General features: G+C 43.6%; 2 protein-coding genes across 4 annotated transcripts in view; both read right to left on the reverse strand.

The window, feature by feature from the left end:
• Window positions 1–724: 724 nt before the first annotated feature.
• nuak2 (NUAK family, SNF1-like kinase, 2) lies at window positions 725–44,820 on the reverse strand. The gene is made up of 7 exons (XM_072563859.1): window positions 44,278–44,820; window positions 24,800–24,920; window positions 18,185–18,336; window positions 13,132–13,197; window positions 7,891–8,010; window positions 6,745–6,877; window positions 725–4,810 (listed from the first exon to the last, which is right to left on the reverse strand). The coding sequence occupies exons 1-7, from the start codon at window positions 44,539–44,541 to the stop codon at window positions 3,705–3,707; spliced, it is 1,962 nt and encodes a 653-aa protein (XP_072419960.1). The 5' UTR covers window positions 44,542–44,820; the 3' UTR covers window positions 725–3,704.
• A 26,071-nt stretch (window positions 44,821–70,891) lies between these two features.
• The window catches only part of klhdc8a (kelch domain containing 8A), a 49,061-nt gene continuing 47,863 nt past the window's right edge, over window positions 70,892–72,089 (reverse strand). For all 3 annotated transcript variants that reach the window (XM_072563866.1, XM_072563868.1, XM_072563867.1), the window contains one exon: window positions 70,892–72,089. This exon is cut by the window's right edge and continues 3,194 nt beyond it. The gene's annotated coding sequence lies outside the window, so the exon portion shown is untranslated.

The following is a 72,089-nucleotide window of genomic DNA, read 5'->3' on the forward strand; positions in this document are numbered from 1 at the left end:
GCTATGGTGGGATTTGAACCTGGGTCCCCAGAACATTACCTGGGTTTCTGGACCCTTCAGGCTCTCTGCCTGTATTCCTGATGAAGGGCTTTTGCCCGAAACGTCGACTTTACTGCTCCTCGGATGCTGCCTGAACTGCTGTGCTCTTCCAGCATCACTAATCCAGTTTCTGGATTAATAGTCCAGTGATAAACCACTTGCTATTGCCTCCCCCAATCTGATACATTATGAATGGCTTTGATAGGGTAGACAAAGTCGATATTTTCGCTGGAGGAAGTCTAACATTGGGAAGGGTGTACATACAGATGATACTGAGTAATAAATCTAATGGGGAATTTAGAAGGAACTTTGAGCAGAATATAGTGAGAGTGTGAAAATCTCTACCGTGTGGAGTAATTGATGTGAATAACCTTTAAGGGGAACATAGATAACACAGGAGATTGGAGTTGAAGGATATGCTGATAGGGTGAGATTAAGTAGGCATTGTAGGAGGCATAGAGTCGGCTGGCCGAATAAACCCATTCCTATGCAGCTTCATTGCTTGCTTCTCACATGCAGAAGGTGTGAGCATCGGTTGATCAGTCCCTCTCAGCCTCAGAAATCAACAACTCCTCAGCTTTCTTAGGTGCTTGGGGAGGAAAGAAAACACGATGGGGGCAAGGTAAAAGCCAAAAGCTGCACTATTTCACATTTTTATCAGTTCATTAACCATTCAAGATCAGCAAACAGAAACAGTCACTTCCAAAGTAGCCACCACTTGCTGAGATGAAGGAGACTTTACTACAAAAGAATGTGACTGCAATAGATTTCCATACATATATGCACACTCAAAATCTAGGTTGACATGGTTACCAAAACACCCCTTCCTTCAGATTAACTAAAAAGACAAATCATTAAACAGTCAGCTTTAAAGGTAGTTTTTTTTTAAATTATGAGACAAATGCATTTTAACCATCTAAAAAAGATATCCACAAAGAAAAAAAAATAAATTAAGAATTTACAACAAAACAAATCACAGATTTCTTCGGTCTAACATTCTGTTTGATACAAATTACTCAGTAACTCAAGGAACACATGTGAAAAGCATGTAATCCACAGCAGATAAGCAATAAGGTCACAGACTGCTCTAACCCTAAGTTTCAGCTCCTGAAACTGGCTACAAACTAGTCTGGTTCTTTCAGATTGTGCAGAATGTGGGGAAATATTGCTGTAATTGGCATCATATTCTGTCCCTCCAGGCCACCTCCATGACCACAAGTGTTCTCCACCTTTTCATTTGACAGCATGTCTTTCAGTTTGAAGGTAGACATTGAACATCGGAAGTCTGGAGTCAAATCTGATCTTATCACATTATCTAACAAGGGTTGCTGTAGGGGTGGGAAAGTCAATAGTCCATGAAAGTGAGTGGGAACTTTGCGAGTTTCTTGTCATTCCAAACCTTGTAAGCCAGTTATAGCTAACCTCAATCACTGTCCCAAGCTCTGGTCAGCTAGCTCAGGAACAAAAGAACAACCTCCAAGTGTGTTCATTTGCGGATGGAGGATTAAGGGCTGATTGAGTGGAGATAGTTAGCAGACAATTTGGAGGAGTGGACAGGCAGGAATCAGGGAAACGATTTCCACTGATGGGAATATCCAGAACAATGGGGCATAACTCCAGAATTTTGAGCTCAGCTTTTCTGGGGTGATGTTAGGGGGCACTGTTTCCCAAATTTTGGATAGCTGGAATAGTCTCTCCAACAAAACAAAAATTGGGATGGGAGATAATTGAAAATTTCAGAAGAGGTTGATCGATGTAGGTTTGCTTCAGAAGGAGTATCAAGGATATGGAATCAAGACAGGTAATGGTTAAATGGAATTAAAATATGGATCAGCCTTAACTGAACTGAATGGGGGCCAATTTGTTTTCCTACGTTCCTAATAACAGCTCGGGTTGATATCATTTCAATTTGTTTCACTCTTTAATCTTCAGTTTATACTCTTCTATCCAAGTCTACTTAGGCTGTATCTTCCACTCAATTCCCATCAAGCAGAAAATCCATTTATTGGGGTTCAATACAATTCCATCCTGGCCACTTCTCTGGTAACTAAACATGTTAGATAACATTATACCCACTGTATACAAATGCAAGCAGCAAATTAAATCTGAAACCAATATTTCCCCACTACACAAACCTTCAAAAAAAAAGCAATTCTTGACAGATTTCAACATTCCCTTTCTACAGTCATGTGCTGGTCAACGCTGATTAAAGCCCACATGGTAAAAAAAAATCCAATTGTCCCCACTTATTAATGGGCACATTTTCAAATGCCTGCCTGTTTCTCCTGTAAAAACCCACCACCTCGCAAATATTTACAGGACAGACCATTTCATAGCCTTCACGGGACATGAAGGATTTTAACTAATCACACTGAGTCTGGGGCACTCCCAAATAGGATTCAAGTACTCATTCAGCGAAAAAAATAATTGTAACCACTCATAAATACATACATTCGTTCATTCAGAAAGACATGCAAAACCATCAGGAATTAGTACATAAAAAATATACCTTGCTTAAAGAATGATATGGAGATGATGCAGTATTTGCAACAATTAATCTTAGAATGATATATTTAGGTAGTGAAAAAATGAACTTTCAGTTTCTGATTGTAATCTCAAAGCACTTAGACAGCAAATGATGTGTATAATGGCATCAGCTCTTTCCACAGTGTAACACACATTATTCTCTTCCTCTAATCAACTTGGTTCCGTTGCAAATTAAAGAGTGTACTCAGAATTATGGTCATAATCATTATTAATTGAGCAGTAGAAAAAATTCTCTTATAATATTAAACTTCTTCTGCATTCACTTATTTACATATAACCAAAAGGTCTGAGGCAGAGGGGCAAAATAAATTAACAGGCTATATATATATATATATATATATTATATATATATATGTTTGTCACATAAATAGTAAACTCAGTTCAGTCTGGTGCAACTGCCCAATTTTCGGATGCACTTTTCCTTTTTGACAGAGGCTGTGTCACATTAGGGCACAATGTCCTCATTATTTGACCAATGATGCAGGCAACGGTTGAACAGTCTGGTGCACTATGGAATGGACTTGCTGGCGATTCATTAGCCAATGTTGGCACGGTCAATCTGAATGGCGGTTTCTTGTTAAACCGAAAGTTATAGAGGTTCTCCAGTCTCTGCCTCCCCCTATTCATCAGTACAGTTTCATTTTCTCAGAGTAGGGAGGGAGGCAGAGGGGTAAAAGGGATCGCTCATCTTTTCCTTATTCACATACCACTATTTCCTACCTTTATCCCTTATTTTACACATCAATCTGCTTCACACTATCATCACTATTTTCTTTATCTCCGTGTTCATAGTGCAGGTCTGAGTCACCCATTAGAGTTTTTTCATTCAGGATCTCGCTCGATATTACACAGCGTCCTTGTATTCTTGAAGATGAAACATTAGATTAATGAAGTAACAAGTGACTCCTTGCACTCTGTCTTGGCTCCATTCTACAACCTTTTCTCACATTCTGTACCCTCAAAATTTATCCTACATTCTCTGCTTCTTCCTCTTTCTCGAAGAGGCATTCTGAAATCTTGATATGTCCGTCCTGTTCATCTTCCGTCTCTCAGCACTTGGCTTTGACATCAACCGTTTATAATGAACCATCAATAAGGCACAGATTTAACAGAGCCACTCAGACAAGTTTATTGCAAATCGCCACAGCCTTTTTGTAGACCTCAGTCACATGATCAAGGTCCATGAGAGAGAAGTTGCTGTCACCCAACTCTGTGAAGCACTTCATCTTGCGAAGGCGCGGCCTGCAGTCTGACTCTGATCCATCCAGGTGGAGCAGGTCGTCGGCGGAAACGCAGCTCCGCATCTGACTGCGCTCCTGCCGGCCCTCAGGGAGGTCCAGGCGGTCGAAAGATTCCGAGGAGAGGATGCTGTCCTCACTCACCGCGCTGGACGGGTAGCTCCAATTCGACGAAAGCCTGATGTCAGAAAAGGCCAACTCGTTGAAGGAGCCCAAGCTCTTCAGTGTGGGACTTCCCATTGTAGAATCTGTGCTGCTGGAGGAGAACTTACCATTGCGTTTGAGGATGCCTTTGCGCCGGCTGGTTGTGTCTTTGGAGTGATCACCAATGGAATGACCGGTGTCAAAGCTCCCCACCTCAAAGACTGGGGAGTTTTCATAGTCCAGCAGGTCTGCTGACTCGCTTGGCTCTGGTGATGAATAATAACCAGATTCTCTTTTTGCAGGCTTCTTCAGTATTCCTTTCTTTGGTGCAGGGGCCACAGCACTGGGCTGTTGGCTGTTGACTTCCACTGCTGACGTGCTGGAGTCTTTCGGAATGAAGGCAGTCTCCTCCAAAGATACAGGGTGATTGACATTGCCTGCGCTGTGTGACCGATGTTCGTAATTGTTCCTTTTCTTCAAGATTCCTTTCGGCCTCTTCAGCAGTGACTTGCTCTGGCTTTCAGGAGCTCCCCCCTCCTGCAGCGACTGCGAAATGTCATTCTCCTTCTTTGATTTCTTGAGGGACCTCTGCCGCTCCAGTGGCGAACTGTGCTGCTTAAAGAAGCAACGGACCTTCGAGCCACTTTCAAAGACAATGCGAGATGACCGCTGCAGCCAGTCGGAAGTGATGGTCACCGGCATTTCATAGTCTTTCACTGACTCCATCTCGCAGACCGGGGTCTTGTAGCCCCAGTTCAACCACCAGTGATTAGCAACATCTTCAATGGTAGCTCGGCGGTCTGGGTTCACCATCAGTAGCCAACGGATCAGCCCACAGGCATCTGAGACAGAGTCAAAAAAAAACATGAACCACCATTTCCAATTAATTAGATTAGATTAGATTCCCTACAGATGGAAATAGGCCCTTCAGCCCAACAAGTCCACACCGACTCTCTGAAGAGTAACCCACCCAGATCCATTCCCCACATTTACCCATGACTAATGTACCTAACACTATGGGCAAATTAGTACAGCCAATTCACCTAACCTGCACATCTTTGAATTGTGGGACGAAACCAGAGCACCCAGAGGGAAACCCACACAGACAGTCATCAGAGGCTGGAACTGAAACCAGGTCCTGGGCGCTGTGAGGCAGCAGAGCTAGCCACTGCGCCTTGTAGCAGCAATACCACACATGCTCATTTATATAGCACCTTTAATATGACAGTATTTTCAAGGTGCTTTGCAGGAAGTAAATCAATATATCTCACTAGTTTTACAAAGGAGGCATTCAGACAAAGACTTGGTCAAAGAGGAAGGTTTTAAGAAGGACCTTAAAATGAGGAATTCCAAAACCTTTCCTCGATAAAGGCTATGGTTTCAGCTGCAATGATGGAATGTTTCATTTTCATTCATTCATTCATGGGATGTGGGAGTTGCTAGTTGGGCCAGCGTTTACTGCCCATCCCTAGTTGCCCCTTGAGAAGGTGGGGGTGAGCTGCCTTCTTGAACCGCTGCAGTCCATGTGATGTACGTTGAGGGATTTTCAGGATTTTGTCCCAGCAACACCGAAGGAATGGTGATATATTTTCAAGTAGAGATGGTGAGTATCTCGGAGGAGAACTTAAAGATGGTTGCATTCCCACATATCTGCTGCCCTTGCCCTTCTAAATGAAAGTGACTGTGGGTTTGGAAGGTGCTGTGTAAAGGAGCCTTGATAAATGTCTGCAGTGCATAGTACACATTAACTTTAGCTGCCAGAGGAAGTGGTGGAGGCTGGTACAATTGCAATATTTAAGAGGTATTTGGATGGGTATATGATTAGGAAGGGTTTGGAGGGATATGGGCCAGGTGTTGGCAGGTGGGACTAGATTAGGTTGGGATATCTGGTCAGCATGGACGGGTTGGACCGAAGGGTCTGTTTCCGTGCTGTACATCTCTATGACTATGTAAAAGTGTCAGAATTGAAGCAGGACAGAAATCGGAGTTTATGGGCTGAAGGTGGTTACAAAGATACAGGGGGCTGATGTCATGGGGATATGGAGTGAGATTTGATACAGAGATCAAAATGTTTACATTCAAAGGCACTGGTGGACCACAAGCCAATGTAGGTTAAGAAGCAAAGGGGTGATGGATGAACAGGAGTTAGTTTGAACAAAGACAACATCTCCTGTCGTTGCCAGTGAGTCATTGTAAAACTACATGTTTATCATGTATGTTGTTAATGGCTCCATGGGAAAGTGCATGTGATGTTTGGGTCGCAATTTTGACGATCTGTCCTCGGCACAGCCAATGGTCTCAACTGGGCAGTAAATATGCTGATTTCGCACTATCGCATATCCTCATTGAAATATGAATTAAAGGAATACAGTCAGGTTCCAATGATGTGAAACAAAATGTACTGGAGAAACTCAGCAGGTCTGGCAGCATTGTGGAGAGAGAAACAGAGAGTTAACATTTCAAGGCCAGTATGACTTTTCTTCGGTTCCAAAGTAGTGCTATGTTGGATTTGAAGTGATCACTATTTTTCTCTCTTTGCAGATACTGCCAGACCTGCTGAGTTTCTCCAGTATTTCAATTTTTTAATTTCAGATTTCCAGCATCTGCAGTATTTTGCTTTAATCTGTAATGATGTACCTGCCCTTCCCATTGGTCGACAGTATGTTTCCATCTAACAATTATGAACAATCCTTAAGGCCACCTCATTGGTTGCATAGCACTTTTGGATGACTCAAGATTGTGCAAGGTGCTACGTGATTGCAGGTTTTATTTTTACCTGAAGGTTTGGTAGGCTCTCGATAATCTCCATTGGTGATTTGTTTAACAAGGTTTCTGTAATCGTGCCCATCAAAAGGCATCGTGCCATGAACCAAGGTGTAGAGTAGTACACCCAAAGACCAACTGTCAACCTACCGAAAGGAAAATAATTCATGTTACCTTGGAAATCAACTTAAGCATACTGGAAGGCAGAAATAGTGGCGAATATGGGATAACCTTTTATTCAGCATACTACCAATAAATTGGCTCTATTCCTTAGACTGTATTGTTCAGTTCTACAGTACAAGCTTCTCTAAACACCTTGTGTCAACTTGGTGTGTAATCAATACACTGTGGTTATCTTCAGTATAGATCTTATAGAGACGCCCTGACTCTTGTGTGTTGGGGCACATCAATCTTATTTCAGCTCCATGTTCTGAAGACTATCACTTCTGTCCAAGTGGGATTAAGAGAATTATTACCACATTTGCTTAAAGCTAACAAAAATGCACCTTTCAGCCTTTGTCTTATTAAGCAAGGACTCCTGGTTTATTTGCTAACATTTCATGATCAGCTAACATATACTGATGGTTACCCAGCTATATTTGCCTTTTATACATAGAGACCTACAGCATTCCAAACCCAGCCAAAGGCAAGACTGCACAATCACATTAAAGTTGCAGCAGAGAAATATTTGACCCATTGCCGGCATTTAAGCAAAGGAGCCTCTTCACAGCTTTGTTCACCTCACCCTATCTTCATATCCCTTCAATCCTTTCTCCCTTGGCTGCTCATCTACTTTCAGTTGCACTGTTCACCTCAAATGCTCCTTGTGGTAAGAGTTCCACATTCTAACAATACCACAGATAAAGAAGCTTTGTCTGAATTCTCGACTGAATTTGAGAGACCATCATAGACTTCGGGCTGCTAGCCTGGGACCTCACTTGCCACTTCCATCAAGCTCAGGCCTCCTCCAGTTTCACAACTCAAAGAGAAATCCTTAACAGGAACACAGAAATGAGAAGGGGAGGATGAGGGACGTGACGTGTCAGAGCTCTGAGTAGCACGTAATGTTTGGACCAAATGCAAACACCATTGAAAAAAAAATGTTCAGAGAGCAGGTCTCCGCCACTCAGAGGGAGCAATTGAGAAATTGTGCACTCACCTCAGGGCCCCTGTATGGACGGCCATTGACAATCTCTGGTGATGCATACAAGGGGCTGCCACAAAAGGTCTGCAAAAATCGGTCTTGGTGGTACAAGTTGGAGAGACCGAAATCAGCAATCTGGGAATGAAAGATTAAAAGACAACTTTAGGGGAAAGAAAGTCCATCACTACTGTTTGAACTTTGCCTGTTGCAAATCAAAAACACAAATGACAACTCATTGTGAGTGGCAAGTGACACGTAGCATGTACACAGGGTTGCTAAAAGACTCGAAACAAGCAAACAGTGCAATTTGTGGTGTATTTACTTAAGAGAATTATACATGCTTGGATCAGATTGAGCGGAGGAGAACTGACAGATGGTATGCATGTAATTACTTTTTTTATACATCAGGGTTAGTGTAAGGAGGAGGAGCTATAACTGGGTCGGGACTGAACAGTTTCCCAAAGGGTCTCTCTGGCCTAGTTTCTAATACAAGACTCAGGCACCATGCCAAAAATACTACTTCCCTTCATATTTTTCCAAAATAAAACAGCTGCAAATGGTTTAAAATCAGACCTCAAGATGGGAGGCAGCAACTAGGGGTCTGAGGGGAGTGCTGGCCATTTCCTTCCTCTTCCACTCCATTCACTTGCTACAGTTAGGGCACCACGTAACTGTAGCCAAGTTACACACTCAAACATTTTCAAGCAACGGATGGTAGTAGAGGGAGAGAATTTCAATTTGAAAAGGCTAAAGGAGTACTGAGGACAAAGCAAATATAGGCCGGCACTCCAGTGTCAAAACCGAGAGCTGGTGTGGCTGTCTTTCACTTGGGATGTATGCCAACCTGCAGAGACTTACGCAATCCACATGGTCACCATAGGTAGACAGGACACGTGGTGTCCTGTGCCAATATTTATGTTTTTTCTACCCAGAAGTGTGCCTGTGTTTATCCATCAATCAAGACCATTAAAAAACAGATTACCTAGCTCTCACCACACTGTAGGAGCTTGCTCTGCCATACATTGGCTGCCATTTCCTACATTACAATAACTACAGGTAGCAAAACACTTTTGGTACGTCCAGACACACTCTCTTTTGGCTTCCTTTCTCTCTCCCCTATCTTGGCAATGGCGAGGCCAGTTCTCATGGCTCAGTTGAGACGAGTTAGGCAGCACAGACTGGGAATCTCTGATGTTCTGTAACTCAGTAACAAACCCGATCCCTGTATTATCCAGTAAGCCCTTGGGCTGGCCGAAACCCCAAAAGACTCTAATATTTATGTGTTAGCTGAATTGTTCATCTCCATCTAAACACACACTACACTATGAATATACCCCGCAATGAAATCCTTCCTGATGCCTAATTAAACAGTCAGAAAAGCCATAGAAACAGCCATACAGCCCCTTGAACCCATTCCATCATTCAATGAGATCAAAGCTCGTCTGTATTTTGAAGCCATCATTTTTGCCTGCCTCAATGCTTTCAATTTCATATATTTCAAAAGATCATGTCAAATATTAACTAGCAATTTGACTGTCAGGGTCAGTATTGAGCAAAAGATCACTGGCCTCCAGATGAGGACGAAAGGTAAACAGACTTGTAGCAAAAATAGGCCAGAGAGATACTGCAGAATGGAGAGAGTCTAAAGCAAACAACACACGCCAATTAAAGGAAAATGCCTGTTTGATGGGTTCTAGTCAGTTGCTGGTTGGGTCTTTTGAGGGAAGTGCTTTTGCAATTTGCTGCAGTGCCTGTAGGGAGAAGAGGAGGATATCAGATGGGGTCCCCTGCTCCCATTGACCATATAATGCTTCCTGCCTTTAGGTACATGGGGGGGGGGTTACAGCATTGCCAGAGTCAGGCTGTCCTCTGCGGTTTTCTACAATCAACTATTTCCATGGTACTACAAAACAGAGAGGCTTGACAAAGAGATAGAAATACTTGTGAAACTGCACTCAACACCTTCAGAAGAAAACAAGGGAGGGGGGACAGGGACTGAAACAACTGCATGGTGTGTTGTCAGATTAAATAACAAATTTCAAAATTAAGAAATAAGGGGTAGGGCTGAAGCCGATCATTTGGCCCATCAAAACTGCTCTATTATTCTATGAGTTCTTGGCTGATCTTCTACCTCAACACTCACATTTTTCCCATGAGCCCCAATTACTTAAGACCACAACAATTGGTCCTCCTCTGCTTTGAGTATACTCAGTAACTAAGTATTCAGTGCTCTGAAGAAGAGAAGTTGAAAGGTTCACAACTAAAATTAGACCAAACTGTTGCAAACTGGTGAAATGATTGATGACAGAACTTACAGATTTTCAACTAGATTTAATTGTTATGGAAATCCACTGAAAAAACAACGGTGGATTGGAATTTTGTGAATTTGAACTGGTTAATGCTCTTTAACATTCCTTTGTTATTCTCCGATTGGTTTCATTTTGTCCTTAAAATGTCCATTAATGGTCACAGAGCTCTTTCTCTGAGAATTATAGACTGGCACAACTCAGAAGAAGCCAGTTTGTCCATCCAAGTTCACAACATCACAATGATCCAGTTCATCCCAATTACTTGATCTTTCCCCCAGATTGTCCTTCCAATGATTTATCACAAGTCCAAAAAAAAAATCAAAGCACTGCAGATTATGGAGATCAGAAACAAAATCTGAAATTGCTGGAAAAACTCAGCAAGTCTGCCAGCAACTGTGGAGAGAAATCAGAGTTAACATTTCAGGTCCAGTGACCTTTCTTCATAACAGAAAAAGAATCTTTCCTTTTCTTGCTCTCAAGTAGGGTCACTGCACCTGAAACATTCTTTACGGAGAAGTGTTTGCAAAAAAATACAATTCATTCAGGGAATGAATGCTGGCTAGGACAACATTTATTGCCCATTCTTAATTGTCCTTGTAGTGATGGTGGCTGTGGTGGTGCTGGTAAGTTGCCTTTTGGAACTAACGAAGTCTATTTGCTGCAGGGGAGGGAATTCAGATTTTGACCCAGTGACAAATGAAGAAACAGCGATATATTACCAAGTCAGGATGATGGGTGGCTTAGAGGGGACCTTACAGATGATGTTCCTTGTCCTTTTAGATGGAGGTAGTTATTGGTTTGGGAGGTGCTGCTTAAAGAGACGTGGTGAATTTCTGCAGTACAACAGGGGGATTGAGTTTAAGAGTCATGAGATCTTGTTGCAGCTCTATAAAACTTTGGTTAGACCGCACTTGGAATACTGTGTCCAGTTCTGGTCGCCCTATTAAAGGAAAGATGTGGATGCTTTGGAGAGGGTTCAGAGGAGGTTTACCAGGATGCTGCCTGGAATGGAGGGCTTATCTTATGAGGAGAGGTTGACTGAGCTCAGACTTTTTTCATTGGAGAAAAGGAGGAGGAGAGGGGACCTAATTGAGGTATACAAGATAATGAGAGGCATAGATTGAGTCGATAGCCAGAAACTATTTCCCACGGCAGAAATGGCTAACACGAGGGGTCATAGTTTTAAGCTGGTTGGAGGAAAGTATAGAGGGGATGTCAGAGGTGGGTTCTTTACACAGAGTTGTGAGAGCATGGAATGCGTTGCCAGCAGTTGTGGAAGCAAGGTCACTGGGGACATTTAAGAGACTACTGGACATGCATATGGTCACAAATTTGAGGTTGCATACATGAGGATCAGTGGTCGGCACAATATCGTGGGCTGAAGGGCCTGTTCTGTGCTGTACTGTTCTATGTTCTATCTTGTCGATGGTGCACACTTCTGCGCAGATAGTGAAGGGAGTGAATGCTTGTGGTGGCAATCAAGTTAACTGTTTTGTTCTTGATTATGTCAAACAGGTTGAACCTCTGCTTATTCAGGCCAGTGGGGAATATTCCACCACTCTCCATCTGTACCTTGGGGATGATGTATAAGCTTTGGGAATTCAAGAGACGGATTTCTCAATGTAGGATTCTAATCCTCTGATCTGCTCTTGTAGCCAAAGTATTGACATGCCTGGTCCAGTTTCGTTTCTGGCGATCATTGATTTTGGAGGATTCAGTGATGGTAATGTTATTGAATATCAACAGCGATGGTTAAATCCAGTTCAGGAAGAAAGGAAGATAAATATATGCAGATAGGGTTAGATGTAGCAGAATTGCTCGGCATGGACCAAATAGCTAGATTCTATGCTGCAAAATCTATGTAAAAGGAGAAAGGGAGGGAAATACCAAGTTCAAATGAATGATTGTATGTGAACTGAAACATTAGAACAACAGAGCAGATTTCCGATTGTCCAAAACAACAGGTAGCTCTTGACACAGACAGCTATGACTTTGGTTTAAATACCCCCTGGGCACAGATCATGGGTAGGTCCTCCATAGTGGGTGATTTCCATTTGGGGTGATTTAGTAGTTTTGGAGGCTGGGGAAAGAGAGAAGGGAGACTCTCATTGGAACTGCAGAAAAAGCAATAAAAATGGACTGGGACTGAAAGGCTCTCATCGAGATAGTTAGGGTTGGGAGTGTTTGTAGTAGTTGCTAGGTGACAATGCGCATTTGTTACAGTGACCTTTTATAGAACCCATCGCAAAACAAGCCCATTTATTAGTTTGCAAGTGAACAGAGAGGCTGCACTTACTATTTTAATCAATTTAGTCTGTGACAGACAGGAAGGTAAGAATTATTGAACTGCAGAGCACAGTACGAATGTAGAGGCAGAACCAAAATGTGAACAATTTTCTAGACAAGGGCACTTTGTTTCAGAGTCTCCCTGAGTAATCACAGAATCAGGGAGATAATACCCTCTATAATTCAGAGGCTGGTTCTCCTATGTACACAGTCACCATTTTATATTTATATAAGATTTTTAATATAGTAAAGCTTCCCAAGTTGTATCATTGAAATGTTATCCAACAAATTTTCACACTCAGCCATATGAGGAGACGTTATAGCTGATGGCCAATGGCTTCCTTGGCAAAGCAAAAATGGGAGAACACGGTGGAGAGGTTAAGTGAGGAATTTTGCAGTTTAAGGCTCTCAACAGCTGAAGCCATGGCTGAAAATCACGAGCACCCACACTTTTGATCATTTAGAGGAGGCTAAATCTGAAGTCGCACAGGGATCTCAGAGGGCTGTGGGAGTGATGGGAGATAGTGAGGAGGGACAAATACAGAGGGATCTGCAAAAAGAAAAAAGTCAATCTAGTAAATCAAGGGTCACTTCAACCCTTTAACTGAGAAACTGTTCTCGCAACAAAACTTCGGCAATCTGGCAAAGCGTCACTCCTTACCTTGACATTCCTGGCGGCATCCAGCAGGATGTTCTCCAGTTTCAGGTCCCGGTGCACAATCCCGTTCTGGAAAAGAAGAAACCAAACCAAGACCATAAATTCTTAGCTTAGCTCCAGATGGCGTGAAGAGACAGTCATACACATTTCTCAATCCATCTTGGCTTTACTGCATACCTGAAAAAGATTTAGCCAGCAGAAGCACAGGAATTTGGAGTTTCCTTGTCCCTCCCTCTGTGCAGAGAGTGGTGCTGGGCCCAAGCTCCCACAGAGACAAAAATTACTTGGTTATCCAGTTGTTTGCATTTCTTGATTGGATAATGCATCTCTGGAGAGCTCAGTGTATCTTTGTCTGGCAGGTGGTTTAACCAGAACAGGGAAGCATGAAACTCCAACAGTTCAGGATGTGAACTAGCAGATACGTAGAGAAGACAGCCCCCATATGCCTGTCAGAGGAAGTTAGACTATTGGTCTGGTGTAACCTGAACAGTTGTTTCAGCGTTCTACATTCAATGCATCCAGTTCGTTTTCAAACCTCTAGTTTTTTTCCCCACTTCTCCTGAAGGTGTTTGCTACCTCATGCTGGCTGACAGTTCTGGACAGCACTGTCCCAACCCAATCATGTCCAAATAATCCCAGATACCATGTTACCAGTGTCAGAAGGCTATATGAAAATTCAAACAATGCAACACACAAATCCACCTACCCTAGACTTGTCCAATCTTACAGAAGCGGATTTGAAGTCTCAAGAAATTAATCTCTCAGACGAAGGAAGAAAAATCACAGGGGGACTTTGTTTCCACTTTTTTGAAATATATTTTGCTTATTAACAACCATTATTGGAAATTTTCTTTTGTCATTTATACCAGAAACTATGCTGAGTGTTCTGGATTCCCTACACAGGGGCTAACAATCTGTCTCACCTGGTGTCAAGACCCTTCAAAATCAATGTGATCATTCTCATTCTTACAAATTCCACAGATTACAAACCCCAGTTTGTTAAGCTTCTCATCAATGGACAACTCCCTCATTCCAGGGGCCTAGTAAACATTAACTATTCCACCTCCAACACAATTATATCTATCCTTTTGATGAAATAACTGCCAAAGATAAAAGGATATTTCATAGGCAATCACATGCTGAATCCTCCAGGAAGCAAATCTGACCAAGGACAGCTAACAGAAATCCACTTATAAAATTGATCTGCACATGTAGGTCCAATGTGTCAGGGAGTTTTCACTGGGTTAGGAAAGGAGTCTTATTTTCCTTTCTTAACCCCAGGGCTGTGAAGATAACTGCAGAACCCATCTTACCCTCCACCAACTGAGATAGCAATGACTGGGGAATGATATTCAGGACTCCATGTCCCCTGCAATGCCAAGTGATGCTATCACACACTGGACTATTGAGTCCTCCTGCCCGACAGACAGAAAATAAGACAGGATATTGTTCTTAGCTAAATTGGTGGCTTTTTTTTTCTTTTGAGGCTGAGTGTTCATTGTGGGTTTTGAATCCAGGCCCCACATTCCAAATAATTGTCCATTAAGTTTCTTCGTTCCCCTCGAATGAAAGAGTGTTTGAAGAAAAGCTTTGAAAGGTTTCGTTCCCCTCGAGTCTTGTCTGAAGAGAACTGGAAAACGAGTCAAGTCTTTTATGTGGAGGTGGTGTGGGAGGCAAAGCAGAATGACCTTTCACCTCTGGCATGCCTTTCCCCTATCTTCCCACCACCCCCACTGTCTTTCTCCACCTGCAGTGAACACAGGGCTTGTAAATTAGACTCAATTGGAAACAGGCTTCGTCTGATCCCTGTACATGACTTGTATTGCCCTAACGCAAAGTGGCACAATGCCAAGACACACAGCACGCAGACTAACTCTCTTGCTTGCTCTGCACCAGCAGGTTGCTTCAGAGGTATCTGGGGACCAATCAACCACCATCCAAAGAGTAAGACAAGCCACCCCTCCCCCCCCCACCCCCCAAGCTCACCCCATCCCACCCCAACAACCCTCAGAGCGCTTCTAAAAATGAAGCTGTGCAACATTATGAGAAAGGGGGCCGGAATAACAGAATTATTACTAATAGGGAACAACATCTATTTTGAGCTGGTCACGTTGGGTTGCCGACATCTGTTTTAACTTTTTTTGTTTTAAAAAGACCCAGGTGGTTGGAAACGATTCTTACATGTCGCCAAATGTTATGAAAACACAAGAGGAACTTGTTCTAGCCCATACTGGATTATTGGGAGGGGGGAAAGAAAATAAAAGAAACGGGAAATTCAAGTCTTGCGACCTGTTTTCCTTTCAAGAGAAACTATCACAAACACATTGTCCTAAAAACAATGTTTTCAGGTGAGGACAGAACATGCTGGGACTGGGATTAGCTAAAGGGGAGGTTGGTAGATGGTCTCTTAGCTTGTTGATGTCCAGAAGAGTGCCTGGTATTATTGGAAGAGCCCAAAAACACAGGGCACCACAGTTGTTGGTGCTTACACAATTTGTGTGCTTCCAGTCTCTGTGAAGACCACAATAAAAGGAAGCAGCCATTTGGCCCCAAGTTTCTTCAGCCATGCATTTAGCGACTGCTCTGTATCACAAGTCCATTTACCCACAATCACTTCCAGACTCGGCAATTTCTTTCTCTTTAGATTAATTCACTGGATGAATGCAGCATTATCTCAAAGTAAGGGATTGTCCAACTAAGACAGAGATGACAATCCATTTCTTCTCTCAGAGGCTGGTGAATCTGTGAAATTCCTTACTGCAGAGGGCTGTCGAGGCTGGTTTGGTTAGTATATTTAAGGCTGAGAGAGGCAGATTTTTAAACAGTAAGGGAATTAAGGGTTAAAGGGATAAGGCAGGAAAGTGGAGTTAAGGATCAATGATCTCATCGAATGGAAGAGCAGACTTGATGGGCCAAATGGCCTACTTCAGCTTTCAAGTCTTTTCCTATTGAATGTTAGGATGTGTGTGGGTCTGACTGGGCTGGTATTTAGAGCCCAAACCTAACTGTCCCATAGAAGGTGGTAGTGAGTCACCCTCTTGACCTGTTGCAGTCCCTAGGACACTAGCAGCATTATTGCGAAGGGAGTTTGATCCAGTGACAATGAACGAAGAGTGATTAGATTTCCAAGTCAGGAGAGCACATGATGTGGAGGGGAACCTGCAGTTGGAGATGTTTGCACATACCTGCTGACCTTCTACGTCGAGGTCATGGGTTTGGAAGGTACTGTCAAAGGAATGTCACCTCGGTACGTTGTGTAGATGTCGCACATAGCTGCCGATGTGCTGGTGGAGGGAGGTATTCAGAGTCTGGAAAATGCTAACTAAACCCAGCCTCAACAATCATTCCAGCAGAACTGTGTCAAACAAGTACTTCCTGATTTTCTTCCTACACAGCTCTCCTTTTAAAATTATGCTCTTTTGTTCTTTACTCTCACAGCAGGGGAAGTACTTTCTCAGTATCAACCTCCTCTCACGCTTTTACAATTTTAAGCAACTCCATATGATCACCCCACACAATCTCCTGCAGTAACAGGGAATACGAGTCTTACTTATTCATCAGTCTAACCTGAATAAAGGGAAGCAGGGGGTGGAGTGCATGGGAGTGAAATCAGTCAAGGGATTCTGTCTCGGATCATCAGTCACATTTACAGGAAAAGACATGACTGGGTGGAGCCTCCGACATTATACTATTGAGCTGTCAGAGTTCTTGATGATATTACAGTCTGGATCACACAAAGGAAATTTGCTGGATTTGGTTTGGACCACACCCGATACAGGAGTGTGAGTGGAGAAGAGAGGAAAGAGAAACTGTAAATGTTTTTTAATTACAGTAAAAATGCTCCTTAATCTCCAATATTGCCAGCTCAGGTTTCATTAGAAGCAACACAAAATAAAACTCTCCCACACATTCCTCAACTTTAGATTCAACGTGATAATGAAGTTGACTGCATTCTTGTTGGTCTAGTTATTCTCGAAAGCATGAGGGTTAGATTACAAAGGATGAAAAAAGGAAACACAAACATTGAAAAGGAAGAAAACACCTTGAGGCCTGCCCAGCATTTTTTGTTTGTTTAATTGAAAAGGACATCACTTTGAAGACACAAGGACCTTAGCATGAAGGGGAATTCAGATTCTAGAAATGTCAAAACACCCTTTTCCCCATTCTCAATCCTTACATTCATACATTCCCCCAAACCCACGACAGAACACGTTATTATTACGTCATCAAAATCAGCCAGCCGTAATTGCCAGAAACAGGAAATTCATTTTGGTCCATATGTCACACTTGCCAGCACACCCAATGCACTTGTTCTATTTTAGACAAAATAATATCATTCAAACCTGTGACTTTATATGCGAAGAATTTGGTTACACCTAAGATAATTGTTTGAAAACAAATCTGGCTCCCACCAGCCCTCATTAAAATACAATGTGTGCCACTTGGGAGGGTTTTACTTTCGGTTATTTCACTTTCTCTATTGTCTGATTGGCACTGGGGTCGGAGTATTCACCAGGTGCTGGAGCACCCATCCCATATGGTCTCCCACCAGAGCAAGTCTGAACGGAGAGTATTCACAAGTTATTGGACTTCCTGGCGCTTCATAAACACACCAAATCCTGACTCACCAGACACCAGCTTATGCATATCCTCCAGGACGGATTTATCTACCTCCCTCCCTGAAAAGGTCAGAGCAAACTACTGCAGATATTGAAATCTATACTGAAAACAACAAATGCTGGTGATCGCAGCGGGTCAGGCAGCATCCATAGAGAGAGCGAGCGAGCTAACATGGAGTCAGATGACTCTTCACTAGAACTGACATGAAGTGTGTGGGGTGGGTGGGGAAGAGTGAGAGCAAGAGTGAGAGCGAGAAAAAGATTGAAAGAATGCGAGACAGACGGAATGTCAATGTAAAAGTGGTGTTCAGCTGTAAAGTGTTCACTAATTCCAATCGTGCAGACAATGCCCATTGAAAATCGATTTGCGTTGGAATCCCAAGTGCCACCCACCAAGGAGAGACAAGCTGTTTAGCAGATGCTGTCTGAAAGCATACCTTGTGACAGTAATGTATGGCAGATACAATCTGTCTGAAGAAATGACGAGCTTCTTGTTCAGTCAGACTCTGCTTCTCATTGATGAAGTCGTATAGATCCCCTTTGCTTGCATACTCCATAATGATCACAATTTTATCCTTGTTTTCAAAAACTAAAAGAAAATTAAAGCAGAATAAAAATAACATCAGCAAACCTCATCATGGCAAGTTTATGTTACTGAAGATTAGAAGATTAGATTCCCTACAGTGTGGAAACAGGCCCTTCGGCCCAACAAGTCCAAAGAGTAACCCACCCAGACCCATTCCCCTATTCTATATTTACACATGACTAATGTACCTAATACTATGGGCAATTTAGCATGGCCAATTCACCTGACCTGCACATCTTTGCGCTTGTGGGAGGAAACTGGAGCACCCGGAGTAAACCTACGCAGACATGGGGAGAATGTCTGTGTGGAGTTTGCACAGTTGCCTGAGGCAGGAATTGAACCCAGATCCCTGGTGCTGAGAGGCAGCGGTGCTAACCACTGAGCCACCCTCTAACTGAGGTTAGAATTCAGAGTTTGCCAGATGGCAGTGAGATGGCGGTTTTGGTAACCACGGAGAAAAAGCTTAAAATGACTGGAATAATGTTTCATGTTAAAATTACAGCTTCCAGTGGGGAGCCACAGGCAATACCAGCTCAGGTTGAAGACCAACTTAGGAGCTCAGGGAGATAGTCCTCTGACTCATTCTCCAACTGGAAGCAGCACCACCCTAACAGCTACAGAGTCAATGACGTTTAATCATGCTGGTAACATGCATCAGGACCGGAATTGAAAGATTGTTTTGGAACAAGTTCTGCATTTCACAGTGACCACAGTCACCTGAGTAAGTTGACTGTTCATTGATGGAAGGGAAGCAAACTGATTTCCTCCACCCCAGATGACAGACACACAACCCAATGTGATCTTGAGACCACTCACACCAGAATAATTGTGGGCCTTTCTATCCTCAGCCAAAGGAGGCCAGTTGAAGGCAGCAGTAACAGTGCTAACTCATGGTAAAAGTTGGGTAAAAATCAGGCTGGGTTCCCATTCCTGATCAGAACATGGAAAAGCTCCGTTGGAAAAGTGTGCTTCATCAGTGTTAGACTACGAACAATAGTAGGCTTGGCTGTGATACCCTCATGGCCAAATAGCCCAAAAACATTCAACACTCAAGGTAATGGCAGAGGAAGCGCTTTGGAAAAGTACTTATACCCACTGCCCAATCACTGTAGTTCTTCCCGAGACTCACTACTGGATCCTGTTTACACTGGGACATTCCAGTCAACTCCAGCGAATAGCATAACTTGACATTTAAAAATTGCACCAAACTCTCATATACAACATGATGTGCGTTTGTTATGGAATTTAAAATGAAAACTTTGATATATAACAACTAGAACAGATAAAGTCTGAAGTAAATGAGTCATAATCTCCGGAACAACAGGAAAAAAAACCTCTCCATTTTTGTATCAGTAAAACTATATTGATTGTACATCACCAGTCACCCACTGAGAATCCAATTCATTATTTTCTTTTAAACTCAATAACAAACCACACCTCAATATTTGTTTAAAAAATGACACCGCCAAAATTCCGAGTGCCATGATCTGCTGTTCAGTGCTTTATTTAACTCTTTCATGGGATGTGGGCATTGTTGGCTAAGTCAGGGTTTATTGCTAATCTCTGGTTGCCCTCAAGAAAGTGGTGATGAGTTGTCTTCTTGAACCACCGCAGTCCATGTGGAGTCAGTACGCAGAGAGTGCCAACTGGCAGGAAGCTCCAGGATTTTGACTGACTGGCAATAAAGGATTGACAATGCACTTTGAGGGGTGAGGCCAAACAAACCCGCCACACATTCAATGCCCAAGTCTGACTTTACCAGAAATAGTGGGCTCTTCCAGGCAGGGAGAGCGAGCAAGAGTGAGAGGAGAATTGCATGAGCTTAGAACCCAGAGAGGTAAGGATTTCACTGAGCTTCCTGCAACCTGGTCAAGTTAGATCATTTCATAAGTCAAGTTAAATAGGCACAGCATCCTACAGTGTGTGCTCACTGAAGCCTGACGATCTTGGTATGAATTCCAGAAGAAGTGGTGAAGTTTTCCAATGGCCATGAAATTAAATAGCCGGCGACCAACAACGAGCACCATTCTTTTAGTCCTGTAGGGAAAGGTAGTGTGCAACTCCTGAGATGGACAGGATGCAGATGAGGGCATGGGGGATGAAAAAGTAGCAACATGCATTCTGAGCACTCAGCCAATCCCGGTTTCCGCTGGGAATGAGAATCTTTATTCTAAGAACCAATGGTCAAGATCATCAGAAATGGTGTTGTGTTACTTTGAGGGAGCCCTACAAGACACCATTAGGAATAATGGAATGATCAGCAGAAAGTAACAATTCTTCTCATTCTTAGTTATCAAAGAAAGGCTCTACAGAGACAAGGGAATCAATGGCAATGTCTCCAATATTTGGCAATGTGGCACTTCTAGCTGCACACACCAATCCCAGAGACATCAACTCTGAGCTCAGGTCAGGAGCGGGAAGATTCACTACTCATATAGAGAAGGGAATGAGGAATTGTAACATGTAGCCTTAGGTATTTGGGATGAATGAGGCGGTGGCAATGGCCATGGCCTAGTGATATTGTCGTTAGACTATTAATCCAGAGACCCATGCAACGTTCTAAGGACTCTGGTTCAAATCTCACCACAGCAGACGGTGAAGTTTGAATTCAATAAAACTCTGGAATTAAGAAGCTAATGATGACTGTGAATCCATTGTTGATTGTTGGGAAACTCCCATCTAGCTCATCATTGTCCTTTTGGAAAGGAAACTGGAATCCTTACAGGGTCTGGCCTACATGTGACTCCTGACCACACATGACTCTGGACCACACAACAACATTGTTGACTCTTAACTGCCCTCTGGGCAATAAATGCTGGCCTGCTCAGTGATGGCCTCACTCTGTAGAGTGAATAGGAGTATCACAGCCTAGATGGTGCCAAACCCTGGCTAGTCAGCATTCAAACCCTCAGCTGGAGAGGTCCTGGAGAATGCTGTGGAACGTTCCAACCAGCTGAAGGCACTGCAAACATTTTCTGCATGACAAATGTCAAAAGATGATGGCAGAATTGAATGGCATTCTTTGTAGGACCAGAGAGACAAGGTAGAGCACCATGAAATGCACACTCTCCAAGGCCACACCACTCCACAAATACTGGAAGAAATATGTTTGTCTCAGGCTGTTGGTTGGGTATCTGTAAGAGGGTCTGGAATCTCAAATCACTACCTCATGCCGTAATTTCCATAATTTTTAGCAAATAAAATCAGAAGTGCTTCTAGGGGGAATCCTGTGGGGAAAATCAGTTTGCAGTATTTATTTCACTTTATAGGGATTCCCCTAACATTAAAAATGTCATTGAAACCAAGAGCTTCATGGAGAGCATTAAAGCTCCGAGTTGAGACTGACCCCAGATAAAGTTACGAATTCCTGTCTAATGAGAAAGCAGCTTATCTTTCGCTTCCAGTTTCTTTGCTCACCAGCTGCTGTTCCTGGTTACCCTTTAGCATCCAAGTGGCATGTGTTATAAATTCTTTGGTAACAATTAACCCATAATTTGTCTTAGATGGAGCTAAGGTGCCAAACTCGTTTACAGCGCAATCTCCATTGGGACAGAATACTGGCACTTTCCAAATCCCCTAAACTGTCAGATTGACAGGAATCTCGTTTACACCTTAAGACACATTCACATGACCATGGTAAGTAAACAAAGGCAACAGGTAGGTCTTTGTCACCATCCACCTGGCTGCTTTCCTAATTTAAATTCCCCAATTTCAAAGAAGCATGGGTTGGGGCAGAAGGCAGAGAGAGCGAGAGCGAGAGATCTGGTCATTAATAGATTGATATGTGTGGGATCTTGCTGTACACTGACTGACGCTCCCATTTCCTCTGGATTACAACAGTGACCAAACTTCAAGAGGATTTCACTTTGCTGCAAAGTGCTTTGGGACATCCCGGGTCTGGAGAAGGCGCCATACAAATGCAAGTCCCCTGTCTCGTTCACTGTCTCTGCTGGAGCAGGAAAGGAACCACAATTCAGAAAATATGAGAAGAATCACACTTCTATAACCAGCCAGGTCAAAACAAGAGGAAAAAAAAAACGCGCTAAAAATGTGTCGGATTTGGGCCGAAAGAGAGTGTGTTGTTTACAGCAGACAGCAGACACCAGAGAATGACAGCATTATCCAACCATATGGAAATTTCCTTCATTTCCATCCACTGAAGTCATGGCAATAATAGGGACTCAACGTGATTGCAGGGATAATGAACAATGGAATGTTCACTCGCAAGAAGGAATGTGTAAATTCACAAAACAGACCAACCTTGGAAAGGGTCAGTAATTTCCTCTTGGCTGGGGCTTTGCTAAAACACCAAACAAACATTAGGATTTGTGGAATTTCCCGTCACACAGAGAGAAGGCAAAAAAGGTTTGCGTTTCGATCTCACGCCGTTATCTCATTACAGCAACAGAAAGCACTCAGCACTATAAGGAAATGCAATCAGAGAGGACCTTCCTATTGTAAACAAGTCACTATACTCCTGTTTCAGGAATGGCTAATAAAACAATCCACCAACGTCATTTACTGACTGTTTATTAGCATATCCAAAGTGTTAAAGTCTTACAAACAGCAATATTGGCAGTTCAACTGGGTACTTTTTAAAAGTTTTCATTAAGTACCCACTCTGTACCAGGTTGAGTGATGACATTCTGTCGGATAGTGGCCATGTTGTGTAGGCATAGGTTTCTCTTAAAATGTCAACATTCTAGGAACACAAGTGTTATTTTGCATTGAGTGGGCCTAAGTGGTGAGTGACAGTAGGCTGTTCGACCATGACAGACATCACGTGGCAGCCACAAACCTTCCAATTTGCAGCAGGCACCTGTACAAGTGCACAGTCCACCAAGGAAACACATGACAGAAAAAGAAAGAAAGAAAGAAAGAAAGAAAGACATTGGAAGATTTCCTCATCAGCACGGAGAAACATTTGGGTCCTCAGCGAAGACCAAGAGATTGTGCCAGGTTGCCAGGGAACAACAGGGACTGAGGTCGACAACAATATTACTGTATCAACAGGGTCTGGGGTCCAAGCCACAGCAGGTCTTTGGGGATACAAGAATGTCTGAAGCCCCCGTGCAAAGTAATACCACCACTACACCCAGCAGATCCCAGAACATGGGCTATTTTCTAAGAAGCTTCAAGAGGCACTTCATAAATCAAGCAGTGCTATGTGCTTTACAACCCACTTAAAAGCATTAAGAAAAAACATACAACATTTCTATTTGAAGATCAAGGACGGGAAGACTGCCAAACGAGTTATTGGGACTATTGGACACAGCTGTGCACTTTACACAAAGCAGACCCAGCTCCCTCCACAGGACATGGCCTGCACAGTGCGTACGACGGAATCGAAAATTACAGGTGGACTCTGTGCAGCGCCTCGACATCACCCCTAAACCCCTACAAACATTGTCAAATTGTTTGTTTCCCTTAATTATCACTGCTTTATTCCCTGATGGTGTGAACCCCACCCCACCCCACCCTTTGGGCTACAACAAGACCCTACAGGATCCCCCCCCCCCCCACCCCACCCTTTGGGCTACAAGACCCTACAGGATCCCCCACCCCCCCACCCCCCCCCACTCCTCACAATGCAAACCCAATCGTTGGCTGATGCTCACATCTAGGCTTGTGCATGAAGAGCAATCCTCAGAGTACAGTAAAGAAGGGCTCTCCACACTCAGCAAGAAACTCTTCATCTCCTAAAAATTCAGGAAAGCTTTGCCTTCCCCAGCATGAGGTTAATAAGCTGCCTGTATAGGGCTAGATTGATGCTGCTGAAAACAGGCCTTAGACCATTACTGCAACATATTAGATAACATGCGGTTTCTAGAAGCAACTTCCACAACCACAGGACATCCCAGTCTCCAACTACTTTTGAAGTGACCATTTCAACACAGGAAATGGGGCTATCAAGTTTTGCACAGCGAGATCCCACAAACATCAATGTGAAAAATGATCAGGTACTCTCTCTCTCTCTCTCTCTGACATTGGTTCAGGGATGAGTATTGTTCACGATAGTATGTGGAGCTCCCTTGTGCTCCTTCAAAAGAGTGACTATGGGAATTGTTTTCAGCCAGAGATGATGTGTTCCTGTTTTAACATCTTATCCAAAAAATAATGCCAAGGGTTAGTGCCTGTTTCAGCTTTGGAGACATTGTGTTTGTCCATTCCCAATATGGCAGTCACATTATTGAGAAGTGAGAGAGAAGGTGCTTCCTCCCCACTATCTGGGGGACTTTCAAAGGTCACAGAATGCTAGGAAAATGGGCGTGGGGGCAAGTAGCCAAATTTAAATGGCAGCTTCAGAACAGTAAGGGAGAATGTGGGTGGAAGGTGATGGGATGAAATGTCTTCTTTCAGTCGGGACCTCACTCAGGAAAAGACTATGACAAAGGTACAGTTCAGAGAGGATGTTTAGGATTCAGAGCTGCTGTCGGTTCCCAGTATGTTGGCAGCCCAGGCCTACCTTCATAGATATTGATGATGTGTGGGTGATTGAGCGATGACATGATCTCAATCTCTCGCCGGATGTGGACCAGATCCTGTTCATCTTTGATTTTGTCTTTGCGAATCGACTTAATGGCAACCTGTCAAGATACAAATGGATGCTTTTTAATCCACCTGAATCACAAAGCTTTTTCATAAACTTACAAATGGTCATGCTGGTGTTTAAGTCCCACTAGAGTCTGATGGCCGCCCTCTCTCTAACCTACAAACTGTTCCCTTGAGATCGGTCTCTCTTCAAACTGGAGTCTAGTTCACTCCTCACTCACTTTATCTCCATGATTGGCAGCTGTGCCCAAAGCACTGGAATCCTGTTCCCAAAAGTTTCTTTTTTTGGGCCCAGGCCGACTGTTGTCACTCCAATGTGAGGGTGCCAGAGGAAGGTTATCACAGAAGGATTTGAACATTCAGATGAAACCAGTTAAAATCCAGCCTGCTTATCAAAAACAATTGGGGAAACTATATCAAAGGCTGGTATAAGTAACCAGACTCACTCCTCTATAGACTGCAATCACACTAAACAATCAAAACCCTAGTGTTTGGTAATTTGGTAAACTGCAGGTTACCAGCTGCTTTCTTAACCTGCTGTAATCACTTCCCATTGACCTCAGGTGGAAATAATGATGTATATAGCCAGGGTTCATTTTGTACAATTTATAAAATCAATCTGTATCTTGGGTGCTGTGAGAATCGTGGGGGTATTTGCACCAGGATTATCCAACAGTGCAATTGATCCAGCCTTATAGAACAAAGAACATAGAACAATACAGCACAGAACAGGCCCTTCGGCCCACGAAAGCACACAAACCTGACAGAAACTAAACAAAGAAATACCAGGTACTGAGGGAGCGCTGTACTGTTGGAAGGGTCATCTCTTGCAAGAGATCTAAAAGATACAGGCTGCCTGCTCTAGTCATGGCAAAAGATCTCATGGCCATTATTTTGGAGAGTTTAGGGGTATTCTCCCGTTTCTTCATCACAATTTATCTCACAGCCAAAATGTACTCCAGTATCTGGTCATTATCATGTAGAGTCATACAGTGTGGAAATAGACCCTTTGGTCCAACTAGTCCATGCTGACCATGTTCCCAAACTAAACTAGTCCCACCTGCCCGTGTTTAGCCCATATCCTTCCAAACATTTCTTTTTAATCTCCTTAAGTCAAAATAAAAAATTATACTACAGAAATGTAATAACTGTAAGAAATCTGGAAGTCTAGAAATATGCCTGAATCTCAGGAGCAGCTACAAGATGCACGCTACTCTCAATCCATCGGCAGTCCCTCTCAGATGACGACCATTCACTGTTCTCAGTCCACCATGTTACTGTTTCTGGGAGCCGGCTGTGCGCAAATTGGCAGTTGCTTTTTTCTACATTACAACTGTTAAAGAACAGCACCTAGTTGTCTGTAAAACAGGTTGGTGGGTAATGACTCTACTACACTGTGAGCTTTGGGGGCCAAAAATTATTATGACGCATTAAGTCATTCAAAGCAGCACTTTACTAAGAATTCAAGTACTGACACTTTTGCAAGACCCAGGACACTGGGCGCAGAGGCTTTCCTGCCTTTTGTTCTCTTGCTTTAAAAAGTTTGAGACTGAGCTTGGTGTCTCTGACCAGAACTGACAGCTCCTCAGGGACTCTGGCTTCAGAGCTGGCTCCCCATCTGTCTGAGGTCTGGGGCAATTATGCAAACCTTTTTATTGGAGCTTATCAGGGCAGAAAACTCTGAGCTGGGATTCTTGCAGATCTGAGGCAGGTCTCCTGGGAAAGGACCTGAGCATTCACTGATCCCGAACAAATAGACACACACAAAAAAACAAATTCAATGATCCCGGTCACCCTGACAACAGATGGAGAAAGGCATTTGGAATGCTGGTCATAGAACAAGGCAAACCTGTGACGCCCTCTAACATGGAGCCAGTCAGCTCAGAGTGTTTGCGTTTGAAAAGCTTCAATGTAAACAGACACAGGCCTGAGAGTTAGACTGTGCTCAGCCAAATGACTGGCATGTGACTTTATTCACCAGGAGGCAACCCCTGAGATGACAGGACGACAACTTCAACAACTTACAACCTCTTTAATGCCGTGAAATGTCCCAGTGCACTGCACAGGAGAGGTTTCTTAATAAAATATTAGGTAAGGAGATACACAGGACCAGAAGCTTAGTCAAAAGATGTAGGTTTGAAAGAAACAGCTTGAATTAAAAGACACAGATTTAGCGAGAGAATTTCAGGGCCTGTGGCCTAAGTAGCTGAAGGCACAGTCAGCAGGTGGTTCATCTGTGTGCAAGAGGGGGCAGGGACAGAGAAACAGAGATCTGGGAGGAGATTATGGATGGAAGGAGCTGGGGAAATGTAAAGAGTAAGTGCCTTAAAATTAACGCAACGTGACCTCAAAGGAATGATGAGGGAAAGGAACATAACATAAATGCACAGAGAAGGTCATCTGTCAGCTCAGAGTCCACAGCTAATGATGGATTGAGTGTTTGCCTTTTGTAGGGCAGTGTGAATGAGGTGGGCTGGGGGACGAGGTTCCATTACCCCATCAAAACTTGCATTTAACAAAAATCTAGTGATCCCAGAGTTTAACATGTGGACGAGTTGATGGTTTGGTGGGAGGGGGGAGCTCCCATTACCCTCTGTGTAATGAATTACTTCCTGATATTACTCAGAAAAGACCAGCTGTAGCTGCAGCCCCAGCACCGTCAGTCAGTCACTTTGGCTATTCACCTATAGAAAAGTCTATTTCACAACAGCACACCAGGAAGGATGGCTTCATCCTGGGCGATCGGGGCTGAGGCAGCTTTACCCTGATCGCCAACAGAGTTGGTCACACTCAATACCAACAGTGAAGCAGAAACAAAGTGTTCCATTTCCTCCAGATCTCTCAGCCCTGAAATCATGGGTGAAGTAGCACAGTGGTCTCCTCACCCAAGAAAGGACATACTATCCAGAGGGGGAATGCACAGTTTTGGTTCCAGGCATAAAGGGGCTGTTCCATGGGGAGAGATTGAGAAGGACGGAACTATAAACCCTGCAGTTTAGAAGAATCAGAGGTGATCTACCAAAGCAGATGAAATCCTTAAGAGTAAATGTTGAGAAAATGTTTTCCTTGGCTGAGGGATTTGGAACAAAGGCCAGGTGCCCTCAACTAAGGCTTTAACCATCGAGAAAAGGAATAATGTCTCCACTCTGAGTTGTGAATCTTTGTTCCAGAGAATTGGGGATGCTGAGTCATGGAGTATATAGAACAGATTGTAGGGGACTAAGAGAATTAAAGCTCAAATGGTGTGACAGATTAGAGAAGAAAGTCAGCCACTATCTGATAGTTGTCTCCACCACCAGTTACTATCGTGTTCAACTTCAGCATGAAACTCACAAACAAAAATAAAAATCAGCATCCAAAATGCTCTTTTCACTCCCTTTCTTTCATATGCCCATTAACCCTCTTCATTCCTGGAACTGTAAACAAAAATTATGTCCCACCATCCCCTTCCCCATTTTTGGGCTGAACCTTTGGGCGATTTCAAATTAACAGACAAAACCTGAACCAGATATTCACCATTTGGTTTCAAAGTTGATTCAGGCTTTTTTTTTAAAAAAAGAAATGTCTATGCTTTGCAGTTCTCTGCGGGAGACTGTACGTATCATCAGTCATCGTTCCCACAGAGTGTTCTGACTGTGTTATGTGGGGGTTGATGGGGGTGTGGGCTTGGGATGAAGAAACTTATTGGACAGGGTGGGAACTGTGTGGAGTTCAAGCTGAACAGCAGCTCACCCACATTGTTACTTGTTCAGATAGGTTTCAAGGGAACAGCTCAAATGCTGGATGCATTTGTGCTGTGGTGCATGACCTGTTACTCATTAAAGAATGCTTCAATTAAAGAAGAGCTGTAAAAAGGTGAAGCAGCTGTACACTCTCTGAAAACTGCTACCTCTGTGTTAGTGCATCAGATATTTATGTGGGAGAAGCTGGGTTAGCAGCCTGAACTGGGCTGCACTCAAAAAAAGAGAGTTAGGAGAGGAACAGTGGCCATCTTCTGTGATGTTAAAACTCCAGTAAATGTATGGAACTCACTTGATTTCCCCCTGCTTTGCATCCCTTGAGAGACTTTCCTCACAGTAGTTTACCCCACCCTTTGGTCCTATCATCAGGTCCCTTACCTAGTCTCTCTCTGCTCCTCCCAAAGTCCATTCGCACCATATGTTCCCTCATCATAAAGCACTCCAGGACATCTCCCCTCGTGATGAGTATGCTTGTAGCTGTAAAGGAGCTGTCACAGACAAGTATGTTGCATCCATTTGAGGAGAATAATAAATGGAATAGGGGAAAAGTGGAAAGAATGGACTATTCAGTTGGCCCTGAGCAATTGTCACAACAGATATTTTCTTAACCTGTCTGTTCAGATACACTCTGGAATCAGTGGACCTTGAACTCAGGTCTCCTGGCCTAGAGGTGGGGACATTACCACTGAGCCACAGCCACACACCCCCCCCCCCCCCTCCCCAAATTGCAGCATACCCTGATGAAAGTTCCATGGAACTTGCAAAGATGCTTTTTGTTCTGGGTGAGGGGGCATTGGAGGATTGATTGTCGCAACCTCCTTTAGAGCCAGTGCTACATTGCAAGGCGGGAAACGTGTCAGCAAGCTCCCACCAAACAGCAATGAGAGATTGACTTGATGAACTGGCTCAGAAACAAACAACAACCCAAGGCACAGGGGAGAGTTTCCTTGTGTTTCCTCAAGGCCTGGGTTGAGTCCAGTCTATCGGATAGTGGGCAGAGATGGGGCCTCAGTTTTAAAGGTGTCATTCAAAGGACTGAGGCACAGACTCTGCAGCACAGCCAGATTAGATCACGTGCTCCCGTCACTGACGTAGGACTTGAACCTATAACCTTCTGACACAGGAGGTGAGAGAGTTACCACCGAGCTGCATTTGACACACTCGGGATCAACAGTACTGTGGCTCGCCCATGCCTGAAGGGGGAATGCGTAACTAACTACCAGTTTGTTTTTGTGCACTGAATTTGCCAACAGCACAACAAAACACCCAAGAGGTTTGTGGGGACAAGGAAGAAAAGGAAGTGGGAAGAATTTAGAAAACAGGGATATATTTCATACTATTAAAAACCTTTACAGTGCACTTAGAGAGAACTCATCAAAAAGAAACAACTTTCGTTCAGGAAAAAGAATGCAAGAGGCAGATGCAATTATAAACTGTTACAAAAAAAAATGTAGGATTCAGAGAGATACAGAATCCACACAAACTTCCACGTGGGAATTACACAGTGTCCAAAACTGGATAATAGTGGACCCCCCCAATACTCAGTGAGGTGACACTGCCTCTTGAAGTTTCACTTAAAATATTTTTAAAAAGTGATAGAACAAAAATTGGACTCATGACAGAGTGGCTAATACTCCCTGGCAGCCTGGTTTCTTTCAAAACAGGGCATTGCGCAAGCGGGCAGGTCGATTTGCAGGTTTCAACGTTTCAAAACCAAACATTTATTTTTAAATTGAGCCAATGGCTTGCAAGTGAAATTAATTATTTACCTGTCCCTACGTATACGTCTCCCAGCTCAAACTGAACCTTTCTGTGCAAATAGACAGCTCTAGGAACTGAGCTCTTAAACGGGCCCATTAGAAACAGACAAGACTCAAGCCAACAGGCCTGGGGGGCAACTTCCTACTGTATTAACTGCAGTATTGACATAATACATGCATGCAGAATGAAACAGCCTTTCCTAAGTCCCAACTGCAGTAGTGTTAGTGGTGAAAATTGGGTTTGTGTTCCAGAACACTGGTCAGCACCGCTCCCACAGAAACTGGCAAGAGGACATAGGCAACGTGCAATTTTCACATCGCTGCATTACATCATAGATGGGATGAGGAGGAAATATACAGTTTTCTCAAAGCGTCTTCTGTCATTCAACAAAGATCAAGGCTGAGCTGTATTCCCAACTCTAGCCTTTGTGCTAGATCTGAAAACCAGGTGAATGGTTTAATGTACCTCTGCTGCTGGAGGAACATCCCTTGATGCACTAGTGTAATATTTTACATTTCACCTGACTTACATTCACGTTAGACTAAATAGAAATCAAAATAAACTTTGTTAGAATATAACATTTTTCTAGTTTTTATAAACAAGAGAGTTAGTTCCCTGTAACTACACTTGCCTCTTAAATCTGGAGGCTAAAATGATCACATCTACAGTCATCTTCACAAATGCACTTAACCCTAGTCTTTCATCAATCCGGGGAAAGACCTTGCCAAATTTGCATTGGTGCCAATCCCTCTAGTCCAAGTAGCCAACGCTATTGCCCACGTGGAGTAAATCAAGTTTCAAACTTACAGCAATCTAGCTCTTGTTGAATTGGAGTTGCTTGGACCTGTTATAATACCTGGGCAAGCTCCAACCGGCCTTCAGCTACTCGACATGAGCTCAAAGCCTTTTCATCCTCCCAATAACTGCTGCCCAGCTCTTGGAGAGATCGGAGTCCGCATTGTGGTGGGGGTGGGGTGGAGAGGGGTTCTCTAGGGTCAGTGCATTTCATTTCACTGTCATCCCCTAAAAGGGGAATCAGAATTGGAGAATCGAGGTCAGCGTTTCCTGGGAAGGTGAATTAGGTATATGAATAGGAAGGATGGAGGTGCCGGTGTTGGACGGGGGTGTAAAAAGTTAAAATCACGCAACGCCAAGTTTAGTCCAACTAGCACTAGGATTTAGAGGGACACAGTATTGGCAAACAGGTTAGGATATCTGGCAGGCACAGATGAGTTGGATTGAATGGCCTACTTCAATGCTGTACAACTCTATGACTCTAATAAAGAGTTTAAGATTTAAGTCTAGCTGATATGATCAGACTGTTCCAGCAGTATGAACCTATTAGGTTTCTTCCCCTTTCATCGGCTGCTTTTTTCTGGTTAAGATTCAGCTGCATGAATTCTCACAGTCTTCTAACCTGAGCTAGTGCTCACCAGATGGTTCACACTTTTATTGACCCTGACCTTCAGTTTCCTCCTCACTCTGTAGACCGACTGAACAACAGCAGAAGCTTATCAACCAACTGGTCGATAATTCCACATGCATTAGGACCTGTTATCGAATTTCAAGAGTCATTAAAATTCTTATATAGTTTTACAACGGCGGTATAATGTTCAAATGAAGGGCAATAATATTGTTGAAAATTATGAAATCAAAATTGTCAGCTCTCCTACATTCACAGTTAACAATCTAAAGAATGTTTAGACTTGCTTTATTGAGATATTAGTCAACATCAGAGAGCACTTGAAAGCCAAATTAAGTACTTTTAAAATTATTATTTTGAAGGAAATGCAGCATTCAATTTACTCTCAGCAAGCTCTCACAAATAAATCATATGTATTGATGAGGATCAAGGAATAAGTATTGAACAGGATGCCATTGATAATTCCTGTTCAGTTCGCAAAAGTTGTCATCGATGAGGTTCTGGTATAGGACAATTTTTTTTAAATAATTAGAATCCCTACAGCGTGGAAACAGGCCCTTTGGACCAACAAACCCACACTGACCTTCCAAAAAGCAATCCACCCAGACTCATTCCTCTACCCACTCCTGACCAATGCACTTAACCTACACACCCTTGAATACTAGGGGCGATTTAGCATGGCCAATTCACCTACCCTGCACATCTTTGGACTGTGGGAAGAAATAGAAGCATTCGGAATAACCCATGCAAACACGGGGAGAATACTCCACACAGACACTCACCCAAGGCTGGAATTGAACCTGGGTCCCCAGCGCTGTGAGGCAGCAGTGCTAACCACTGAGCCACCACGCTGCACATTTATTGAACAGTCCAGAATTACACCAGAAACCACGTTATGAGGTGGAGCTGCCTCACAGTCAGTCGCATGTGCTAGAAATTGTACATATTTACTGCACACAGAATCCGGAGTGTGCAGGGGATAGGGGTTTGCACATACCTTTGAGAAAGAATTCTGCCACTCCCTGCTGTATTCCTTTATAGTATAGTTCAATAAATCGTGTCAGTTACATGACACTGTGGTCTTTTGGTATAAATTCTGTGCCTTATGATCCTGCTCCACAGCTACCTGATGGAGGAGCACCGCTCCAAAAACTAGTGCTTCCAAATAATCCTGTTGGACTATACCCTGGTGCTGTATGATTTTTAACTAAGTAAAGCCCTGAACAGAGTACCCTTGCTTGGTTTGAGGTTAATCAGCTAACTATGAATGGCAGCCCCTGGATCCAGCTACATCCCTATTTAACTATTCAGTACACTTTCTCATGCCTTATAAATTTTCAAAATTTGTTTTCTTGCATCCCAAGTCCTGATGAGTACGAGACAAAAATCTTTAACTTAGTTGTCTGTTCTTAGCTGATGGGGGCTGGTAGAGTCTCGGTTTAAGCTCTCACCTGAAACACTGCACTGCTAACAACGCAGTACTCTCTCAGTACTGAGGTAGAACTTGAAACCACAGCCTTCGGACACAGACAGTAGAAGTGAAGCTCACCAAGTCACAGCAGATACATAGTCAGTTGTACTCTCTTGCTAATCCAACCAGACAAACTTCCTCTTAACACACGGACATCTCATTACAAAAGAGATAGTGCTAGAAAAGCTAAAGAGTCTTAAAATTGATAAATATCTTGGCCCCGATGGGATACATCCTAGAGTTCTGAGAGAGGTGGCTGAGGAAATAGCGGAGGCATTGGTTGAGATCTTTCAAGAGTCACTGGAGTCACGGAAAGTCCCGGATGATTGGAAGATTGATGTTGTAACCCCATTGTTCAAGAAAGGATCAAGACAAAAGATGGAAAATTATAGGCCAATTAGCCTAACCTCGGTTGTTGGTAAAATCCTAGAATCCATCATTAAGGATGAGGTTTCTAAATTCTTAGAAGAGCAGAATCTGATTAGAACAAGTCAACATGGATTTAGTAAGGGGAGGTCATGCCTGACAAACCTGTTGATATTCTTTGAAGAGGTGACAAGTAGGTTAGACCAGGGAAACCCAGTGGATGTGGTATACCTAGACTTCCAAAAGGCCTTTGATAAGGTGCCACACGGGAGGCTGCTGAGCAAGGTGAGGGCCCATGGTGTTCAAGGTGAGCTACTGGGATAGATTGAGGATTGGCTGTCTGACAGAAGGCAGAGAGTTGGGATAAAAGGCTCTTTTTCAGAATGGCAGCCGGTGACGAGCGGTGTCCCGCAGGGTTCAGTGTTGGGGCCACAGCTGTTCGCATTATATATTAATGATCTGGATGAAGGAACTGGGGAAATTCTAGCAAAGTTTGCAGATGATACGAAGTTAGGTGGACAGGCAGGTAATACTGAGGAAGTGGGGAGGCTGCAGAAGGATCTAGATTAGTGGTGCTGGAAGAGCACAGCAGTTCAGGCAGCATCCAAGTAGCTTCGAAATCGAAGTTTTGGGCAAAAGCCCTTCATCAGGAATAAAGGGCTTTTGCCTGAAACGTTGATTTCGAAGCTACTTGGATGCTGCCTGAACTGCTGGGCTCTTCCAGCACTACTAATCCAGAATCTGGTTTCCAGCATCTGCAGTCATTGTTTTTAACCTTGCAGAAGGATCTAGACAGTTTGGGAGAGTGGTCCAGGAAATGGCTGATGGAATTCAACGTGAACAAATGCGAGGTCTTGCACTTTGGCAAAAAGAATAAAAGCACAGACTACTTTCCAAATGGTGAGAAAATTCATAAAGCCAAAGTACAAAGGGATCTGGGAGTGCTAGTTGAGGATTCTCTAAAGGTAAACATGCAGGTTGAGTCCGTGATTACGAAAGCGAATGCAATGTTGTCACTTATCTCAAGACGGTTGGAATATAAAAGCACCATTGTGCTACTGAGACTTTATAAAGCTCTGGTTAGGCCCCATTTGGAGTACTGTGTCCAGTTTTGGTCCCCACACCTCAGGAAGGACATACAGGCACTGGAACGTGTCCAGCAGAGATGCACACGGATGATCCCTGGAATGGTAGGTCTAACATATGAGGAACAGCTGAGGATCCTGGGATTGTATTCATTGGAGTTTAGAAGATTAAGGGGAGACTTAATAGAGACGTACATGGCTTGGAAAGGGTGGATGCTAGGAAATTGTTTCCGTTAGGTGAGGAGACTAGGACCCATGGACACAGCTTTAGAATTAGAGGGGGTCAATTCAGAACAGAAATGCAGAGACATTTCTTCAGCCAGAGAGTGGTGGGCCTGTGGAATTCATTGCCGCAGAGTGCGGTGGAGGCCGGGACGCTAAATGTCTTCAAGGCGGAGATTGATAGATTCTTGTTGTCTCAGGGAATTAAGGGCTATGTTGATTAGATTAGATTAGATTAGATTACTTTCAGTGTGGAAACAGACCCTTCGGCCCAACAAGTCCACACCGCCCCGCCGAAGCGCAACCCACCCATACCCCTACATCTACCCCTTACCTAACACTACGGGCAATTTAGCATGGCCAATTCACCTGACCTGCACATCTTTGGACTGTGGGAGGAAACTGGAGCACCCGGAGGAAACCCACGCAGACACGGGGAGAATGTGCAAACTCCACACAGTCAGTCGCCTGAGGCGGGAATTGAACCCGGGTCTCTGGCACTGTGAGGCAGTAGTGCTAACCACTGTGCCACCGTGCCGCCCATGAGCATGCGGGTAAGTGGAGTTGAAGTGCTCATCAGCCATGATTGAATGGCAGAGTGGACTCAATGGGCCGAATGGCCTTACTTCCACTCCTATGTCTTATGGAGTGTGTAGTGTATTGCATTTCCCAGCACTGTACTGAGACATTTCAGGTCATGGTGCTCTCTCTCTTTCAATCAGCTTTTCTGGAGCAGTTAGGAAGTTGAGCATTCTCTTTTGGATGGGGACACAAAAAACATGCAAAACGTTAATCAGGATTCCTACTCTGGAATAATTCACATCATGGCTGAACTGTGCCCAAGCCCATTCCCAGTTCACCATCCAAAGGGAACGAAAATCAAAGTAACCTATTCTGAGACTGTTTGTTGACTCCCCCAATCGTTTGGGGAAGTGAATCTCTGATTTGCACACTCCTTTATGTGTTATGTGACTCCTGAAAAATTGCAGACAAGGATATCAGACAAGAATAGGAGAAGCAGCAAAGGCAGAAATTGCTGGAGAAACTCAGCAGGTCTGACAGTAACTGTGGAGAGACAGAACTCTGCTTTCCTGCTGAGTTTCTCCAGAAATTTCCACTTTTGTTTTAGAGCTTCAGTATCTGCAGTTCTTTGTTTTAAGATAAGAACAGGATAAATTTGGGTTGCAATTTCCCCGCACCCCATCAAATAAACTGAGGCCTGCTCCTGAAGAACAGGCAGTTGAGCAAGTTTGGAGGAGGTTTTCCCTGAACAATGCAGATCCCTATGAAATAAAACAGCGTGCAATAAACTAACAAGACAGCTGCTGCCCCCCTCCCTAAGCATCCAATTCACTGCACATTGTCTTTACTCTTGGGGCGGCGGAGCAACAATTAACTGTAATCACTGGGAAAGCAATTTTATTGCATGTCATTTGCTTGTTAATATCACACTGCAATTATACGTTATGCTGATACAGCCTTCCACATTGCAAATCCTATCAGTTTTATTTGCATACAATATCAAAGGTCTCCCAATCTCCAGCAAAAATAGAACCGAGACCAAATGAATGCTGAGGAATTGTTTCCTTGTCAAAAACATAATTTCCAACTCCCCCTCCCCCATTCCCAAATTAAATCAGGGGCTGGTGAGTATCGCACATAGTAACAGGAGGCCAATCTCCCCCTCCATCCCGCTCTGCCACTGAATTAAACAGTGACTGATCTGTGCCTCACTTCACTTCTCTCATTTCTGAATACCCTTAACTAAGAAAAACTATCAATCTCTGTTATGAAATTTTTAGTTGACCTCCAGCCTTGGTAAGCCTTTTTTTGTCTCAGACTTTCGCTTTCTTTTGTGTGTTGGCACTTCCTGACCACACCCCTGAATGTCTCAGTCTGATATTAAGGTTAGAAAGTGCTTCACAATAGAAAGCTCTCACTCAGATGTGTATTAGCTGGTTTCAGGCCCAGTTACAATGCAGTTCTGATTCTCTGCATTGCTGTACATCAGGGTGTAGGATATAAAAGTGTTTATTGAATCATGAGCGCAGATGGAACCACGAGGGTTAGTGAAAAGAACTGAACCATAAATTTACAATGAATCTTTCTGCAGAACTGTATAGCTATTGTGCTATCATCTGCTTTACATCTGGTAGTCTGCATATCTGTTAGTAACTTTGCACAAATGGGCCATTTGGGGAGACCTGATGGGTGGTGGATGTAATTTATTTGCTCTTAGCATCTAGGGATTGCAGGCCAAACTTGCTTTACCTTTATATTGGTACTTTTTATAAATGGCCTGTTGAATGGAAAGTGAAAAGCTTCAACAAATTATATCTTTTTTCAATAAGTCCTGTACAATCAAACAGCACTGTTGCCATTGCCTAGCTTCTAGGACGTTGGGAGAAAGTGAGGAATGTAGTTGCTGGAGATCAGAGTTGAGAGCGTGGTAAAAGATATTAGAATATAAAGTAAATGAATGGTTGCTAATTTTCCCAACACAGGTAATGGCCATCAAGAGGGCATCATGAGGCAGATACAAATCCCTCATGTATAAAGCACAAACCCTCATCCTTTTCACCTACCTTTCAGAAGCTAGGTTTAAAAATCTTATAGCTCAGCACTGACCCATCCTAGGTTTCATTACCAACTCAGGTGTGGTCAGTCCTGTACAATAGAGCATTTTTTTTTTAAAAAAAAGGAAATGTAGTTGTGGGATGCAGACATCGCTGGCTGGGCATTTATTGCCCACCGCTAACTGACCTTGAACTGCCCTTCCAAAGGGCAGTTAAGCATCAGCCACATTACTTTGGGTCTGTAGACCTATGTAGGCCACACCAAAGAAGAATGGCAACCTGCCTAGCCCTAGTGAAACATGTGGTTACTTATAATAAATCAATAAACTATGTTGTAGCCATTTATTTTCAGATTTTTATTGAATTCAAAATGTCACTATCTGACATGATGATTTTCCAGCCCACATCCCAAACCTGTTTGTCTGGAACTCTGGAATGGCTACTTCTATAACATTACCAGTACACCATCACCTCCCCAAACATGAACCCCAAATTCTTCACATGGAAACAGGAATACTTGCAAATGAAATAGTGGAACAGCAAGGAAGGTGCTTGTAACATCTATATAAAATCAAACAAAAATAGAAACCTGAGAACAAAGCAGATGCAATGGCACATCAAACAAAGCTCACTCCATTTCTCCCCCTCCCCCCAACACCCCTCTATCTATCTCCATGATTGCAGGGTCAGTTTACAATATTACAAATGCATCTTAATTGCTCTTCCCTGCAATAGCACTTTCTCCAAAGTGAAAGCAGATTTCAGAAACACAGTGAGTGCAGATTTAATCAGCACGTTTTCATCCCGAGACGACTGCTCGAGAAACGTCTTACATATTTAATGAATAGGCTGGCTTTCACACGGCTGCACCTGTTTGAATAGTCTTACCCAGGGCTCTCTTCCAGAAAAACCACCCGCTCAATAGGAGCACTGTTGTAAGAGCAAGTGCATTCACACAGGCCAACTGGCACAGAGCTGAGGCCAGCTCGTCACCCGAGCCACTACAATGAGCCACTGAGTAATGCCCAGCCGCTGTATTTGTCTGAGCTACAGCAAGAATTTACGTCATCTGACAACAATATAATATTCAATTTATGAGAAGTGTTGATAAATGTATTTTTAAAGTAGAAACTAGGAGAGGGGAAAAAAATGTTGCAAAACTTTCCTCAGGACTATTGTTGCAGGAGACGTAATATTCTGTTACATCTCACTTGGAGATGTATTGTCTGCTGGTTATTCTCACTGCATCTGAAACCTAGGACTCCTTACCCAAGAGCCCTATAGGAACACCTTCACTATATGAACTTCACTCAGTGCGGCATATTGTAAACGTAACTTGTAATTGTAAGTTTAATGAAATACCTGAGAGTGCCACACACAGTATGGAAAGAAATTGAACTGCATTGTATTTTACAGAGTGTCAAATTAAAATGGTTAGGTGATGTATCTTTTATGAACACATTTTATGAACAGTATATTTTACAGATAAAGACTACAGCAATTCAAAATTAAGGTCCTCCAACACTTTCCAAGCAGCAACTCTGGCTATATAATAAATGCTAACCAAGCAACAATGCTCTCATTCCAAGAATTAATATATTTAAAAACCCTTTTGAAACAACCCTTTCCTTTGTTTGGACATGCAGCATGGCTTCCTTTCAATATTGCTGCCTCTGCCTCTAAACACAGACGGAGCAACCTTTCTACTGACTGCACTGGGCTTGCAATCTTACCTCATTTGGTGCTTGGGCCACAAGACATAACTAGCAATGACAGATTGCCTCAGCTATACCAGATTCTGGGGATATGCTAACAGAAACTGATGCTTTTGTAACGATAAAGGAGATTCAATTAAACCTATGCATATTTCCAAGCTGGGAAGAAAGCTGAACTTCAGTGAGCCCAAAGCTTTATTGAAGTTACATTTATTTTTTAAATGGCCTCATTTAACAGTGTGAATTTTGGGATTTAGAAGATTGACCAGAGATTATTACCAAGCAAACGAGCCTGAATCACAAATTATTTCTGCGCTGCTCACATTAAATATTAGATTAGTGCTTTTTCTTTAGCTTGAGTACATTATCACTGTTAGTAAGCAAAACAGCTCAACTCCAAGTGATCACTCCACATCATACTCCAAGTTCATCCTTCTTTAATCGAAAGAAAAGAGAGAGCAGGGTTTGGATTGCTAGGAAAATCCAATTCTGTCAGATGTAAAATATAATTTATTTTTCTAAGAGTACACCCCAAGTTATGAGTCAAATAAACTCCAAATCGCTGAATATAAATAGCAAAAGTTCAAACAGCCATTTTAGTCACACTGGAAATGGAGGTATGGAGCCACAACAGAGACATTTCACCTCTCATATCCACAGCTCTATGTAAACGCACTCCTGTTGGTTCCCATTTCTGCACTCTATCCAATAGCCCCTCCTCTGTAGTCCCCTCAATTGTCCATCCAATTTCCTTTTGCAGTCTTTGATCATTTCTACTTCTACATCCATAGCAAAGCACCTGAGTAACTTTTACAAGAGATTCTGCTCTAAAGATTAGTGGAAGTATTGACTTTGCTTCTGTTCCGAGTATTTCAATATTGCTATTGAGCTAATCAACCATGATCTACCAGTAGAATTCAACTTCCTCAGTGTCTCTACACTGTGTGGACTGATAGACTTTGAATATGGAGACAGGGCTCACCCCACAGTTGGTTATAATATTGCATGCAGTCACCTAACTCAAACAACTTAATTGCCCTAACGTGCACATGTAAGATTGGTTACTGGGGGTACTCAATGGTACCCAACTTCAGGGGACTGTTCTGCAGCATGAACCTGCCTCTAGTAGGGAGGGAAGGGAGTAAACATGAAGAAGAGAGATTGGAGGGCAAAAATAAAGTAGAAATGGGCAGCACAGAGCTAGCTCAGCTCACTAACAAAACAAGCAGTCTTTGGGTAGTTGGAAAATCATTAACTCAGGGAAGTGAGACATGGCTGGTGAGTGGGAAATTAGTTGAAGTGATTGACAGATTCAGAAAACAAAGCAAAGATTACAACCTAAATATCATCTCAAATTTCCTATCCCTCTTTCATTCTTTGCCACTAAAATCCCAATGTTAAATAGGACAGTGCTCACTTAGGAAGCAAATCCTTGTGAAACCACTGAAATATATCCATGATTTCCTCACCATTAATGAGTGAAATATCCCAGAACTCTGAAGGTGCAATTTTGTTTTTGCAGAATGTATACAGGAGGAGCACTCCTATGACATTAATACAGTGACAGGAGTAAACTAGATGCAAGCCAGTATCTTTTAGTGTACCATTGCATTTCTTACATATAGGAGAAAGTGAGGATAGCACATGCTGGAGGGTGAGAATTGGCTAAGCGAGGCAACGAAGAAAGCATAGCATGTCAGGCAGCATCAAGACAGTCAACGTTTCAGGCAGAACCCTTCTTCAGGACATCCCCAGTCCCAAAGAAGGATCCGGCCCAAAACATTGACTCTCTTGCTCCTCGGATGCTTTCTTACATATAGCCCTAAGATGTCACCACCAGTGACAGACTTCTGACCATCACTTCACCCGACGTAACCAGAAGTCTCAGATTTTGAACAATTGTCAAAATAGCCAGAAGGGAGGAGGGTGGGGAAGATGAGAATTTTTCAATGCAGCATGTTGTCATGATATGGTTTGCACCAGACTAAGAGGGTGGTGGCAGCACAACGATCACTCTCAAAAAGGAATTGGATGAATCCATGAAGGAATAAAATTTACAGGCAGAAGGAAATGGAACTAATTCACTGAGACAGGCAGGAAGGGCCAAATGGCATCATTTTGCACTGGATCATTGTAAGTTAACTCAGAATGCTCTGTCCCAGCAAGGACACAAACAGCAGCAACTTTAATTTCAGCCTTCCAATGGAATTTATTGTCAGTATAGGATTCGGGGAGTTCACGCCCGGACACTCACGCATGCACACACAAAGACTGAAAGGCATTCTTTGCAGTTGCAGAGGTCACGTTGGCCAGGAATTTCAACTGAGACATTCAGCAACTTCAACAACTCTCTGCACTTTATTTTATTCTTTCCTAGGATGTGGGTATCACTGATGAGATCAGCATGTATTACCCATCCCTGATCAAGCCCGATCAGAGTTGTTTGCAAGGGTTATTTCAGAGGAAGCCAATCACATTATTGTGGGTCTGGCATCACATGGGCCAGACTAAATAAGGGCAGGAGATTTCCTTCCCCAGGAGATAATGAGGACTGCACATGCCGGAGAAGTCAGAGTCAATAAAGCGTGGTGCTGGAAAAAGCACAGCAGGTCAGGCAGCATCTGAGAAGCAAAAGAGTCGACATTTCAGTGACTAATGAAGGGTTATGCCTGAAACATTGACTCTCTTGCTCCTCAGATGCTGCCTGACCTGCTGCGCTTTTTCCAGCACCAACATCTCCTTCCCTGAAGGACATCAGTGAACCAGATTTTTGCTTTTAGAAACATATAACTCCACAACAAATGACATTGGTCTTCATTGTCAAGATTACTGAGATAAGCTTTCAACTCCAGACTTAAGTTTTGAATTCCACCAGGTGCCATAATGAGATTTGAACAGCTACCCCACAGCATTAGACTGGGACTCTAGATTATTAGTCCAGTGACAATACCACTATGCCATCACCTCCTACCCATGTATTCCAAGTTATAAATGCTATCATGCTTCACACATCCACTGCACTGTCTCAGTAAAACACCTTGGGCAACTCAGAAATGACCCTTTACTAATCACATTGTGGGGCAAGACAGGCCCATCTTCAGATGGGTGTTCAACTTCAGCCTATTATTTCTCTCCTTTCAAAACCTCCTGCAAAAATTGCAACCAACCACTGATTCCTTTTGAATCAAAGGAAAATTAACTGATAAGGGTAGCATGGTCACAGGAAGGAAGGAAACAGAAAGACAGACTGACTGCCTTTAATAAATCTGCCCATGACTACTGGGGACTAACCTGCTTTCTCTAAAAGGAAACAGGTGGTTACCTAACCCCTGGAGTTTTCTCTGGGTCAGCCTGGACCTCCAATCCATTGACCCCCTGCCATTGTTCTCATGACAATGCAGACGATACTAAACCAGCAAGTCTTGGAGAGGTTTTTTTAAAAATTGAAATTCAGTGTCACACCCTTTTCTTTTGAGGGGGGTGGTGGTGGAGGAGATATCTCCACATTTGCCAATATAAAATTTTTGGGGAACCCAACAGAACAAGGGGATTCCTGATTAGAACATTATAGAACCATACATAGGGAAACTCCTGAACTTCTCAACTTGGCCAGATAGCAGGGCAGCATTGGGTTGGGGAAAGAGAATCAATATTAGGACATGGTAACAATCTGCACTCAGTGTACGGCCAACATTTAGGCTTTCTTGTTAAACTTTGGGGAAGAGGGTTTTCTTGTCCATGACCAGGTTAACGAATGAACTGCACCTCTCAATAAAGAAATCCCCATGCGATATAAGCATGGCATTTGACCTATCGGCACCCTAACTGGCCGGGAGACTGCATTACACTTTACAGACAGATGTTGAAAAGGTGGTGCATGGAGGAAGTGGGATTAATACTTGACTTCACCAGCAGTCACTCTGCAGATAGAGCTTGCCACAACCATCAGCTATTGCGATAACATTGGAAATAATGCCATGAGATCATTTCAATGACAGCGTGTTCAGACAGATTGTGAGCTTTTAATTAAAAGTTACACAATCCATATTCAATTCAGAATAGCTGGGCCAGTTACAGTGAAAAACAAACTCATAATGACTGGAAATATTTGTTCTGACATACATATTCCACCATGAACACTTGGTTTAAAAAACAAAGTCTACTGGGAAACTGGAGCAAGTGAGTACTGAGTACAGGAGTTGGGAGGTCATGTAGCGGCTGTACAGGACATTGGTTAGGCCACTGTTGGAATATTGCAAGCAATTCTGGTAGTGAAACTTGGACGGGTTCAGAAAAGATTTACAAGGATGTTGCCAGGGTTGGAGGATTTGAGCTATAGGGAGAGGCTGAACAGGCTGGGGCTGTTTTCCCTGAGCATCGGAGGCTGAGGGGTGACCTTATAGAGGTTTACAAAATTATGAGGGGCATGGATAGGGTAAATAGGCAAAGTCTTTTCCCTGGGATAGGGGAGTCCAGAACTAGAGGGCATAGGTTCAGGGTGAGAGGGGAAAGATATAAAAGACCTACGGCAACGTTTTCACGCAGAGGGTGGTACGTGTATGGAATGAGCTGCCAGATGTTGTGGTGGAGGCTGGTACAATTGCAACATTTAAGAGGCATTTGGATAGGAATATGAATAGGAAGGGTTTGGAGGGATATGGGCCGGGTGCTGGCAGGTGGGACTAGATTGGGTTGGGATATCTGGTCGGCATGGACGGGTTGGACCGAAGGGTCCGTTTCCGTGCTGTACATCTCTATGACTCTATGAATACCTCCGCCCTAGGTTAACCGTACTATGTCCCACAGCTGTCAAAAAAAGTGCGATACAGCCAACAACAGCCTGGGGTCGGGAATATTCACGTTAAGGCGCCGGCTTTGGAGGAGCTCATTTTGTTTGGGGAATGGCTGCTGGACGCTAGCATCTTCCACCAAAACCTCCCAAATCGCCTTTAACCCACCTAGCAGACAGAACAGAAAGCAGACCTTCTCTTGGCAACAATTTTAAATGATTTGCAAATTATAGCCTTTCTCACCACTCGGCCGGATCGGTCGACTGCTTTTTTCACTTTGCCGTAAGTGCCTTTGCCCAGGGTTTCTCGGAACTCATAGCGGTGCCTCAGGTTGTGTTTGTGATGGTGCCTCTTCACCGCCTGGCGTTTCAGCTCCGGAGTCTGCGAGGAGGAGCAGCAGCGGGAGGCCAGCGGAGAGGATCCCGGATCCCTACCGCCACCCGGAGACAGAGGGCAGGCAGCGCCTGGAGCCGAGCCCCGGCTCGGACACGGAGACGCTGGATCCATCAGGAAGACAGAGAGAGAAAGCACTGGGATGTGAATGAGGGATAGAAAAGTATCGGGAGGCTGAAACAGGAGTGGAAGAGAGAGAAAGAAACGGTACAATTTCAGAAAATCAAAGCTCGCTGGTAAATAAAGTCACCCATATTTACAATGACTATTCTCTCATTGTCGAGGCGCAATGAATACACTGTAACCAATGTCTGCTACAATGTATCCCTCTCTAGGTTACACTGTATCCCTTTCTCTGTCTCGAACACTGTTACAACAATCCAGATCCCAGTCGCGTGTGGAACCTTCAGCAGTTCGCTCATTAGCATAACCCCGCCCACACCAACGTCACAGCCACCACCACCTCCCAACGTCACGGCTCTCTAGCCAACCATACAATTTTTACCAAAAAAAAACTCGTCCCTTCTTTCGTATTTGAACCAACTGAACGACAAGTTGTCCCTGTTTCTTCGAAGAGAGAGCCCACTCGCCCACCCCGACTGTGAGAAAGTCTGGTTGCCAGGCGCTTCATGCTTCTAACCCACTCGTCAGTCTGCAGGCTAGAGAGACAGAAACAAGGGGATTTTGGGAAGTGACAACAGTTCTACATTCTCCTAGTTCCTTCACTCAGCCTAGAAATATTCACTACTGCTCCTCGGATGCTGCCTGAACTGCTGTGCTCTTCCAGCACCACTAATCCAGAATCTGGTTTCCAGCATCTGCAGTCATTGTTTTTACCTAGAAATGTTCAGGTAACTTCCCATCCCTTCCCTGTACCCAGACTGGGGTCAGCTAATCAGAAAGACCATTCAATCCAGGCAGACTGGAGTCGTCAACCAGGAGGGTAACCAGGCCAATCTCATTACGTTAACATTCATGCAAAATTTAGAGAGTGCTTAAAATAAAAACTGCAACTGCCAGAAATTCCCAATATCTCAGGTCAAGATCTGCAGATAAACTGAGCTAACCTTTCAGGTCGATATCCTTTCATTAGAATTGATATCAAGGTGGCCTGGTCCTGAGGCTAGCCAGCCGGAATTGTGGGACACGATTACATCAGCCTTTCTTAAACGGAATTAAAAACAAGTGAAAAGCGACGTCAACAACATTTGTATAAGGAAGTTAAAATGCCCCAGCTGAGAAACAACAGCCCTGGAGAGGATTAGCAATTCGGAAAGAATTCCCCGGACCACCTGACAACATTAATCGGTTTCTGCTTCTAATCGCTGTATTGAGTTTCTTATGAAAATGAGTAACCTACACATTGCATGAAGATAGTGACTTCGCGGCGAACGCTTCTACAGTCATTTGGCCAACCCCGTAAATACATTGAAAATGCCGAAAGCTGTGTCTTTTTTTACATGAACGATTTGCAATGTGGTGCAGGGGGCAATGCCTTCTTACCCATTCTGCCTGTCCCGAAAGTTGGTGGCTCCACAACTGTGTGATTTGGGAGCAGCTCGTTCAGTTCTGCTTAGTCTGTTGTACCATTCAGCAAGACCAAGGCTGATCTGCCTGTGCACTCAATTTCACATTTCTGCTTCATTACTGATGAAGGGCTCTGGCCCGAAACGTCGATTCTCCTGCTCCTCGGATGCTGCCTGACCTGCTGTGCTTTTCCAGCAACACACTCTTAATTCACATTTCTGCCATGCACCACTAACCAAAGACTCGGCAAAAGTGAGGACGGCAGATGCTGGAAATCAGAGTCTGCCCTTGTCAGTCAATAAACTACCTCCACCTTAAAAATATTTGATGATCCTGCCACCATTAGATGAAAGAAATCTTTTTCGCTATCAAATCTCGGAGGGAAAAAATCCTCATCTCCCTCTCCAAGGGGAGACCTCTAATTTTTAAACTGCGCGCTCTAACTTAGCTTTTTCCCCACAAGGGGAAACATCCTTTCAGCATCCACCGTGATAATGGTTGCCCTGCAAAATCAAAGTGGGTATGACAGCTTTTCCACTTAGACGACATTGCAGTGGAGTCTGAGCCTGGCACTTCTTTAATGACTTTCTAGTCGTGTGTGTGTGTATGTGTAGTGATGTAGACGATAACTAATTGTCTCCTCTCCCTACGATTATGAGGCACTGAACCAACTGCACAGCTCCTGCCTCTGTCACTGTAAATCTTGATCTGCCCACTAGGAGGTGCAGAGATCCAAACTACCACAAGCATGGTCAGCAGTCTGGGTCAGTCAAGGACTGGAAACATTCCAACCCAGGGACAATGGCTGTACAAGGTCCAAAAACAATTATGTTTTCTCAGCAAACAATAACCACAAATATTAACTAGCTAATCTGCACAATTGCTACCATTTCATTATTTGGCGAACTGCAAGGCTTTCTTTTGCCTGTGTTAATTCTGGGGCAGTACAAATTCACAAGATCCTAAAAGTGACACAGTGGTAAAATATTGCAAGGATTGGCCCTTAGGGATAAGACAATTGTTAACACCACCTCTTTGCAGCTTACAGAAAGGATTAAGTAATGAGAAACCAAGAGGTTCCCAAAGAGAAGTAGAGTGTATCCCCCCCTCCGCCCCAAAATGACACGTGTAGGAGCGCTTGAGAATCTGGGGAAGGCAGTCAATTTAATTTTCCTGCACCAAAATAGATAGGTTTTGGATAAATAAGATATCAAGGAATTTGGAGCAAAGCCAGGTACAGTAAATCAGGTTGAGGCAACAATCAGACATGATCTAGTTGAATGGCAGAACAGACTTTGAGTTTTGAATGGCCTTCTGTTGTTGCAATGAATGTAACTTTGTACAGATGTAAAGCCTTAATTTACTCGTCAGTTACCTATTTAGTTGTTGTTAAGTTCTTAAATGCACTGATGTGGAAATGACGCAGACTGACAGAGCAGGAAGATGGTAAGATAGATCGCAGACCTGTGCTAAGAGAGGTGATCTCACCAGATCCGTCAGGAGGTTGGGGTGGGGCGGGGGGAGGGTGACAAATTTAATATTTTATCTGGACTTTGTGTTCCACTAAAGAATTCAGTGGGAAACCAAATGGGATTTCGGAAGGTTTTGTTTTCCCTGAAATTGATTTTCAGTTTAAATATGAACACAGTGACTCCAGCAGACATCGACGGGAAGCGCCTGGGTGACTTCCAGTCACATAGCGACATCAGGAATTCAGCATTGTTTTGCTTTCCTGAGTGTGTTTGATTGACATGGTGCCTGCAGTTAATCATCAGTGACGCAATCACTGAAAAACAAAGAGCACATATTCAAAATCAGTAAAGTCCCTGGTAAAATTCCTTGCATTAGGAAGACATATATTCAGCAATACTATACGATAAATACCATACATGATTATATTGTAGCATGGATTTCTCCAGTACTTGCACTCTCCAGTAACGATGTTGCTTGCTTACCAGCTTCCCTTAGCCTACTAGCACATATGCCTGTTATTATCAGGCGGATCTGAGTCCCATTCAGAGACTTTAGCACATACTCCAGGCTGACACTCCACTGCATTATCGGAGGTGTCATCTTTCAGATGGGGCACTAAATCTGAGGATCTGTCTGCTCTTTCAGGTGGGTGAAAGATATCCCATGGCACTGCTTTGCTGAAGAGCTGGAGAGTTCACCCCAGACTACAAGACAATATTTATCCCTCGACTAACATCAGTTAAACAGATTATCATGTCTTTATCACATTTCTGTTTGTGGGAGCTTGCTGTGTACAAAGTAGCTACTGTGTTTCTTGCATTACAACAGTGGCTACACTTAATTGGCTGCAAATCCTTTCTTTCTTATGTTCCTTTTTCTCTTCCTATCTTTTTCAATCTTCTCGTTCTTACTGTCTGGGAATCTGTCCCTCAGACAGCATTTGTAAGGTCCCAAGCAATCAGCTTCTCGAAGGCAATGGATTTCTCTCCTGAGTCCTTTCGTCCTCAACCCGTTGTTAACTGTGAGATGTTGCCATGGAGTATGGCTGCCGTGCACATTGGAATACAACTTTTCTTTGTTTTTTTTTAGAGAATGTATGTATCAATGGCAAGGCCAGCATTTGTTGTCCATACATTATTGTCCTTGAACCAGATGTCTTGCTGGGTCATTTCAGAGAGCAGTGAAGATTCAATTGCAGTGGGCAGTAGGCCTGGACGTACATGCAGGCCAGACTGGGTAAAGATGGCAGATTTCTTTCCCTAAAGAGCATCAGTGAACCTGGTGTGTTTTGCCTGATAATCAATAGTTGTCATGGTCACCATCACTGGGAGCTTTCGATTCCAGATTTTAGATATTCCTAACCAACAACTTCAGACATATTATGACACACATCTGGAGCAGGTGGGACTTGAACCTAGGCCTCCTGGGAGGGACACTACCACTGCACCAGTAAAAACTGGTGTTAGAGCTTTTATTAATTGAATTTAAATTCCTCCAGCTGCTGTGGTGGGATTTGAACCGATGGCTCAGAATGTATTAGCCTGCCTTTAAGTTATTGATTCAGTGACAATATCACTGCACCACCATTACCCCCTCAATGCAGCCAAGTATGTTCTTCTCTCAGGTGTTTCTAAGTTGTGCACAATCTATATTTAAAGGTAAGTATATTTCCTTTTAAAGGCCGAAACCTCCATTTCCTCAGAAAAAAGAATTCTGCTCATCTATTTTAAAGCTGATTTATTTGCTTTTGCTATGTGCTGTCCTGCAGTGATTTCTCCCTGTGGTAAGTTTCTTTCAGGAACTGGTGACAGATCTTTTTAAAATAAACAGTGATGTCAGGGTAAGAGACTGTCTGTCTTGTGTTTCCTTGACCGTGCAGTCTCGATGATGTAATTCTTTGGGGTCAAGGGTTGCCTGACATCAATTGTCTCTCAGGGTCAAAGGCCAATAATGCCCTGAACTCTCCTCCATTGTGCCTTTTTTGCAAGCACTTTCTGCTTGCCGTATTCCTACTGTGTAGAAAGTTCAGGTGATTTTCCTAATTGAGACAGATTTGGAGGAAGGGAGAGCCAAGAAAATAGTAGGTAGCGGTGTGATTTGAGGAAGAATTGTTGAGTTATTATGGAATCTTTACAGTGTGGAAACAAGCCATTAGGCCCAACAAGTCCACACTGATCGTCCGAAGAATAACCCACTCAGACCCCTACCATATTGCTCTACATTTACCTATGCATAACACACCTAACCTACACACTCCTGAACACCATGGGCAATTTAGCATGGCCAATTCACCTGATCTGCACAAGTTTTGTATTGTGGGAAAAAACTGGAGCATCCGGAGGAAACCCACGCAGACACGGGGAGAATGTGTAAACTCCACACAGACAGTCGCCCGAGCTGGCATCAAACCTGGGTCCTTGGTACTGTGAGGCAGCAGTACTAACCACTGAGCCACTGTGCAGCTCATTCCCTAGTATTCTGACTAATATTTATCCTTCAACCAATACCACTAAAATAGTTTAAGCTGGCAACCAAAATTCACTATAATCTCCTGGGCTCCCACAGTTACCTTAACTGTACATTCTCACACCCTGTTTCCTATAAAGACTCTATTCCATTCCTCCAGGTTCTTCATCTTCATGGCATCTGTTCCAGTAATGCCAGCTTCTACCAGGGAGCTTTGAAATGTCCACCGGATGCCTCAACCAAGGATTCCCCACCACTGTAGCTTACAGGGCCCTCAGCTGTGTTTGACCCATCTCCTGTATTTCGGCCCTCAGTCCCTGTCTTCCCTCCCACAATGCCATTTGTGCCACCTCCTGTAGGATGCTACCACCAGGCATATATTCCCCTCCCCTCCCTTGTCCACCTTCCACAGGGAGTGTTTCCTCCAGGAAACCCTGGGGCACTCGTCCTCCACTCCCAGCACCTCCCCTCACCCCCATGCCATCATGATGAGTGCAATACCTACCCCTTTACTTCCTCCCTCCCTATCATCCATAGGTTCTAGACACACCTACAGGGAAGCAGCGATTTGCCTGCACTTTATTTAATCTTGTCTGCTGTATTCACTGCTCACAGTGTGGTCTTCCGTACCCTGGGGAGACAAATAACAGGCTGGGGGAGCCACGTTTCAGAACATCTACTTTCTATCCTTAGAAATGACCCTGAATTTCCTGTTGTCTGCCACTTCAACATGTTCCCTGGTCAACATCTCCGTCTCAGGCTTATCGCAGTGTTCCAGGGAAGGTCAGCTCAAGCCTCTCCACTTGGGCACCTTGCAGCTTTCTGGATTCAACATCAAGTTCAACAACTTTAGGGCTTGAGACACCTTTTTCCATATCCTTATCCCAGCCCGCACACACCAAACCTTGTCATCGATGGGCTGTTACCACGAACAACCCATTGTCAGGTCCCCATTAACATCATAGAATTATAGAATCATTAAGCCCAATAAGTCCACACCAACTCTCCAAAGAGTACCACCACTTAGACCCATTCCCTTACCCTATTACTTTACACTTACCCTGACCAATGCACCTAATCTACGCATCCCTGAACACTGTGGTCAATTTATCGCGGCCAAGTCACTTAACCTGCATATCTTTGGACTGTGGGAGGAAAATGGAGCACTGAAAGGAAACTCACACAGACACGTGGAGAATGTGCAAACTCCACACAGATAGTCACCCAAGGCTAGAATCCGAACCTGGGTCCCTGGTGCTGTGAGGCAGCACTGAGCCACCATGCCAGCTATTAATTCTCCCCTACTGATCTTTACCTCTTCCTTTGACTGCCCAGCTATGCTTTTCTCTCTCTCTGCTCTTCTTCTCCATCTACTGTTGATTCCTTCCCCTTCTCCCACCCTATCTCAAGCACATATGCCAAACGTCTTCCAGCTAAATCAGTTCTGAAGGGGGATCACAGGACCTGAAATGTTAACTCTGCTTTCTCTCCACCGATGCTGCCTGACCTACTGAGTTTTTCCAGCGATTTTTGTTTTTGTCACTGAAATAGTTTGTCTGGTCATTACCTTATTGCCATTTTTGGGAGGTTTCTGTATGAAAATTGGTTGCTGTGCTTCCTACAACACTTCAGAACAAATTCAACGGTCATAAATCCTTTTGTGATGACCTAAAGATGTGAAAGGTTCTATATAAATGCAAAATGACACCTCAGGCAGTACAGCACTCCCTTTGTGCTGCAAGCACTGAAGTGTCAGCCTAAATTATATGCTCAGGTTTCTGGAGCCAGACCTGAACGCACAGCACTTTGACTGTGAGGTGAGAGTTCTATCCACTGAGCTAAGGTCTGAAGTGAACCTGAAGATTTAAAGAGCAGGACACCGACAAAGATTGCAAAATGTATCAGCAAAGATTTGAACTGATTGAGGATCTAATGGTGACATGACTTTAAATTGGAATTTGAGGAAAAAGGAGGGCATTCTGTAACACATTCTTACCTTGGAGGGATTTATCCAAAGATGGACAAGCCAGGTTTGCTGCCTGACTCATGTGGGAATGCAGCCAATTAGCGCAGTTAAGGACCTTTCGCACCGTCGATAATTTACCAAACTCGGTGTGTCGAGCCACATCCCCTCATGAGTTGGACCTGTCGCTGGGTGAAACCGGAATGTCCCACCTACAGCACTGTGGGTGCACCAATAGCACTGGACCGTGGTAAGAAGGCTTTTGGTACAACCTTCTCAACGGCAAAATGAGGCAGGGTTAGGGGTTCGGATCCCTGAGAGTAACACCCACACCCTACAAATGAATTTTGGAGACAGCCTGTGGTTTGCTGAGGCAGCAGGCTCAGTTGAGGCAGCCTCACTATGACCAGGCCAGGGAAAGGACTTCCAATCACTGGGCCAGGCCAGCCCACTTTCCTTTCTAGGTTTCCCTCTAACCCATTGCCTTTGTTTAATCTTTTCCATGCTGGCAAATGAGGCGCCTCCATGTTGCAGTACCACTGTGCTCACAATCTTGGCGTTATTCACAGCTCGTGATGGGGGGTATGGGAAGCCACCCTTTAATATGACAATGAGGGTGATGGTGACCAGTTTGGAAGTCACCACCTGTGGACACACTAGTTTGGGCTGACAAATGGCAAGTAGCATTCATACCACACAAGTGTCAGAGTCCAACAGGGGAGAATCTAACCATCAATGCTTGATGGTCAACGGTGTTAACATCACTAAACCCCCCACTATCAACATCCTGGTGTTATCATTGACCAGAATATCAACCAAACTAGTCATATAAATACAGTGGTTACAAGAGCAGGTCAGAGGCTAGGAATCCTGTGGAAAGCAAATTATCTCCCGACTCCCTACATTTTTTCCACCACCTAAAAGGCACAAGTCAGGAGTGCGATGGAACACTCCCCACTTGCCCTAGATGGGCACAGCTCCAACAACATTCAAGAAGCTTGACATCTGCTTGATTGGCATCACAGGAGAAAGTGAGGACTGCAGATGCTGGAGATCAGAGCTGAAAATGTGTTGCTGGAAAAGCGCAGCAGGTCAGGCAGCATCCAAGGAGCAGGAGAATCGACGTTTCCTGAAGAAGGGCTCATGCCCGAAACGTCGATTCTCCTGCTCCTTGGATGCTGCCTGACCTGCTGAGCTTTTCCAGCAACACATTTTCAGTGCTGATTGGCATCACATCCAAAAACATGCACTCCCTCCATCAGCGACACTCAGTAGCAGCAGTGTGTCCCATCTCCAGCAGCAACTCGTCAAACCCCCTTAGTCAGCATCTTCCAAGCCCACGGCCATTTCCCATCAAGAAGGACAAGGGCATCCAAGACATGGAAACAATACCATCTGCAAAATCCCCTCCAAGCCACTCACTATTCGGACTTGGAAATGTATTGTGGAGTCTACAACGTCACTGAATCAAAATCCTGAAACTACCTCCCAGCAGCATTGTGGATCTTCCTGCACAAGATGGACTGCAGTTGATCGAAAAGGCAGTTTATTGCTATCTTCTTAAGAGTAATTAAGGATTGGCAATAAATGTTATCCCAGCCAGCAGTGCCCACGTCCTCTAAATGAATTTAAAAAACTGCGGCAATGGGGTGAAAGTAACTCATGTACCCCATGGGATCTCTATTCCCACTGGCACATTCACCCCAGAGTCTTCATTCTATTGAAATTACAATATGGCATCATTCAGTTGTATTTGTTATTTGTCCTTGACACAAGCCAACGCCTTATGACCATTCCATTCCCAAAATTAATGCATCTCTCTTTTCCTTCCATTGACTAACCAATTCCTTAACATTGACATGATCTCTGCTTCGATCACCAAGGGCTCAATCGACAGCCTTACTGATCTTGCAGTAAGAGAAATTTATCCACAGACTGACCTGCCGTGACAGTGACAGGGAAAGTTGTTTCCACAACACACCAGCATTCCTTCCATTCCTCACTCGAGCTAGTTAAAGACAGAACTGTCAGGACGTGTTGATATTAGCACCTCTTTGTGTTCGCTTGTATATAAGCAAGCATTCCTCAGCAACCACAAAACAAACCCACCTGTCCCGTGGCAATGCATTATATTGCAAACATGCCATTCTTCTTGCCCACTTCATCCTCAATGTGTTGAAATGAAAACTCATCATTTACGCTCCTACTGTAATCAGTTCTTTCCCTTAGCACAAAAGGCTCTCCCCAGTCCTCCCTTGCTCCTTGTACCTGCAGGCTTTTCAATCCAAAATTAACCTAATCTCAACATTGGTTCTTCATTAATTCGATTGTCTCTGGTACTTTTCACGATCTTGGTCAGTGTCCTACCTGAGGGTCCTTCAAACTTGGCATCAGTGCGTAGCACTCTCAACCCGCAGCCAAAAACTGTGGGCTCAAGTCTCATTCCAGAGAGTTGAGGATATAATTTAGGCTGGCACACCAGTCCAGTGCTGCATGAAGGGAGGGAGTACTGCGCTGCCTGAGATGTTTTGTGTTTCAATAAGGGCCAGTGAATGCTACCACCAGGTGGAGCAATAAAAGCACTGTGCTGCAGTGCAATGCCATGACCCAGTGACAGAATGACAGCTGCCTGTCACAAAGATGGCACTGCCGATATAATCACACTGTGATTACACACACAGTAAGATCTTGGCTGATTGAGGCTTCTCTTCCTTCCAAGCAACCACTTTCATCCAACCCCATGCCCTGGGCTGAGCCGACATGAAGACACTGGAGGGAGAGCAAGAAGTGGCCAAGGCAGCACACTTTTACAAAACTGAAAGGGTGGGACATGTGGGGTAGTCTTGCACACATGCTGATATCCCTGTGCCTAGAATGTGGTGATGTCAGCAGTATCTGTGCAGACACATCCTGAAACCTGTTGTGGCCAGCTGATGTCATCAGCTCCATTTTCAGGCGGCCATTTTATTGGCCATCTTGGAGCATTTATTCTGTTCCCTTCCACCTCTCACAACCTCAGCTCATCCTAAAGCCAATGAAGTTCAAGGGAAAGTCATTATCTTCCAGTGCTGCTAAAGATGACTGGTGGTGGTGGTTTTTAAACACTTCATGCGAAGGGAAGAGTTGGAGAAGGGAAGTCTTTCATGGTAGTCTCAGTCGGTGCAGGAATTGAACTCATGCTGTTAGCATCTCTATACATTGCAAACCAGCTGTCTAGCCAACTGTGGGTTACTGACCACTCATTGCTGAAATGTCGTCTGTCTGCTGTAATGTCGGAAGCACAGTTTGCCTCGGTTCAATTTCTGATCCCGAAGACAGTATAGTATTCTCTCAGAACTCCACAGGGAGTGTCAACTTAGATTTTGTGCTTGAGCCTCCAAGTTAAGATAATTTACTGTTTAAAAGCTGGGCATTTTCCTTCCAAGCTCTTTCGGTAATATTTCTGTTTTAGAATACAAGAGAAGTGAAGAGACTGAAAAGGACCAAACACTAAAACTTGTCCCTGTCTCCTGCTCTGCCTGTCTGTATAGACTTTGTGTGTTTTGCTCCTTGCTAGCCAACATCGCTCACTATACGAAGGAATGATCCAGTGCCCAGCTGAGTACAGTTCAACCGGAAATATAACAAAACCAATGTTATCAGGCGCATTATTCAGCCGGGAAGAGGTGGCAACTATTAGTTAATCAAGCAACACTGCAACACAGGAAACATGTTGAATCAGATTTTACTTCCTTCCAATAAATGTACCAATTCTTGTTGGGGGATGGATCCACAAGGGCTCGCCAGTGATTGTTGTTGCAGTATTTGGAGGAGGTTTGGGTTGGTGTTTGACTGTGAAGGTATCACACAACATTCTGCCCTGACTGAATAACCACACCCAGAATGTTGCAAATACAGAGCAACCTTGATTATCCAAAGGACATGGGCAGGCAGTATTTTGTTCGGTTAACCAGGTTCGGGATAATCGAATGCCAGATAACATGGTTTAACGGAGCATCGGGACCTTGTGATCTTGCCAGATAATCCAATATTCAGATAATCGAATGCTGGATAATCGAGGTTCCTCTGTATATGAGGTCCTGGGGCCAAACCTGATGTAGGGAAGGTGGGAAAACCTAGAGCTAGGTCTTACTGTTTAAAAATAAGGGGTCAGCCATTTAAGGTAGAGATTTGGGTTTTTTTTTCTCTCTCATAGAGAGTCATGTAACTCTCTTCCCCAGAAGAAATTGGACACAGCACCTTCAGGCGGGGTCAGATAGATTCTTGTCAAGCAAGGGCTGGGGGAATTGGGGGACTGGGGGGGGGGGGGTTGGTGAGAGGTAATTGGGGTGAGCAAGCACACGGATTTCAGGTTACAATCAGATCAGCCAAAAATGTTTTGAATGGTGGGGCAGGCTAGTCAGAATTGTATTTGCAGACATATTCTAATTTGTTCAAAAAGCACACAATCTGTAGGCAGTCAGTCAATGGATATTTTATAAACTCCTAATTTGGAAATAGAACCAGTCTGACTCAAGATTGGAATACAGACAGACTCAAACCTCACACCTTTAATATATTGAGTGAGCTGAGATGTCACCTCTTTTTATAAAACCTTAAGTTATCTCAGGAATGTGACTTGAAAGAAGTTCAGGGATTTACATATTAATGCTTCAAAGCCTTCAACCCATTCTCAAAGATGAAAAACTTAACAGCGATCTGGGTTTGTTCAATATATCTCATCAGTTGTATGACACTGTGATCTTTTACTATAAATTCTGTGTCCTATGATCCTGCTTCACTAGCTATTTGATGAAGGAGCAGCGCTCCAAAAGCTTGTACTTTCAAATAAATCTGTTGGACTATAACCTGGCGTTGTGTGATTTTTAACATTAGAGAGAGAGAAATAATCAGTAATAGTTTAACCTGAGGGTCACCATGCCTTAGACAAGGGGAGGCCAGTTTGAGAAGGAGAGTCCTTCATGGTAATCTCAGCCAGTGTAGGAATTGAACCCATATTGTTGATATCACTCTAGATTCCAAACCAGTCAACTATAACACCATAAAGACGTTAGAGGGACCAGGTCTTTGTAATAATTAGTGCTGAACCGCACAATGCCTTACAAACTGTCTATAAATTTGGATATGATAACACTGATAGTCCTACATTGTTCAGAATGCACCACCACAAAGAAAACCCTGCAACTGGAGGAGTAAAAGGGACTCAACCAATATGAGGAATTAAACATTTTAACATTTACAAGGATGTTACCAGAGCTACGTTTCTGGTGATCAGGACAGGATAGAGCAGTCTGGGCCTTGAAAGAGAAGTGGCGGATGCACCAATTACTTTGTAGAGATCCTTAAAGCAATGGAGGCGTTTGAAGAAAAGACACTGTGTTCACACGTGTTGAGAGGAGCAAAACTAAATAATAATCACTGAGAAATCAAACTGGTCACTCAGAAAGAACCTCATCATATAATGAGTGATGAGAATGTGGAACTCCCTCTCACAGGAATGGTTGAGATGAATAATTGAAGCGCATTTCAGACGAAATTAGACAAATACAGAAGGAATAGAAGGACATTCTGAAGGGGCATGGCAGTGTCAATGCTTAGAAGTTAGTTCCCCTCAAGGACTGGAGGCTTAGTCTCAGAATAAAGGGGCACCAATTTCAGACTGAGCTGAAGAGGAATTTCTTCTCTCAAGTGGTTGTGAGTCTTTGGGACTCCTTGCCATAGAGAGCTGTGGGGCAGAGTCCTTGTGTGTATTTAAGGCTGAGACACATAGGGCTATGGGGAAAGGGTGGGCAAGTGAGGAATGCTGGATCAGCCATGATCCTATTGAATGGCGGAGCACGCTCAAAGGGCTGAATGGCCTACTCCTGTTTCTATTTGTTGTGGTCATGCTGATGACGTGAGAGGCTCAGGTTGGGATGAGGAAGGTGATGATGAGGATGAGGAATCATAGGATCCCTACAGTGTGTAAACAGGCCACTCATCCCATCGGGTCCACACCAGCCCTCCGAACAGCATCCAATCCAGACCCACAACCCCCATCCTATCTCTGTAACCGTACATTTCCCATGGCTAACCCATCTAGCCTGCACATCTCTGAACACTATGAGCAATTTAGCGTGGCCAATCCAACTAACCTGCACATCTTTGGACTGTGGGAGGAAACCAGAGCACCCGGAGGAAACTAACGCAGACACGGGGAGAAAGTGCAAAGTCACAGTCACCCAAGGGTGGAATCGAACCGAAGTCCCTGTCACTGCTAGCCACTGAGCCACTGTGCCACCCTGGTGATGTTGAAGCTGGGAGTTTTTGGGATGAAGGAAGGGGGTGAGGACGATTAGGTTTGGGGTGAGGAAGGAGACCCATTTGAAATCAGGTGAATAGTCTCTTTCTGGCCTGTAAATCTGTTCAATTCAGGAGCTGCAGTTCCTTGGCTTTTAATTTCCAGCTCCACCCACCCCCCCCACCACCCTCTCGTCAAAGATTAATACATGGTTAAAATAAAAAAATGCAAGATGAAAAATGGACAGGAAGGGTATGCAGGAAGCTCATTACAGATAGAATAGTCAAGAGAGACCAGTATTCAGCTTTGCAAACTGCAGCACTGCCTTCTCACCATTCTTTACTCTGAAGTGCAAGCATTTCGAGCATTGTAATGCATTCCAATGGTTGTTTTTTTAATTAATCAAAATACTTGGAGTGGGTGATTTTATTCTGTTTGTTGGTTTTAAGGATTATTGTGGCTAAAAGTGGGGGTGTCTGTCATGACTCATGCACTATATTGGTCTCAGAGTGCTGCCAGGATAATTTAGTAACTTTCCAGGGTCATGAGTCTCTCCACTGCCACCTAGTGCTCAATCATCCCATAACAAGACAAGCCGGATGCTTGTGTCTGGCCTGAACCCCTAATGTTACATCAAAGTGCTTTCAGATCCTTTTGGTGTTTTGCTCTGTTTTAACTGGAATGATACTGAACATTTGTACAAAGCTGAAAGCCCTTTCAATGGTTACCTTGGTTCAGGCACACTTGCCTTAGAGTTGGAATCCTGAGAGTTTAATTCCATTCTGGAGAGTTGAACCTATGATCCAGGCTGACACTCGCCGTGAGATATTGATGGCACCTTTTGACCAAAACCTAGCCTGCTTTTTTGGAAAGGCCTAAAATATCTTGTGACACTACTTTCAGAGAAGCACAGGGAAGTTCACCTAGCTTTCTGGACATTATTTATCCGTCAACCAACACATTGAAAGAGAGACATAAATGAAAACTGCTGGAGAAACTCAGCAGGTCTGTCAGCATCTGTGGAGAGAGAGTTATTGTTTCAAAGAAGAGTTGAAATGTTAACTCTGCTTTCTCTCCACAGACGTTGCCAGATCTGCTGAGTTTCTCCAGCAATTTCTTTGTGTTTCAGATTTCCAGCATCCACAGTTCTTTGTTTTATATTTTAAAAAATTGTTATTGATCTCATACGTTCATATTCACTTTTTGAAATACTTTCATGGGATGTGACATAGCACTGACAAGACCCATTCCTAATTGGCCTTCAATCAAGTTGCTCACTTGGCCATCTCAGAGGACAGTTTAGAGTCAACCACATTGCTGGGGGTCTGGTATTACGTGTAGACCGGACTGGGTGTAGTGATTGTAATGACAGCTGGACCTCATAGAATTTGAGTTATTTCACTGGGTAAGGACATTAGATGCGCAGGCTGGTTGAATTAGCTAAGGAAAATACAGGGTTGCAGGGATGGGAGGCTGAGTCTGAGTGGGTTGCTCTTTGGAGAGTCAGCGTGGACTTGATGGGCTGAATGGCCCACTTCCACACTGTAGGGATCCTATGATTAGTGAACTAGATAGGTTTTCATAAGTAATCAATAATCGTTTCACATTCACAATCTCTGAGATTTGCTTCAATTCTGCATTTTTATTAACTGATTTAGATTAATGTAAATTCCAATATCACAACTCATTGAGAGAAAAACTCTCCTCTTGTTTTCTGCATTGAGTCTCAAAATTGGTAACCATGGAGAAGAAACAATGCAGTAATGTCTGAGATAGATGCATGTTCCTCATAAAAGTACAGTTCTGAAGAAGGTCACTGTTTTGTTATTACAGAAGAAATTACAGCGTACTTTGATAGGAGTTTGATTTGTGAAGGGATGGGACAGAGTAGAGTGAAACAGGCTGTTGAAAGATTTACAGACAAGGAACACAGATGTTAGATTAAAAATGAGGGCTTTGGGACTCAGAGCACAAGAACCTGGTATTATGGAGGAGGTGAATCTGTGGATACGTTCCTGATGTTAGTGATTGGAACAAAGACTATATCAACATTTAAAAATATAAAAATGGTTCAAAGCAAAGGCAGAGAACTGGGTTTCCATAATATAGAGTTGACAACTTAGGTCTAAGATGGGAAGTTGCTTTAAAACTGGAGCTATGAATGTTTGGAATTATCCGCCCATGAGAACTGTGGTTTTCAATTGTTGATTGTCTTTAGGACTAAAACTAATAATTGTTGGATACTGAGGGAATTAGGCAATGTGAGTACAAAGCATAAGATTGGAGTTGAGGTATAAGATTATTTTATTGAATGGTGGCATAGGTCTTCTGTGGCACAGTGGTAACATCCCTATCTGTGGACTGGGAGGACTGGGTTCAAGTCCTACCTACTCCAGAGGTGTGTAATAAGGAGGAGGAGTAGGCCCTCTGGCCCATTGAGCCTGCTCTGCCATTCAATAAGATCACGACTGGTCTTTTCATGGACTCAGCTCCACTTACCTGCCCGCTTAACGTAACCCTTCATTCCTTTGCTGTTCAAAAATCTATCTATTTTAAAAACATTCAACGAGGTTGCCTCAACTGCTTCACTGGGCAGGGAATTCCATAGATTCACAACCCTTTGGGTGAAGAAATTCCTCCTCAGCTCGGTCCTAAATCTACTCCCCCTTATTTTGAGGCTCTGCCCCTAGTTCTAGTTTCACCGGCCATTGGAAACAACCTCTCTGCTTCTCCCTTCATGATTTTATATGGTTCTATAAGATCCTCCCTGATACTTCTAAATTCCAATGCATATAGTTCCAGCTTGCTCACTCTCTCCTTATCAGCCAACCCCCTCAACGTCAGAATCGACCTAGTGAACCTTCTCTGCACCCCCTCCAGTGCCAGTACAGCCTTTCTTAAGTAAGGAGACCAAAACTGCCCACAGAACTCCAGGTATGGTCTCACCAGCACCCTACGCAGCCACAGAATCATTGAACAGGTTGGTTAGAAACATAGGGTTAATAAAAAAAAATTAGGCTTGATTGGATTGAATGGCCTTCAATATATTTCTTATATTGTGAGACAGAATTTGCTCCAGAAGCTAGTGATCGAAAAAAAAGACACCATGTCAGCCTTTAACAATAGGTAATGGATGTTTGAAGGAAGAGAGTTGGATTTTGGTATAAAGGAAATTGGGAACAGAGTGAGTGCGTGGGACGAAGGTTACAGCTCATATAGAGGGTCAATCTCAACACAGACTGGTCAAGAGTGCGTCGTAATTTTTGAGGAATTCAGAGTATTTTCCTCTCTATAGTTGAGGTTTAGCATTTTCAAGCTTGAATGAAAAGCATCTCTGTTATCTTAAGGTAGAAATAGAATGATTGACTATTTAAGAGAGTGATAATTCAAAATTCATGCTCTGTGAGGAAGGGAGGGTATTGTTCATTTCAAGGTAAAGAGATCTAGTCATCTATCCATGTATATTTATTGGCAAGGACTAATCAGCCATCATGTGACTTATTCAGTGAGATAGCTAAATACACCCACACAAAACAAAGACAAAGAAACAATCACATTCATTGAGCCATAGAAAAGATTGTGAATTGTAAACTATTCTCCAATTGTCTGTACATTTACATTTTGGCCGTAAATCAAAATATCTTAATGATGAGCTATCATCATCTGAATTTCTACACAATTGGTAAAGTTTACTGAGGAAGATAGCTGCACACTTAATGAAGCCCTTCATTTATTCATTGTTCTTATGTTTGCAATTTGAAATGGCTAACAGCTACTCTGTGTAGAATTAAGCCTGGAATTGTATAAGAAATGGGCACCAGCATTTATATAGCACCCTTCACGTCTCCAAGATCTTCCAAAGTGTTTTTCAAACACTGAGGTACTTTTGAAATGTAATCGCTGTTGCAATGTCGGAGAATCACCAAACGATTTGTGCAAAGCAAGCTCCCACAAATACTCATGTGATTATGACCAGACAATTTGTTTTATTCACATTGGTTGAGGGAATAAAGATTGTGTAGGTGAACACCTCTGCTTTTTTTCAAAATATAGCCATGTGCTAATTCATTTACACTGGGAGGGCAAGGTTAGAAGTCACACCACACCAGGTTACCGTCCAACAAGTTTATTTGAAATCACAAGCTTTTCTAAGCGCTGCTCCTTTATCAGGTGACCTGGTAAGGTGTGACATCTGACCTTGTCCACCTCAATCCAACACCAGCACCTCCATAGAATGGGAAGACAAGACATGGTCTTTGGATTGATTTCTGTTTTGTAAAACAATGCCTCTGGCAGTGCAGCAGCCCTGCAGTGTTGCATTGAGCTGCCAGACCAGATCATGCACGGTTGTCTCTGGAGTGGGGCTTGAATGCATGACTCTCCAGCAACGAGACGTGCAATTGCTACTCACTGAGTCCTAACTCCTCTTGTCATCACTAACTAATGTTTAACTTCTTAGAAGTATTTTGTTGTTTGGCTGCAGATCTCCTGAGCATGTCCCCGATTATCCAGCTGTCGAGCTAGGTCCCAGACACCTCTCCCCAGTTACCACCCTGTGACTAATGGTGCAGAATAGTCAAGTACCAATTCTGGAGTGAAGTCAGGCCTGAACAGCTGCCAAACCACCAAGAGTCTCCCGGATTTAAAGATTAATCTCCACGACACTTCTGTAAGCAACACAGAGGGAAACGAAATCTTAGCAGCCTTAATAAACATTGTTTTTATTCCTTTGAACATTATGGTTTATTATTGTCTTTAAAAACATTGAAAGAAGACAGGCCATGAAGAATCATCCAAGCTGGTGGTGAAAGTCTGGTAACATTTAAAAAATGGACTAGTCATGAATTTTTAAAGTGTACACTAACAAGCTCTCAATGTGACCTATTTGATTCCCTTGCAATTATTCCAATACACAAGCGCCTGCTATGGATTCAGCTTAGTGTGTGTGTGGCCTTGTGTAAACCTTTCCTAATTATGTACATACCTGCTTCTAATAGATCCCCAATGCGATTCACCCCATTGTTTGGAGACTGATAATGGCTTCAATCAATGCCTCTGAACATGAGGATTATCATCCTTTTCATCAATGTGGATTTCAAGGGCTTTTTAAGTGGGGCAAGGTGTGATAGTTAGTTTCAGTGCTGTGGCTGTCTGGGTATTATCTCTTCAGTGGCTAAAGTTGTTTTATTAATGTCGTTCTTTAATCGCCACCTTCTGTTCAGACCAAAAACCACCAGGTCACTCCAGGACATGCCTAAGCAGTTTCCCCTGAGAAAATCACTCTCTTTACAGTCTCCGTTATTACAGGCAAACATGCGAGTTAAACCTTAAGACCATGAGTTGTCGAAACAAAACTGGGCCATTCAGCTGATTGAGTCTTCTCCAACATTCATTGAGACCATGGCTGATCTGATAACCTTCTGAATAAAAACCAAGCTGCTGTAAATCAGAAACAAAAACAGACATTTCTGGAAAACCTCAGCAGATCTGGCAGCACCTGTGGAGAGAAATCAAAACCTCTGATTCCCTCACTTATTAACAAATCTATCTCAGTCTTGAATATACTTAAGGATCTAGCCTCTACAGTCCTCTGCAGTGAAGGATTCCACAGATTCAATACCCACCGAGAGAACAAATTCCTCCTCATTTCCATTTTAAACCCGGCATCTTTTTATTCTCAGACTTTGCTCTCTGGCTTCTAGTCTCTCCCAGAAGGGGAAACAATCTTTCCACATTTACCCTGTCAAGCCCCATAAGAATCTTATATGTTTCAATCAGGTCACCTCATAAAGAGCAGGGGAGATCACTTGGTCTCTTGAGCTTGCTGTACCATTCAATAGGATCTTTACTGATATGATTATTTCTCATTTCTCCCTGTCCTCAATAGCATTTCACTCCTTTGCTTATCAGTGTGCATCTATCTTTGTTGTAAACATATTTTAAAATCTGTTTCCCCTGTCTTTTGGGGAAGAGGGTTCCAAAGATGAGAAAAAGAACCTGCAATTTTGTCTTACAAATGCCTTGCCTGTGTCCTCCACTTTCCCACTGCTGAGGCACACTTCCACATCGGCACCAACTGTGCCAAGCTTGTGTCTCATCTAGTTCTTCTTAATCATTTGTGGGATCGGGGCACCACTGGCTGGGCCAGTATTTACTGTCTGCCCCTAGTTGCCTTTGAGAAGGTGGTGATGAGCTGCTTTCTTGAACCGCTGCAGCCCATCTGCTGTGGGTTGACCCACAATGCTTATCGAGAGGGAATTCTAGTCATTGGACTAGCACACACGTTGATGATGCACGTTTCAAAAACAGAGGAATTGTACTCTGTATGATGTTGATTGAAACATCAGCAATCCTTTTGCACAGAGGGATGTTGAAATCAGTTGCTAAGTATATTCAAGACAGAAAACTAATTGTTCTTTGTGCAATAATAGAGTGACATGAGGCAGTAAATTGGTTTGGTGGAAGAACAGCAATTAACTTATTAAATGACAGAGCAGGTTTGAGGAGTTAAGATTTATCATTTGCAGAGTCATAGATTTCTTTTTTTGTTAATGAGGTGTGGGTGTCACTGGCTTGGCCAGCATTGATTGCTCATCCCTAATTGCCAACAGGACAGCTAAGAGTCTACTACATTGCTATGGCTTTCGAGTCACCAGGGAAGGAGGGCAGATTTCGTTCCCTACAGGACATTAATGGACCAAGTGGGTTTTTAGACTTGTCAGTGGGATACATGGTCACCATTAAGCATATTCTTTTATTCCAAATTAAAAATCACACAACACCAGGTTATAGTCCAACAGGTTTAATTGGAAGCACACGAGCTTTCGGAGCGACGATCCTTCATCAGGTGATTGTCAACTGATGAAGTTCGAGTGTCGCTCCGAAAGCTAGTTGTGCTTCCAATTAAACCTGTTGGACTCTAACCTGGTGTTGTGTGATTTTTGTTGTGCACCCCAGTCCAACATCGGCATCTCTGAATCATGTCTTTTATTCCAGAATTTCATTGATTTCAAATTTCACCATTTGCTCTGGTGGGATTCAAACCCCATGTGCTCAGGATATTTGCCTGGGATTCTGGATTACTTTTAAATTAATTCACAGGATGAGTGTGTCACTTACTAGGTCGGCATTTATTGTCCTTCCATTTGCCTAGGGAGCAATTAAGAGTCAACCGCATTGTGGGTCTGGAGTCACATGTAGGCCAGACTAGATGAGGATGGCAGTTTCCTTCCCTAAAGGACCTTAGTGAACCAGATGGGCTTTTCCTGACAATTGGCAACGGATTCATGGTCATCATTAGACACTTAATTCCAGATTTTTAAATTGAATTCAAATCCTACCATCTGCCATGGTTGGAATCAAACCTTGGTCTCCAGGACACTTCTCCAGTGATATTATCAGTTCCACCTGCACCTCCGCCTACTGCTACTCCTGTCCCTGACTTGATTAGATTAGATTACTTACAGTGTGGAAACAGGCCCTTCGGCCCAACAAGTCCACACCAACCCACCATAAGCGCACCCATCCAGACCCCATTCCCCTACATTTGCCCCTGCACCTAACACTACGGGCAATTCACCTGACCTGCACATCTTTGGACTGTGGGAAGAAACCTGAGCACCCGGAGGAAACCCACGCAGACACGGGGAGAATGTGCAAACTCCACACAGTCAGTCGCCTGAGGAAGGAATTGAACTGGGTCTCTAGCGCTGTGAGGCAGCAGTGCTAACCACTGTGCCACCGTACCGCCCCAAATTGACTATTGACTATGCTGGTCAATTGCTGTCATTGTGAAGTGTAGCAAGCTTGAGAGGAATGCATGACATGGATCTATCACTCCCAGAAACCTGCACTTCATGGCTGGGTGTCTTGTAGACTATACCTTAGAGATTTATTACTGTAATTAGTCAATAGCCGCATTATCACATGGCTACGAGGGTTCCTGGTCTCGTCTAGGCTCATCGCAATGTGCCCTTTGAAATGGCCTATCACACCACTCAGAGATGTGCAACAAATGCTAGCCTTGCCAGTCATGCCCATCACCCATCAAAGGATTTTAAAAATCGCACTCTATGGATACAAGACAATTTTCCACTTGGGAAAGTGTGAACAGGAGACTGGTGCATGGGAATTGGTATCCCAGGATATGGTAGGCCAAGGAGAGAGGGAGAAAATCAGGAATGAGTAAATGAATAAGTCTGACAAGGCAGCAGTTGTAAGATAGAAGTGGTTATATAGTTATAGAGATGTATAGCACAGAAACAGACCCTTTGGTCCAAATTGTCCATGCCGACCAGATATCCAAACACAATCTATTCTCACCTGCCAGCACCCGGCCCATATCCCTCCAAACCCTTCTTATTCATATACCCATCCACATGCCTTTTAAATGTTGTGATTGTACCAGCCTCCATCACTTCCTCTGGCAGCTCATTCCATACACGCACCACCCTCTTTGTCAAAAAGTTGCCCCTTAGGTCTCCTTTCGAAAAAAGCAAAAATATTTTGGCGTCATCCCAAAGAATTCTCTTTTTAATAACAGTCAAGCAGTGAGCAAAGGCAGATCCTTACATCTGAAAATATAATGTTAATTATTCTTTATTCCTTATTTGCTTTAAATTAACCCATTTTGGGATAGGTGAAGTATCCTTTCCGATTTCAGAAACAGTCTTCAGGTTAAAAACCCTTTTCAATTGGATTGGTAGAAGGATTGTTGCCCAGTTAAAGATTTCTAACATCAGAATCACCAACAGTAAAACTGCAGATGTGTGCTTAACAAAATGCTCGCTGATCATTATATATTCACTTGGCCTTAATCTTGACCTTTCTAGCTTCATTGCACACACAGCAAACTTGCATCATGTTGAGTTTTTTTTTTGCTGAGTACATCCAGCTTCTGGATGTTTGTACCACCAGTGATACTCATTGCATGATCCTTTCATACAGTGTATTCCCATGGAAAGTACCGTTAAGATGTGATAGATAAAATAATTTGCATTTATCCAGCACCTTTCAAAGCCTGCTTTTTATGTACAAGACACATACCTGGGCAATTTTCCACATTGTCAGGTAGATGCCAGTGATGTAACTGTACTGGAACAGCTTGGTGAGGGGAGTGGCAAGTCCTGGAGCACAAGTGTCCAGAACCATTGCCAGAATGTTGTCAGGGCCCATAGCCTTTGCAATATCCAGTGCCTCCAGCAACTTCTTGATATCACGTGGAGTGAATCGAATTGGCTAAAGACTGTTTTCTGTAATGATGGGGACTACTGGAGGAGGCTGAGGGTGGATCATCCACTCAGCACTTCTGGCTGAAGATTGCTGCGAAAGCTTTAGCCTTATCTTTTGCCCTGATGTGCTGGGCTCTTCCATCACTGAGGATGGGGATATTTGTGGAGCCTCCTCCTTCAGTGAGTCATTTAATTGTCCACCTCCATTAACGACTGAATGTGGCAGGACTGCAGAGCTTAGATCTGATCTACTGGGTGTGGGATCATTTAGCTCTGTCTGTCACTTGCTGCTTATGCTGTTTGGCGTGCAAGTAGTCCTGTTTGGTGGCTTCACCAGGCTCACAATCAATAGATAGATCTCTGATCAACTACAGCTTGCATTTATATTGTACTTTTAATATTGTAAGATACCCCAAGGAGCTTCACTGGTAAGTTAAAGTAGTATTTAACAGCGGGCCACATGAGGAAAGGTTAGAACTGGTGGTCAATATGATGGTCAAAGAGATAGGCTGTCATGAGTCTGAAAAGATTTCATCTTCAAGATGGCGGCTCTGGACAGTAGGTAGTGATCAGGCTGAGCCCATCTGTTCCAGGCCAGCTGCATTCATTTTCTCTCTCTCCTTCTTGTCTTTTTTCTTTTGCTTTGCTTCATCTTCTGGATGTCTTGGGGTGGCTGGAGCTGTGTTGGCTGGGACTCCTGGCTTCATAGGCCCGATGCGTTGATGTCTGGAATGGTGGTGGTGTGTTGACTGCAGTAATGGCAGAGTAGGGAATCTTGGCTGCAGTAGGTCGGAGCGTGGACTCTTTTGGCAGCGGCAGATTGTTGACAGTCCAGAGCAGGGGTGTCTAGCTGCGGTAGGCACGGAGCGGGATCCCTGGCTGTGGCAGGCCTGGAGCAGGGGGGACTTGACTCAGAGCGGGGCCCCTGGCTGCAGTAGGCCCGGAGTGGGAGGCCCTGGCTGTGGTGGGCCCGGAGTGGGAGGCCCTGGCTGTGGTAGGCCCAGAGTGGGAGGCTCTGGCTGTGGTAGGCCTGGAGCGGGGAGCTCTGGCTGTGGTAGGTCCGTAGCAGGGTAGGCTGTGGCTGTGGTAGGCCTGGAGGAGGATCTGGCTGCAGTAGGCATGGAGCAGGGGGATCTGGCTGTGGTAGGCCCTGAATGGGGGGCCTTGGCTGTGGTAAGCCGGGAGCAGAAAGCCCTGGCTGTGGTAGGCCTAGAGTGGGGACTAGACCCAGAGCAGGGGTCCCAGGCTATGGTAGGCCTGGATTGGGGGTCTCTGGCTGCAGTAAGCCTGGAGCAGGGGCCCTGGCTGCAGTAGCCCAGTGCAGGAGGCCCTGGTTGCAGTAGGCCCAGAGCAGGGGGCCTTGGTTGTGGTAGGCCCGGAGCGGGGGTCCCTGGTTGCGGTAGGCCCGGGGCAGGGGGCCCTGGTTGCAGTAGGCCCAGAGCGGTGGGCCCTGGTTGCAGTAGGTATGGAGTGGGGGGCCCTGCTTACAGTAGGCACGGAGCAGGGGGTCCTTGATGCAGCCCAGAGGGGGGATCTTGCGGAAAACCTGGAGCTGTGTTTGGGACCCTGCCCAACAAAGATGAACTCTATTTAAGTACTTTCTTTTTTTTTGTACCTCAAAATGGTGCCAGATTATGATGACAGAACTCATTTCACTGTATCTCCCTGGATATGTGACAATAAATCATTCATTCATTCATCCAAAAAAAGGGAACAGCAACTATGAAGCTTAGGGAAGGAATTGCTGAACTAGGTAGATGAAAGCATTGCTACAAATTGTTAAGCAATTAAAATCAGTGGTGTACAAGAAACTGGAATTGGAGGAGCATAGATATCTCAAGGGGTAATGGACCTGGAGGAGACTGCTGAGACTAAGAGGAAGGTAATACCATCCAGAGATTTGAAAGCAAGGATGAGAATTTTAATTTAAATGCACAAGGGGGTGTCTAAGAGTTTGCGGGGGTTAGAATAAAGCACATCAGTTAAGTTTCTAATGTGTGCTCACTGGAGATCTATAGTCCATTACTGACAGTCCCCTCCTGAGTGGGATAGTCCCTGGTTCAATCCTTGGTCTTCAGTGAGTTAAGCATTCTGCTTACCTGAGTGCAGCATTAGAATATTAATCGCAGAGTTCAAGGTTCAAACATAATCAACATTTGCAGTCAAGGTAATGGGGAAAGACCAAAGGATCTAATTAGTTATCTTCCTCAAAGAGCCAGCAGAAGTAGAATGGCTCAAAGGTCCTGTGTTGTATGAGCTGGGATATTAGAATTGGCATTGGTATGAAGGAAGATGGGAGGATTAGCCTCAATCAGTATCCTGTGGTTTCTGTGTGTATCTGGATATCGGCAAGGAAATGAGTCAATATGATCATCTTGGTTCAGTGCTCAAACACTATCTTGTTTCAGGTTTAGGATCTTAACCGTGATGTTCAGTTATCATTATTCTGCCCTCCAGCAAGATTAAATGCAAGGGTATTGATAAAATAGACAGCTACAATGTCACTGAAATCCCAAGTTGAAAGACTGTTAAGACATCATGTTAGTCTTTAATTCTGTTCATGTTTTCTTTCTTAATTTTCTTTTCTCAAAGTTTTGGTCTGGATACTTTTCTTGTCACTGTTTGCTCTGGACTAACACATTAACTAATTTCATTCACACCTTTACATGCTCAACCTCCCCGTCTGAGCATTTCCGAATTAGGGGACTGCCTGTCTCTTTGTACTTCTCCAAGTGCAGTCGCACTCAGGACAATAAGATGCTCAGTACCAGATTCACTGATTTCCTCATTTCAAGTTTAAAACAAGGAACATGACTAGTTACTTTTACAATCAAAACCATCAGCACCTTGAACATATCAGATATACAGGTTATGGTTAGACAGTGGTAACATTATTAAACTAGTAATCCAGAGGCTAGAATTATTGATCTAGCCAAAAATCCCTCACTAGGAAGAACAGTCAGCTGGTGAATGTTGTAAATAGAATCATAGAATTTTACAGAATTTTACATCTTGTCTGTACTGGTTCTTGAAAGAGCTACCCAGCTAGTCTCACTTATCCGGACCTACCTCTGTCACTTTCAAAATTCATCCCTTTCAAATATATATCCAGCTTTCTTCTGAAACCCCTATGGAATCTACATCCACCACTCTCTCCCAGGCAGCACATTCCAAACCCCAACAACTCTGAGTAAAGAAGTTTCTCCACATCTTATGCTTAGCTGTCTTGCTTCCAAATGTCACACCGGTTTGATCTATTGCTATTGTTACTGGGACAACCCCCAAATCTCCTCCCAACCCCAGCTCCCTGTATATTGGAGAAAATATGTCGAGTTGAACTGATGCTCCATAACATACTGGGAGGGTGGGTGTTGATGTGATATGACTTTGCCATCTCTGATTTGTTGAAATCAGCCACTTTACCATATCTGCTTTTCAAATCTATTCCAAGAGATGCTGTAAATTACAACATTGAAAACTCTCCATTGAAAAATACACAGTAAACATCACTAATTTCATTGCCAAGTGTATTAATACTTTAAAGGAAGACAACATGTTAATGAGAAATTAGCTCCCATGTTAATGGGAATGATTCTCCTCATTGTAATAACTAATTAGTCAACAATTAAATCTCAACAGCAGCTTAATTAAGTATAACAGCCATTGGCTCTTTCCTTCTCATCTGCATGGCCTCATTGCAATTTACAGTTTATCAAAGAACTGAGAGGCTGTACCCAATGGCAAAGATTGAACAGGCTGGAGTTTGTTCATTTTGCTGCAGACAGAACAAGGGACTGTAGGAATAAGACAATCACTGATTAACCCAATAGAGAGTTCAGGAGAACCCTTTTTTATCCAGAGAATGATTAGAATGTAGAACTTCCTGCTGGATAAAATAAATGCACAGTGAATGGCTGTGGTTTAATATTGAGTTACAGTGCAGGGGTTTTATGACTCCCAAAAGAGTTAAATCTTTATTTAAACCTTCATTTTGCGAGTTAATGTGGTCCAACTATGATGTGGTTTCGGTTTTTGGATATTGTTTGTAATGGACTTTCACTATAGTATTGTTACTTTTAAGGGGTAGCTCAATAACTTTACCAGGAAGACATGAGAGGGTTAGCTGAAGAGAGGTGGGACAGTCATATATTCTCGGTTTTTTCCTTTTGCTATAAACATACCCAGTGTACACAAGGATAAAACAGACCTTATGTGGAGATAGGACTACATACAGCTACATTTACAAGGAGGCCAAGCTGCCATTGTCTTATCAGACTGTAGGCTGCTCTCTCATTAGAGAGGGGTGAGTGGTGATTTAACCTGAGGGTCACCACATTACAGGAAGGGGACAGGTTAGGAAGAATCCTTTGGAGTCACCTCGCTGGTGTGGGAATTGAACCCATGTGTTGGTATCACAAACCAGCCATCCAGTCAACTGAGCTAACTAACACCCAAGGAGGCTGAATATTGACCACTAAGCTTCTACCCTGCTGCTTATTGAATCTCTAACCATCATGGGACTAATCCATCACACCCTGCTGAGATACTAACATTTGGGCCACTCAAAGGAAACATCTCTAGCCCATTCAATCTTGCCTCATCACTGTAATGTTCAAGTCAAGATTAGAATGGTGCTGGAAAAGCACAGCAGGTCAGGCACCATCCGAGGAGCAAGACAATTGACGCTTCGGGCATTCCTGATGAAGGGCTTTTGCCCGAAACG

Source organism: Chiloscyllium punctatum, chromosome 45, assembly GCF_047496795.1.
Source record: "Chiloscyllium punctatum isolate Juve2018m chromosome 45, sChiPun1.3, whole genome shotgun sequence".
Classification (NCBI taxonomy): Eukaryota; Metazoa; Chordata; class Chondrichthyes; order Orectolobiformes; family Hemiscylliidae; genus Chiloscyllium; species Chiloscyllium punctatum.

Bases quoted from the DNA above. Each gene is read 5' to 3' on its own strand.
- nuak2 (XM_072563859.1), bottom strand. From the start codon at position 44,541: ATGGATCCAGCGTCTCCGTGTCCGAGCCGGGGCTCGGCTCCAGGCGCT. The intron at 24,921-44,277 runs GTGAGAAAGGCT...GTATCTTGACAG, and splicing joins TCGACCGATCCGGCCGAGTG to GTTGCCATTAAGTCGATTCG. The intron at 6,878-7,890 runs GTGAGTGCACAA...TCCTTTCGGTAG, and splicing joins GTCCATACAGGGGCCCTGAG to GTTGACAGTTGGTCTTTGGG.